A 55,726-nucleotide genomic window follows, 5' to 3' on the forward strand; every position below is an offset into this window, starting at 1 on the left:
GGAAGTACTCTTTAGACAAAGAAGTGAAACTGGAGGGTCACAACGTTATCTAAAGAACCCATGAACAATCGGGAATAGGAAATGATGAGCACACAAGAAATGCCTTGTGTAGAAAATCTCTAAGCATGTATTGTGAAAGTCTGGTCTGAAGTGTAGGGGAAAGATCCTTGGGTTTAAATTGGAATTGGAGTCAAACCTCAGATTCCAATTTAAGAAACTTTATTAAGATTAGAGATGGAGATAGAAGGAATCAGAGGGAAAACAAGTAGCATTACAAAAATCCAATTGATTCCTGGTAGACCCAAGCATCGGGGGGAATTCCAGCCTGTGTGCGGGAGAATGCTTCAAACATGACAGGTTGGTTGCTATGGAATGGGAAAGCCAGGCTGTTGTGCCAGGTACACTGGATTCTAAAAGAGACAGGCATTTTGTTCAGACTCTACAGCAGTCTTTTAATCATTTAGGTCCTAGACCATTTAGGACTTCAAAGATCAAAACCAATGCTTTAAATTGGGCTTGGAAACAAATTGGAAGCCTGTGGAGATGGTATAATATTGGTGTGACATGATCAAACATTTGAGCTCTCATCAGCAGTCTAGTCAGTGCATGTTGCACTACTGAAGTTTCCTGGACAGTTCTCAAAGGCAGACCCATGTGAATTATATTACACTAGTCTAGTCTGGATGTAACGAAGGCATGCGAAACTGTGGCAAGATCTGCCTTCTCTAGTAAAGGTCACGGCTGGCACACAACACGAAATTGTGGAAAAGCACTCATGGTTCCAGATGCCATCTATTGATCCAGAAGCAATGCCAGATCTGGAGTACTTCCAAGCTGCAAACCTGCTCCTTCCTAGGGAAATCCAACCACATCCTGAACAGGCTGAATATGCACACAGGCCATTCCACCAAAAAAGCAGAACTTCCATCTTGTGGGGATTAAACTTCACTTTGTCCACGTTATACCTCTCATGAGGTAGATACTCCATGCTTATGATGAACAGAATTCTTAGGCTTTATTATAATGATTTAACATGGGAAAAGCCAGCTGCCTTATCTATATGACTGCTCCTACCTATGGCTGTTTAGTATAGAAAACTGGTAAGGCTGATCAGAGTTGAAGGGGAAATTAATTTGGCATTTCATCTTGAACTGTGGTAAACAAGCTCTGAGAGTTTGCTCATCTGAATACACATCACATTTCAAATTTCCTTCGCTTACACATGGCACATAGTAGATCAGAGCAATATCAGAATGAATAAAGTTCCCAGAGTTAAGATTTTCTGCTGCACTGCATGTCTGGTGTTGGTGCCTGCTTAAAATGCAAATGATTTGCTCAGGGTGGACCAATTAGGAGCAGTTGCTTTGACTGATAATCATAATTGAAATAAATTAATTTATATGGTGTCTTAAGTCAAAAATGTTTTGCAATCCCCATCTTATTCCTGTTTCACAGATGGGGAAATGAAGCTGAGAGTCATGATTTGCTCAGGGAAATCCAGGGAGTCCACAGATGAGCAGAGTTTGGGGCTGGGCCATGGGGCAGCAGTCTGAAGTGAGCCAGGAGCCCAGAACCAGGAGTTATGGGCCAAAGCCAGTTGACAGGACAGAAGCCAGGTGTTGAAAGACCAAGCTGTGTGCCATGTGTTCTGCTCTAAGTTAGCCTGCTGCCTTCAACTACAGTGGAGGATGCTGTCTTATTATCAGTGTTAAGATGGAATCATCTGCCAGTCCAGTCAGCTTTTCATCATGGAATGAGAGAGGGCAACTTCTTGTCCTTTGCCTCAGGCAGCAAAATGTCTGGAGCTGCATACATCAGAACTAAAGGGCAAGTGAAGAGGCAGGGTTGAGAAACAAGCCAAAATTCAGTGCTGAAGACCAACCAAAGATACAGGAGCACAGCTCAGGAAAACCTTGTTGCCTAAACAAGGCTCAGCTGGAACAGAAGCCCTCTTATACTCCTTCCTGTCCAGGAGGATCCAATAGGCAGCCTGGTGGGTGGAGTCAGCCCAGGGCCTGTGAAAAGCTGCCTCCTTCAATCAGTGGCTTACCCCACCTGGGTCATCTGCCCAGAGATATCAGCCAGTGGTAAGATATTATTATGGCAGTAACAACTTATTTTCAAAGGGCAGGGTGGGGAACCTATGGCAATGTAATTGTTTTTAATATTTCTGGTGTTCATTAGGAAAAGAATGAGGAGCCAGCCACACAAAGAGAAAAGTGTTTGGATCTATGCCATACAGGAAACAACTGATTTACCGGGCCTAATTTTATTGGGACAATGTCTCTCTATTGGACATCTGTAAATACTTCATTTTCTCTGTTAGCATAGGCTGCAGGGAGCATTTATGTTCAGATAGTAAGGCATTCAAGGCTGAATGGGGACAACTAGGGTGACCATATGAAAAGGAGGACAGGGCTCCCGTATCTTTAACAGTTGCATTGAAAAGGAAATTTCAGCAGGTGTCATTTGTATATATGGAGAACCTGATGGAATTCTGTCTTCACAACAGTTAAAGGTGCAGGAGCTATACTAGAGTGACCAGATTTAAAAGAGGGCAGGGCACCTGCAGCTTTAACGGTTGTGATGAAGAGGAAATTTCACCAGGTTCCCCATATATACAAATGACACCTGCTGAAATTTCCTTTTCAATGCAACTGTTAAAGATACAAGAGCCCTGTCCTCCTTTTCATATGGTCACCCTAGGGACAACCTAACCCATGGAGTGATCATCATCCTGTCCCATTTCCAATCTTAGAGGATTGTGAGATTTTCTACATGAGGCATTTATTGTGCACTTATTATTCCTTATTCACTGTTGTTTATGGGTTCTGTAGATGATGTCGTCATTCTCCAATTTTGCTTCTGTTCTTAAGAGCACTTTCCAGGGTTGTTTTCAGAGAGGGGAAAATGGGGTTTTATTTCTGATGGTGAAAGAAAGTATAACTTCCTCTTGTGCATTTGTGCTATTCTGCTACACCACAGGGCCACCTAGCAGTTAGGTAGTGGAAAAGCAGGAAAGAAAATGCTCCTTTTATAGTGCTTAGATCTGAATTCTGCAACGAAACCAAAAGTAGATGCAGGGGATTAACAGCCTTCTGCAGAAAAATAGTAAAAACCAAAGTGAATTTCCTTCTGTTTGTGTCTTCAATTTATCTGCATCATATATAGTTAGAACTGCTATTAGCTCTTTTGCTACCCAAACAGAAGTGCAACTGATCCACACACATCCCTGCCCCAGCCCCACCTTGAGCATATGCCTGGTTCCCTGGCGTTTCCCTGGCATTAGTGTCAGCTGCATTGCATGCGTTAAGAGCAGTGGAACATAGGAAGGAACATAAGAAGGTGCCTTCGACCGAATCAGATCATTGGTCCATATAGCTAAGTATTGTCTGACATCAACATTTCTATTTGAAGGTGGCGTCTAGATGCCAGCCATTCAAATATTGAAAGCGTTGTAAGGTCCTCAATCCATTGCATTATCCAAGGTGAGCGTTTATCCTTCCAGTGTTGTAATATCAACCTTTTACCTGTCAAAAGGGTGCGGGGAAACTATTTATGCAAATCATTTTTTAATTTCCATAAAGCAGATAAATAATTTAAAAGAGCGCCTACATCAGTGAATATTAAAGATTGTTCCAGTACAAAATGTATCTCTATAATAATCTCATCCCCAAAAGAAGCAACTACTGGACACCACCAAAACATATGTTTAAAAGAAACATTAGCTGTATTGCAGTGCCAGCAATTAGCTGAATTAAACAATCCCTTATTAAAGGGACGTTGCAGTGTCAAATAGACAAAAACCAAAAGTTATTGGTGAATAAGATGCGGCCTAAGATCCACTGATGCGACAAGTAAATGTCCACAGCAGTTTTTCAAATTACTCAACATACCTACGGGTCCAAAAAAAATTGGGGACCCTGTCCTAGAGCAGTGATAAGTGACCTGGTGCCCTCCAGATGTTTTGGATAATAACTCCCATAATCCCTGATATTGGAAATGCTGACTGTGGTTTATGGGAATCATAGACCAAAGCATCTGGAGGGTACCAGGTTGCCTCCCACTGTCCTAGCAATAATGTCATCTGAGGCTAAGGGGCCTCCTCTTCCTACCCGCCCCCCAAACCTATCAAATAGCCAACCCCAGTTGCAGCAAAGTAGCAGAGGCAAAGGTGTTCTTTGTGGCAACCTCACCCACAATGCTTCACTCTGAGAAAGGACCCCTTTCACAAGGAGAGGCATGGCCTCTGCTCTCAAGAGCCCTGTAGGAGCACCGTCGATCACCTGAAGAAGCAAATGCCGTTTAAAGTTTAAAAATATTTGCTGCAGCAGTAAAAGCTGCAGTGGTGCTCCATTGCTGGTGGGTGGCCATGGCAGCAGTTACGGGACGGTGTGTGTGTGTGCACAGTGGCAATGGTGGAGGCAACGATGACAGATGCACCATCATAGTGGCTCACGGTAGGGATGGCCCTGGGTGGTGCCTCCAACCTGGTGCTGTCCTACCCTGACCAATCTAGGACCGTGGCATCTTCTTGGAGGGTCCCTTTCTATCTGTACCACATACTGGTACTATTTGTGATAGACGTAAAAGGCAACAAATTTTGGAGAACTTGGGCTATCTCCGACAGCACTCGCCAGTCCTTAAATTGCCCTGGATCTGGCACCTATTGCAGGGCTTCCACATTGCTGCTGCTTCCTGGATACAGTCTTCCCTATTCTATAGACATAGACAATATTGCTTTGAGTCATCATGATGAGCAAGGCCATAGAGCTCAGACAACAGTAGGCACTCACCTCAACACTGCCCCACCAACACAGTGTTTATTGCAGGACTCGGATTAAAGCTGACTATGGTGATGTTTGGCTTGGCCTCCACACCCTTATGTCTGCAATACCAAATAATTTGAATTCAGGAAACAGCAAGCCTGCTTTGGACTTATTATTTTTGGACTTAGCATTTTCTGCCTGTCCTCTGTGCACTCTTTTAGATTTCTGGACTGAGCTGGGACTTTTCCATCACGTAGGTTTCTTAAAAGAGGGATTGTAGACTCTTTTGCCATTGCTGAGTATCTAGTCATGTTATGCAAGAGGAGGCTTGAACTTCCTTGACTTTTTAGGAACAGTCATTGTAACAAGGCTTTTAGAATCCCTGATCTTTTGATATTGTCTGCTAGGCTTGCAACCCTTGAAGGGTTGCTTTTCTGAGCAAAGATACACAAGGGCAGCAATTGAAAATGGATCAGCCCACCACTTCCATAACCCCCCTCCTCCATTTTTGAGGACAGTGTTGGTTGAAGCATGTTCACAATGGATGCAACATTGCAATTTGTAGTTGAATATCAAGACTGAACAACCCATTACATGCAAATGTATTTATTTATTTACAATATTTATATACCACTCCCCCTTCAGAATTTCAGAGTGGTGGACAAAATAAAATAGAATAAAAACAGAATAAAAACATACTAAAAGTACATTTTTTAAAAAGAAAGAGCAAAATAAACCACAGTTGGTCATTAAGGGAAGGCTTCCTGGAACAACGACGTTTTCAGAAGGCACCGGAAGGAATACAAAGTTGGCGCCTGCCTGACCTCCAGAGGCAGGGAATTCCATAGGAGGGGGGCCACCACGCTGAAGGCTCTTCCCCTGGTGGGCTCCAATCAGACAATAGATGTATGTGGAACCACCAGGAGCATGCCCTCAGATGACCTCAGTGACTGGGCAAGTTGATAGAGGAGAAGGCGCTCTCTCAGGTATCCTGGTCCCAAGTTCTTTAGGCCTTTGTATACTAGTACAAGAACCTTAAACCTGGCCAGGTAGTGAATAGGGAGCCAGTGCAGTTCCCTCAGCAAAAGAGTTATGTGCGGGAAAGGGGCAGCTCCAGACAACAGCTGAGCTGCAGCATTCTGCACTAGCTGCAGCTTCCAGACCAGCTTTAACGGCAACCCCACATAGAGCGCATTGCAGTAATCCAATGTTGAGGTTAATAATGCTTGTACCATTGTGGCCGAGCTGTCCCTGTCCAGGAGAGGCCGTACCTGGCGATCCAGGCAAAGCTGGTAAAAGGTACTCTGAGCTGCTGCGGCCACTTGAGCCTCCAGCGGCAGAGATGCATTTCCTGACAGCTGCTTCTATACAGCTTTGGGAAAAGGTGATTTGAAACAGAAAAACAGTGAGAGAAGGGGATGTTTGACCCTTTTGTTACCCCCCCCCCCAGCTTTGCTTCTCACCTTGCTTCTCCTTTAGCGTTCTGACTGGTTCTGACTGAAACCCGGAACAGGTTCACCGCCCCACCGACATCAGAGCCACCAGTCTCCACTGAGTGCAGCATGAAGTTCTGTCTTCAGAATCTGAGTACTAAACTGTATTCTAAAACTGCATTTAGCCTTCACAACTATAGGAATGGTCTGGAATCCAAGTGTGATTGAAGTCTCACTAATAATTAGGGGATGGGCTCAAAGTACGTCAGATTGCAATATGTTACAATGCAGAAAATAAGATGTAGTTGTTCATATCCAAGCGGGATGTTGGCTTGGATCTGCCTGCAGTAAAAATTTTTTTGTTGCTTTCTCTCTTTACCAAGGATCAGTTATTTGGGGTTGGGGGGATTCCTGGCTATCTTTTGCAAGAGGCTTTTTCTCTAGTCCCTCCCCTTTGGTGCCCTGTGTCGGCTTGTCCTTCTCTGCCTGGAAGGATTGGGCTGTGCTTGATTCTGCTGGGGCTGAGAAGGTATTGCTCACCTGCCCCTCCCCTCTGACTCAAGTCAAAACAAGTAACGCAGTTTCTTTGGCACAGCCAGAGCAAGACAGTGCCTGGAAGAGGGAAGCAGCCGACGGGTCGGAAGTGCAGCAGCCACTTGGATATATTAGAACACTGGAACGAATCTGGCACAGATCTCTCTCCCCGATTTGTCTCTCAATACCAAGGACTTTCAATCGAGGACTCAATCCAACAGGTAAGGGAGTCTGGCTGCTTTTTCATCCCCAAAGAGAGGGAGAACCATTGTCTATTGAAGACCAATATCACGCAATCTGTTCAAAAATGTCATCTTCCTTTTTTTAAAAAAAATGTGTGGGTTTCTGGCTCCCTGGTGTTCAAGAGATAATTAGGAAAAGAATGGAATGTGCTAATTGCTGTGAGGAATCCATTCATATTTGATTGTAGATTAAAAAACGGAGCTCTTATTAAATCAGCTCTTCTCTTGCTCTATATGGGTGTTTTGACATGTTACAGATTTCCTAGATGGACGTCACAACTATAACATACAGATCACCACGTGTAACATGTGCTCTTTTTGCTCTGGTCAGCTGCAGCTTTTGTGCATGTGGGATTGTGAGATGTAATTGACATGCAGCTTCCTTGTGATTCCCTACACAGCAGTTACTTTTGTATAGGAAATTCATAATGTCAGAAGCAGTTCTTAGTCTCTGCTGGGACCCCGAAAGCTCCTCTGCTGTTCTTTCAATCCATGCCTATTTTCGGAGGGCAAAGCAGATGGAACCATCCTGGGCTGAAGACCGTAAGGTGGGAAGGCAGCCCAGTGAATGGAGGCAGCTGGGCAGAGCAAGAAATGGAGGAAAACAAAAAATATGCTCCATGCTTATGGTGAGTTTCTTGCATTCTGGATAGAGAGGAAGGAGCATTCTAGACTTTCTGAAAGCTCCTTTCCTGATACTTTCATCCAGCCAACAGCAGCTGGTGAAGTGGTGTGTTGACCACTGCTTAGTGGTAACTAAGAAGCAGGGGAACTTGATGCTGTTACCAATGGGACGTGGTGGCAGAGGTGTACAGGCTGCTAGGTTAGCACTGTACAGCTGTATGGCTACTGACTAGCTAACATACCCCAGTAAGGGCAATGATATCAGTGGTCCATGTTCGCTGTTGCTAACCAGTCAGCAATGATGCATCTGTATGGAGCTGACTTGGCAGCCCCTGTGCCCCTTCCTCTATTTTATGGCGCTTGCCAATAATGGTGTTAAGTCTCCCTTCTCCTTGGCTACTATTCAGCAGTGATGGCCTCTAATTTCACAGTGCCCTGTGTTACTAACCAGTCAGCATTTTGCTAGCCCCAGGGCATCTGAAGTGACATCTGCTGGCTGTCTCCACATAATGAAATAGGGCAGGGCATATATGGCCTTGCTGTGCTTGGAAATAGTATTTGGTTTTAATTATAAGAGTGCTTTTGAGCAGTATAGACAGTGAGGCACACCGCCTCCAGTGAGGAGGGCGGTGGGGGTGGTGAGAACCAGTCACAGAGGAACAAGGAAGTTCAAAAAATGGCACAGGGAGGGACTCATGGTAGCTCTTGTAGCTGTCAAAGGCGCCATCCAGTTGGGACCCATGGGTTGGGTCCAATATTAGTCCTACTTAAATCAGACCCATTGAAATAAATGGGACTTAAGTTAGTTATGCTGAACAACTCCCATTCATTTCAGTGAGTCTACTTAAAGTAAGACTAACATTGGATGCAACCCCATGACATTAATAGCTTCATCCCACATACCTGTTTCCCTTGAACTATCCCCTACAGCACTAAGCTGTTGCTGCTGTTGTTGTTGTTGTTGCTACCGGGCGGCATACCAGGAAATGGGTTTAAGGGGGGAAATGTAAAAAAATCATAAAAAATCAACGGATGACCCAATCTGATTCAAATTTGATATGCTTAAAGCTCTCATTAATATTTATTACTGTGACAATTTTGATGTCTTTATCTTTAAAGCTTACGGAGATGTAAGCATTTGTTTAATTTTTCTTCAAATCCTGCTCCTGCGCCCCAGTGGCCGCTCGGAAAACAACAAATGATACGCTCGAAAACTAGTAGCAAAATATTGCACTTCTTTTGGTTAAGAGGCGCAATTAAAGCAGGATGCATGGGAGTACTTCAGAATAAAAGCAGATTATAAGCTGGAAAACTTCGGAGTCCTTTGAACGCAATTCGCAGTGATTGCACAGTATAACGCTGGTGTGATAAAGCTCTAAGTATGACCACTAGTCCTTTCTTGGAGCCAAGGTTGCTGTTTCCTATGAATTTGGGGCGGTGGTTTCACTACTGCAGTTCCCCACAGCAGAAGCAAAGTGCTGGAACTACATTCTCCTGGTTCAGCCACAGTTGAAGACCCTACTGTTCTGTAGGCCAAATAGGAATATATTGTCAGCATTAAATACAAATTGGCCATACATTGGCAGCTGTGTAGAATATAGACTGAATTTAATGGAATAGGTACAATTGGAGGGTATAATAGTTGGGAGCTCTCATATGGATGTGTGGAATCCTTCCTTCACTGGAGGAAGAAGAGACAAGCGAGCTTCCCAGGGTGTGGGGTATCAGGGAGGCTCCTGGAGAAAGGTGCTGATAATTGCAATTTAGTATTGAGAGCTTAATCTCTTAATCGTTCAATTAGTCAATTAAAGCTGCACACTTAATTAAATAAAATTATTCAAGCAGTTGGCAGGCCTATTTCTGCCTCGGTAACTAGAAAACTAATGAAAAAGAGTTCACTCAACATGAGGTACTTTTAGAATTGCTCAGGGGGGTTGTTTAAACATCCTCTGACTTTGGTGGGGGTAGGAGTGGGGCTTTGACTCACAGTCTGGGACTGGGTGCCCGAAGGATCTTTCTAGATAATCATTTTATTATTGCAGTTGTTACTCAAGAGTCATTGTGGGGTTGGGGAAAATGATTTAGCTGTCTTTCCTGGAGTCCGACTTCTGTTTCAGGTGTATTGTATTTTCTGAGCACACTAATCACACTGATTTGTAACTATAATGATCGTGCCCTCACAGCAACCCCAAGCAAGGGATGTGAACTGCTTGGAGTTCGATGTGGACTGAGAGCTCCATCGGATGAGCACTTTATTACATGCTCATTACTGGGCACTTACGGATTTTCGCAGGACCCTCTCACTGTGGCGTCTGCCTCCCGCCCCTTCTAGCTTTCTTCACACAACAAAAAAAACACCCTAATAAGTCTGACTTGTTTTAAAGATGGAAGTTGCCGCTATCTCCTGCTGTGTGCAGGAGAAGCAGTGGGATCAAAACGGCCCACTGAATGGGCCATGTGCACATTGTTTTCTTCCTCTTTCAAAAGAAGGAGTAATGAGGGACAAATGTGCAAACAGAGAAACGATGGTAAGCGAACGCAATTTTCCCTTGTGTGGTGATGCCCTTTGTTAGCGGTTACATCTCCATCCTCTATTGGCTAGTGCTGATGACATCAACACAGTTTCCCATTCCATGCTTGCACAATTATATTAAATACTACACACCACACACACACACACACACATCTTGTTTTTCTTCTCTGGAGTCCAACATCCCCCCTGCTGTATTATTCCAGCACAGGAGAACTCATGTATTCCTTCTCCACAACAATACTCCACTAGGTTGTTAAACTTTCGTCCACTATGCTTTTTCTTTAGTTCTAGGCTGTACATGTCTTTTCTTTAACCCTACTGTGTGTATGTGTGTGTGGCGAAAGCAATGAACAAACTGTTTTGCTGAAGCACAGTCCTTCTCTTCCACCAAGGGCAGTAGCAGTGCTTGAATCATGGGGTCAGGGGAATAAAATTCACACACCCCATCCTCTGAATCACCACAATTTTAGCTAAATCATAACCTCCTTGTAGTCTTTGGAAATGGCAACTAATGGGACTATCATAAGGCATGGGGTAGAGGTTGTCAGGGCCTCCTGTAATTTGAGCACTGTAGGGCAAGATACTAGAATTCAATCCAACTTAATAGCACTTTTCACATTTAATTTTTTTTTTGGGGGGGGGTCATTGTTGTGTCTGGAAAGCCCCTGAGTATATGTGTCAGTAGGTATTGGTTCCAGACACACCCTGGAGCAGGCTTTGGATTTGTCAAGCTGAGTAGCTGGGCTAGAAATGCACAGAAGAGGCGGATTCTTCAGAAGTGCAGCTGGGATACCACCTACACATCAGACGCTTGGCTCCGATGTTTGATGCTGAGCTTGCTTCCTCTGAGTATGCCTGGCCCACATCCCTTGTGTTCAAGTGGGGGAAGTGCAGGCGTATAAGGGACCTGGTGGCTGGCTCACACAACCATTCGCTGCTAATCGGATGAAATTGCTGCAAGAGTCGAGCCCGGTTGCGTTCAGGCCAACAATCTGGAGGGGAAACCTCCTGCAATTCGCCTCACGCAGGTGGTCCTGGAATTCTTATCCAGAATGCATCTGCATGGGATCAACCCATGAGGAAGTGATTCCCATGCCACTATGGGTGCCTGTGAATGGGCCGCCTTAGAGGTTAACAATGTATTATGCACAAATATTCAGGCTAGAACTCTCACGCTGGCCTCTTGTCCATTTTCTTTTGGGAAAGCCTTTCCATGAGGGGTCAATTTGGAGTGGAGAAGCTTCACCCTTTACTGATCCACCATTTTCCTGCTCCAAATCAACCCCTCCTAAGTGGCTTTGACCATAGCAGCATTGGTCCTTGTGAATGTGAATTTTGGGGTGGGGAGCAGGGAAATGGCACGCAGGGGAAAAGATTAAGCACCCCTTCTTCCTCTGCTCTCAATAGCCTCCTCTGTGGTGTTTTCTTTAATGTTTTTTTTTTTAAAGAGTGTTTGGCCTCTATTAGATGCATTTGTTTGTAATGTCTAGGTATACCTGTAGTCTCACTGACTTCTAGCCTGAGATTGCATCATGCTGATGTTTTAATATCCAGTTTTGAAACATCTGTTGTTGTTGTTGTTGATCATAAATCAGCGTCCCCCAACCTGGTGCCCTCCAGATGTGTGGGATTGCAATGCCCACACATCTGGAGGGCACCAGGTTGGGGGAGGCTGTCATAAACTCAAAAAGCCCACATTTGTGGCATGGGCATTGAACACAGCTTCTCACCAGGAGGCTTGGGGGACACAGTTGAGGTTGATTGAAGGATGCAACAGGCTCAGGATGGAGCACAAACCTTCCAGATTTTGTTGGAACTTGCTTAGAATTTGTCAGCAGTAATTTCTGAAAGTTGGAGCAGAACTGAAGGGATAGGTGTCCTGAGAGTAAACAGACCACTTGATAAGAAAGCCCACTAGCTCAACAGTTACAAAACTTTCTATTCCAATCCCACTCCTTTATCAAGCCGGCATCAACATATGCTTCCCAGCTTGGTATCATGACATATTATGTACATGATCAGAAGTTCAATAAAAACTGGGCTCTGTGCCCAGGGAAACTAGTTGTTCTCTTGGAGAAAGGGTTATCTTCTGATTGGCTGCCTGAAGCAAACTTACTCTTTGCTAACAAACAGGGGGTGTGATTCTAGACTAAGGATGTTAGACTTGTTTGGTGCTGAGGTCTGCACTGTGAATTTTTGCCATCACTTATTCAAACTCTTCTCTACAATCATGAGTGCTAGAAACAGTTTTTTAAAATGAAATCTAGGAAATCTCAGGATCCTGAAAAGTATCTATAGGTTGCCTGAAGACCCTTGGCCTATATATTTCTCACATATCCTGTACTCTTTCACATCATTAGAGTTGTTTGTGCAGCTTTGAGGAGTCCAGTAAGAAGGAAATTGGGTATTTGAGGAGAGCAAAAAGGAGAGTGAAGGTGGAATATTTGGATTGGAGTTGGGCATCTGATTGCAGAGTTAGGAGTGCGAGGAGGGGTGATTGAGTGTTGGAATTGTACTTGAATAGCTTCTTCAGCCATCTCTGTTTATATCTCTGCAATCAAACTGGGAATCAGTTCCCCCAAAATTGCACGGATTCTGTGTTTGAGACAGGGCAATTGCACAATAAAAGCTTCCTGGATCTCTCTGGTTTTGGTGTTGTTTTAAAACATGCTCAAGTGGTAATATCAGTCTTTGCTTTCAGATACATGAAAAGGGAAAGAAGGAAAGAAAGAAAGAAAGAAAGAAAGAAAGAAAGAAAGAATTAAGTTAATGCTTCTCTGAAAAGCCTCTTTATTTGAAGTCTTTGTTACCTGACTAATTGTATATTTAGAAAAGTATAGCCCAACTAGGGTGACTATGTGAAAAGGAGGACAGGGCTCCTGTATATTTAACAGTTGCATATAAAAGGGAAATGCAGCAGGTCATTTGTATGCATGCCTCACCTGGTGAAATTCCCTCTTCATCACAACAGTTAAATCTGCAGGAACCCTGCCCTATTTTGTATCTGGTCAAGAGAGCAGGGCTCCTGCAGCTTTAACTGTTGTGATGAAGAGGGAATTTCACCAGGTGCTGCATGCATACAAATGACACCTGCTGAACTCTCCTTTCAGTACAACTGTTAAAGATACAGGAGCCCTGTCCTCCTTTCCATATGGTCACCTTAAGCCCAACCTACATAAGGGATGGCAACAACCATTCCCCCCCCCCTTGGCCATAAACTGCTTGACAGAGATAAATTCAAGCAGTGTGACTTTCTTGCTTGGTCAGATGTTATGCCTACTCTGTAGGAGCCATGTAAGTTTACACTATTTCTCTCCCCCCAGTGGTCTGCAAAGGTTGCAGCCATGTTTCTTTGTATAAGGGGGCTTGCTTTCTGGATGATCTGATGCCTCCATCACTAGTGGTAGCTGCCTTAGGGAGGAAAAGTACAGATTTCCCAAAGTAGCTAAGTCAAAGGCATCCCATAATAGCTAGCTAATCACTTAAACTTTCTATTAGCCATGCCAGTAAGGCATGCCATTCTTGCCTCCTGTTCTACAGGGCCCTCGCTTTTGTATGCACTATTTATTTATTTATTACATTTTTATACCACCCAATAGCCGAAGCTCTCTGGGCGGTTCACAAATATTAAAACCATAATAAAACAACCAACAGGTTAAAAACACAAATACAAAATACAGTATAAAAAGCATACTACCTGGTATGGAGTTTTTACAGAAGAGTGGTGGGCAGTTTGTTACAGAATAGGAGTGCGTGGGAAGGCCATGTGTCATCCCTGTCCTTTTACAGAGGACAGTCCTCTGTTTGAAGGCATCTTCTATTTGAAGGGATGTCCTGTCCAATTCTGGTCTAAAGAAAAAGAACTATAAGAACTGTTGCTCATCAACAGTTAACACCTGATCAGCAGACTCAACAGGCAGGCACACGTCACTGTTCATAGTCTTCTACACTATGATGAGATATACTGTATTTCTATTTAAATTATAATAACTATTTCTAAATGTGCATCTATAGAAGTAAAAAATTAACATATGCAAATTTGATGTATGCAATTCATTGTATTCTTTTAACCTCTGTTTTTGTAATGAATTTCGTCCTTATTTCATGATTCATTAGCGGTCACCCTAAAGAGGTGTGTGTGTGTGTGTGTAAAAACATCTTTCCTTCCTCCATTACAGTGATGCTGTGACCCAGCACAAGCTTCAGCCTGCCACCCTTTTGAAAGAGGCACATTCTGCCTTCCTATACTGCTGGTGGCTTTTTGAAAATGTATTATTCATGTGGTAGAATATACTAGAGGTTTTCCCTGATGGCTGCAGAATTAAATTATGGTCAGATGGCTATATTTGTGGACCCCGGCAGCCTGTACAAGCAGATCCTAGAGCAATGGCCTTCAAGAATTTACTCTTTCCTAGTGTGGGCATTTAGTAAGCTCTGGACATTTGTCAACTTCATAATCAAAATTAAGGTTTGCCTCGACGTTGTTCAGTGCGTTTATCTCGGCAAAGCTGAACTTGTCTTGAACTGAGGCTCCTCTGGAATACTGCTGGGTTTTGTTACATGTTGGACTGTGGGATAGCCATGCCTTGGAGGGATGGAATACCATGGCCTATCAGTCCCCACCCCTGGAAGCCTACCAGGATTGCTCCTTGCCCTCTGATGCCCTTGCAACTGGCATTGTCTCTCAAGGGCTGATTAACACTTTACACAGCCTATGTGTTTCCCTCTCATGCACTGCATAGCTACTGGTGAAGAGTTGACAGTTTTGAAAGGAAGACACAGTGGTAGGCAACATTTTGAAGAACTGTGGCCAGTGATGACTTCCTGGTGCTTGTCCATTAGGTGCACATTTCCTTCTCAAATGTTATTACACTGTTTGCTAAGAGATATGTGGTGAACAAGAGGCAAACACAGCTGTTTCATGAAGTGTTAAATTGGTTCCAATTTTATTTTTTCCACGCATTGTCTCCAGTGCCTGAGGCTACTCAGGATTCCAGGTGGTGGTAGTGACGTGATCCATTAATGTGTGCAATTATCCAGCAAATGCCATGTACCTCACAGTGGATGGCAATTGCGAAATCTGTGGCTAAGTCCTTGAACAAATCAAGTTCTTTCTCAAGCTCCATCACCAACATTTAAACACATGTCTGCTTAGGGCTTGGATCCTCCTCCATGTTACTTGATCTCTTAACAATCTACAGTTTGTTTGGGCTGCCTGCATCTTCACTTCCATAAGTCTCACCTTACAATCATTCTTAAAACATAAGTTGGCATCATCAATGGCATGCAGCAAATGGGAAACCAAGGCACAGTCAAGGTTAACTGTACGGTTTCAGTCAGCTTCTTCTCCTGTAAGACCTTGTTTGAATTTTTCACTCACTATAATTCCATTTTCCACATTGTCTGACTTCCCATTTGTTTAGTGGTGATGTGACATCACGAATGTATGAAATTGTGACTGTATACTATAACTGCACAGCTTGGCTGAGGGGTTCTTTGAAACTTAGTGGGACTGGTTGGCAAACATGTGCTGGCATGTGTCCACATGCCAGCATTCAGTACTGCTTGTCTGATGTTTCACCAGTAAATAGGAAGTGTGGTAACCAGTTCCTGCAAAATGGAGGCACCAAGGGTATTTTTCTTGTCTGCTGTTCCATCTGATCTGACCCTGCAATTTCTCTAGTCTGCTGTTTTGGACTTGCATTAATCAGATATGCAGATTTAGCTCAAGGTTATTTGAAGGAACGCCTCCTCCCATATGTACCTACCCGGACCTTAAGATCATCTACAGGGGCCCTTCTCCGTGAGCCCCTGCCAAAGGAAGTGAGGCAGGTGGCTACTAGGAGGAGGGCTTTCTCCGCTGTGGCACCCCGGTTGTGGAATGAGCTCCCCAGAGAGGTCCGCCTGGCGCCTACACTGTACTCCTTTTGTCGCCAGCTGAAGACCTTTTTATTCACTCAGTATTTTAACACTTAATTTTAACTTAAATTTAAATTATACTGTTTTAACTCTGTATTTTAACCTTATATCAATTTTGCTGCGTGGTTTTATCCTGGTTGTGCTTTTTATATTGTATTTTGTATTTGTATTTTTAACTTGTTGGTTGTTTTATGATGATTTTAATTTTTGTGAACCGCCCAGAGAGCTTCGGCTATTGGGCGGTATAAAAATGTAATAAATAAATAAATAAATAAATAAATAAAGAGTCCAGCATGAATAGATAGATATGAGGTTTCAAATCTAGACAAGACAAAACTCTGACATCATGGCACCAACCACTCTGTATTAGAGTAACCCTTTGAAATAAAAGTGTTTTTGCTATTCAACATGAAATGCTGCCTTAATGAAATGAGACTGTTGTGAATAATCATCTTCCAAAGTAAAGGCCTAACTGGAAATAGGGATAGAATCCTGGTGTGCTGTCATATTCAGCATATCTGTCTTACTCTCATTAAGTTGCTAGTCCTCATGATATCTGGCCTTTAAAGAGCAATCTCCTAAAGGCCTTGGATATTGGAACCGTTTCCTTAAAAAATCAATAATCAGTAAGATCCTTTTTTGTACAGAATATAGCTTGGGAGTGTGGCTGTTGATCCCTAGAAGAACAAAATGTTTGTGGAATGTTAAACGAGTCTTAAACACATGTTTGAAGCGATCTAGTTATTTTGGAGGGGGCTATCATATAGACTTGAGATGGACAGTATAGGGTTTGCAGTGTGGGAAAGCAGCCAGCGGAGCTGTTGTGGTAAATCTTCATGCCTTAACTTGTCTCCGACTATTATTGGAGCAGCAGGCTCTTCTAGCTTTAACCAGGCTTTGCTGGTAACTGCACCTAGAAGAGAGAAGTCCACACCCTTTAAAATACTTTAATGACATTAATGTCATTGTTAACATTACTTGATTAAAATCTAGACATGCTCCGATGCCACCAGAGCGAAGATGTTAGGGGCTATTCAGGAGCAAGGGCCATCTTGCTGTCCTGTTCCCACATACCATACGCTTCCCACATTTTGTACTATTCACACGTTCTGTAAAAACGTTTTGTGCAATCATGTGAGGATATCACCAAGCTACCATCCGTTCTGGTTTATTTTTTAATAAAGAAGAAATAGTCGTAGGACACACGTAAGAGTCCTAGGAACATAGAATCATAAAATCATAGAATAGCAGAGTTGGAAGGGGCCTACAAGGCCATCGAGTCCAACCCCCTGCTCAGTGCAGGAGACAAGACTCTGGTAATATTCATGAGAAAGGTATATACATACCTTTCCATTGTAACTCTTCTGTTACAGTTCACACAATTATATCAGGCCCAGTGAAAACTGAACTTGAGTGGATCTGGGAGAGATCAGTTTGTGATGCAGCGATCATATGACTTCTCCCCTGTACTCCCAGCCTGTAACTCAACCCACTTTATCACACTATTGCTCAACGCACATTTGACAGGGTGGCATAATAAATACAAATTATTTACAGATTGGCTGTATGTTAGTCAAGAAATCAGCTGAGATCACTTGGCCTGTACACTTGTTCCGCCAAAGTGATTGTATGAATTGGACCTTAGTGAGAACAGAAAAGTCACAATGCATTAAGGGTTTCTTTGACTCAAGCAACTGGTACAATCAGTACTGTACTGAAATCACAGTGGCATGTATAGTATTTAGGAAAGATGCTGTACGGATACTAACGAGTGTTATTCGTAGCTGTCCATACAAGCATGGACATTGATTCACTAGGTATTTAGTTCTGGTCCATATGTGGCATCCCTCTAGTACAAATTCTCTTTCGCTCATGATGCTTTTCTTTCATTTGTCTACCTTGGTATAAGAAAAAATGCATGCACAGCTGCCTTCTCCAACCAGGCTCCCTCTAGTAGGGAGGGGATGTGTAAATCAGCAAAGCTTGAGCTCACCAAAGTTCTCCAGATTCCACTTCAAAATTTGTTCTGACTAAAATCTGTATCAGAGAGCACATTTCCCCGAATAGATGCATCAATTGTGTGCATCTTTGAAATGTATGCATTCATCTCTCATTGATTAAAGTGTATTTGTGCACATTTTTCAAAAGTATGCATTTTTTCATGCACATTTTGCAAATGTATGCATGCTGTTGAATGCAATTTTTTGGGTCTGCAAATCACATTGTGAGCTCAGAAATGTATGGACTTTGACTGCAGATTGCATCCAAATCCATGTTCAGTCCAGAAAGTGTGAACTGGGTAAATCCTGAATTGAAACAAATTTCTCATACATCCCTACTCTCCAGATGTGTTGGTCTACAACTCCCAGCATCCCTAGCCAGGCTTTCCCTGCTTTATTTTGTTTTGTTGTGGGGGGGGCGGGCGGGGGGAAGGATGGAAGAAGCAGGTTACAAGAGACATTATCGTCTGCACCTCCTATAAAATTATGTGAATAAGACAGGCCAGTTGTATGCTGGGGTCTTGTCTGGACGTACCTGTAGAGCCGTGGAAGGCTCGCCAGAGCCCTCCTTGTACCTTTTATACTTGCATATCCTCTCTATGGGACAAGGTTCCAATGCTCACTCCCCTGAGATAATTGCCTGGAGTCACACAGATGCTAAGGCCATATTCTTGCTAGTTCTTGTCATAGAATTAGTAAATCATTGCACATACACCCCGGCCAAAGGGCAGACAGGTAATTAACTTGGAGTTTGAGAGGCTATAGCAGACAGGCCAGTGGTTTGGTGAGAAATGAGTGGCCTTCCCCAGCAACTTGTTACCCAGATTCAAGAAGTCAGCAGGCCTGAGAATCTTTAATCATTGGTGGTAGCTTTGGATTGGTTCTCCTGCAACACCTGACCAAGAGGATTAACCCTATCCCCCTCCTCCCTCCCAATCCCCTTTCCTTTTGTGTCATGTTTTTAGAATGTCAGCCTGTGGGCAACATTTATTGTAATATTTACAACAAATATTAAGAAATATTTGTGTAAGCCGCCTTGAGAGCCTCTTCTGGCTAAAGAGCTGGGTAAAAGTGCTTAAATAAATTATGTGAATCTCCTGGCTGGTGTTGCCTGCATTTCCAGGAAGCCAGGGCCTGAGCCACAGGGATCCTGGCTTGAGCCCCACTGAGCCTGACTGTGGGATTGCATTATTCAGGGGGAAAGTACCCTCTGCTACTGCAGCTGTGCTGTTTACCTCTGGTTTTATGAATGGCCTTACTAAAGCAAGAAGAGTGACAAGCCCACGCCTTCACAGCCTCCTGTGCCTGTTTGGAGCGAGCAACAAATTAAGACAGATCTAAATGACTTCACCTGTCTGCCATATAGCTCAGCTCTGCTTGGCACTAGTGCCGTGAACCTTGTCCATCCTGCTCCTTTTGCCCTTTGTTTCCCAGGAGACTGGCAGTCCCAGGAAAAGCTCCAGACAGAAACTCAGCATGACTTTCGGATTGACTCACCCAGGTAGGGGCGGGGAAGTGCTGGGCAAATGCACGCATGGCTGCAGGAGGAAGGGTTGGAGCAGCCCACAGCTGCAGGGAAAGTGACAAGGACTGTCCCTACTTAATGATCCCTCTGCATTCAGGTGACACACCTTAGCGTCTGCAATGGGATCTTGAACAACGGTCAGTTCTTCTGACGCAGGAGCTTGGGGTGGAGCAGCATTCTTGCATGGGTGAGCTTCTTTATAGCATTGCCAGGACCGGCGTGTTGTTTGCTTGGATCCCCAGGACGTTCTCTTAGCCTAAAAAGAGGAGTAGCAGGTAACCTAATTTGGCATATGGTGTTTTTTTTTAACGGGTGGAGACACAAGGTTTAAAGCTAGCGAGAGAGCCAAGGACTGTCTATTAGGTTGCCTTCTGGAAGCCCCCGTAAATTGCAGTTGACTGTGATAATAGCACGATTGTTTGTTCTATAACATGGCAGTAGTAAGATATAGTCTTGAGGTGAAAGGAGTGACTTGTATTTGCCAACCCACAACTTTTGCCAAAGCAGAACGTTGCTTTGTGGTCTGATTTAGATATAGGAACATAAGAACTGTGCTGCATCAGACCCATCTAGGCCTATCTAGGACAGGATTCTGTTCCCATAGTAGCCAGCCAGATGGCTATGGGAAGCCAACAGGACATGAATGCAATAGCAGCCACCCACTCATGTTCTCCAGCATACTGCTTCTGATGCTGGAAGTAATATAAAGCCATCATGACTAGAGATATGAAGGCCAAGGAAAAAAAACTAGAAAAAATAGTGGGGGGGGACCCTGTTTCCCCCCCATTTCCCCCCCCCCCCAGGACTGTTTTTGTGTTTGGGAAAATTGAACAGCTTTGGATTATAACATATTTTCTTTTAGAATTTCAGACAAAGTATTTTTATATCGTTACCCAGGTTTTGCTCCCCCAAAATAATTTCTAATAATAACACTTTTATAGAAAGACTAGAGATATAAAATGTCTGGAAATAATGAAGACATGGGGAGATATTTTTAACCCTCTCTGTAAGATTCCCAGCATAGTTAGTTCTTTCATTCCTTATTAAAATTATTGATCTAAATTATATTTTACTGAATAGACATTTATGCTCAGTTTCCCAATATGTGAGTAGAATCGTAATTGTGCATTCCTGGTAGTAAATGTGCATTCTGAACAGTTTGCGTTTTGTTCTATGAGTTTACTTTTAAAAGTTTTAAAATATAATTATAAATTTATGAGAAAAATAAGTTATACATAAAATAACTTTAGGAACAGAAAGATTGCTTCATGTTCCTAAAGCAGCCCTCCCTACCCTGGTACCCTCCAGATGTTTTGGACTACAGTGCCCAGCATTCCTGACCATTGGCCATGCTGCCTGAGTCTGATTGGATCTGAAATCCAAAATATCTAGAGGGTACCAGGTTGGGAAAGGCTGTCTTAAAGCAGCAGTGACTTTAGATCTGTAAAGAGCGCTAAAAAAGTATTGCTTATTTTGCAGTTTTTACAGAATTCCCATCTTTTCCCAAAAACCCTGGTAAAAACCTGTTTTCCCCCCCATAGCCTCAAAATTTCTGGTAATTTGGCACTAATCATGACTGGTAGCCATTGATAGCCTTATCCTCCATACATGTGATTAATCCCCTTTTTAAGCTGTCCAAGTTAATGGCCATCACTACATCTTGTGGTAGCGAATTCCATAGTTTAACTATGCACTGTGTGAACAAATACTTCCTTTTATCTGTCCTGAACCTCCCTCTATTCAGTTTCATAGAATGATCCGGGGTTCTAGTATTCTAACTGCATAACCTCTATTATGTCTCCCTGTGCAGTACACGCTCCCCCCCCACAAGCTAAAGAGTTCCAGACATTGTAACCTTTCCTCATAGGGGAGTTGCTCCAGAACCTTAATAATTTTGGGCAGGATATACACTACTGCTTTAAAATGGTTTATAACAGTAGTGACAACTGTTGGGGCCCAGGACACACTCCCTATACTGTCTCCAAAACATTTTCAAAGTGTTATATCCTGCTTAGTGTAGATCTGGCCTCGGTTGCCCTTTTCAACACCTTTTCTAATTTTAGGGTGTCCTTTTTGAGGTGCAACATCCAGAACCGTCGCTATAAAATACTTGGGGAACCTAGTAGCCAAGAAGGCCTCCCCTGATCTGATTGCCACTCTGCCACGAATTCACTTAAGTGGCCTAAGGCAAGCCACTGTCTCCCAGCCCTATCTGCAGGATGGGATAACAGCACCGACCTACTTTACAGGCTTGTTGTATGAAGTTTTAAAGTATGTCAAGACTTTAAAAGCACTATATAAATGCTAAATATTGTTTGGTCAATTATAGTACAAATTCTATGCTGTGTGTGCAGCTGCACTTGAATTGGAGGATTATTTAAGCTTGTGTTCCTAATGAATGAATGCCCCACTTTGTGTGCATCAGAGAAATACTACATGTGCAAGCAGCTTTACAAAAAGAGATCCGTGACTGTGCATAGAGGTTCATGTTTAGAAATATGTGTCTACAGGCATTTCTGCATAGGAGCATTTCTTTGTTTTGCTTTGATGCTTTAGTACGAACCAGGCACTCAAAAGTCATTCTGTCCCCCCACCCCACCCCCAATAAAAAAAGAAGCGATGATTTAGTGTGGGTCAAGTTTGGGCTGACATTGCATCTTGGATTGTGCAGACAGAATGGCCTGTCTTGTCGTAGCCCAAATCAGCTCTCTTTGAGCTTTTCCAGATGAGGATTTCTTGTACTACCATGGCTCATTCACTTACATTTCACATGTGATCCAGACGACCACGGTGTTCTTTTGTAATGTGCCCTCATGTTTTGCCTGCAATTCTCCCAACTTTTTGCTTAACGTGAAGATCCGTAAGGAGGGAAAGAGCAGAATCGCTGCACATGTTCTTTGATCGTGTGGACAGGAAAATGTGGAATGGAAACAGAGTGGAAGGAGTTGTCCATGGGGAGGGTGAATCACATGTTGGAGATGACTCTCCTTTCCTGATTGCTTGCCGTGTATTTCTTGTTCTCCTGCAGCTCCTCCAAACAACAACATCAGCCATATAATTCATTGTTACTTTTGCGGCTTTACTCCCAGTACCAGTATTGAAATTGCCTCCTTAACTTTATACTTTTGCTTTGTTGTTGATGATGATGTTGATGCCTTTTTTAAAAAAAAGTATGTTAGTGGTATTCTAGAAGAACAGACTTGTGCATAGACTATGGATAAAAAATAAAATCAATTGTGTGAGACAGCTTGGTGATGGTGGGGGTGTACGGAGGGTTTCTTTTTATGAAAGAGAAAGAGGGGAATCTGCTTGGCCAGCTCTCAGCTGCTCGTCAGTAGGCCCCCTTTCTAGCAGCCATGTTTTTTTGGAAACTGAGCAGATAGTTAGCAGACACAGAGAGCTGCATGCTCCATATTTCTCAAGGAATTTCAAAATATGGCAAAATATTTTTTTTTTTTACGAAAGTGGTGTGTGCTGGTGAGTTACACACACCAGTGAGCATTTGCAGAATGGAGAAAAGGTACTATGGGAGGGGCACAGAGCAATGGGAGGGGCAAAGGGAGGCCCAAGGAAATGACACCTGGACACGTTCTGTCACCAGGGCTGGGCAGAGGGGGGGCCAGTGGGGCCAGTTGGCATGGGCCTATGATTTTGAGGGGGCCTACTCCGAGTCCCCCTGGGCAAAATTGCTTGATTTTTCTGTTGTTGATGATGAATTTGCCCAAAGAAAAGCATGTAAAGCATTTCTGAATGTGAAGAAGTGATGTCTTATATACATCTTGAATAAAAGTGCTTGCCATTACCTTTTTAATAAATCGTTCTAGTTCATATATATTTAAAACTGATTAAAAAATACTTAATGAGCAGTTTCAAATGGGGCCTACATTTCCCATCTGGCCCGGGCCTATTACCAGCTATGCCCACCAAGAAGGAGCCCGGTGTGGATTGTGAGTTGCAAAACCGCAGACATCAAACCCCAGTACAGATACTGCCTAACCACAGAAAAAGAGCTATGTGTGGAAATCCCCCTTCTCTCTTTTCTAAATAGATATGTCAGTGACTGATGTGGAATGCAGGGCTTGAGTTTACTGAAGTCCCAATTCATACAGGAGCCCTTTACAGAGCCTCCACATGGTCAGAGGCCTCTGATTGCTGCAGGTGTTCATTCTGACAACTGCTACATCAGGGATGGGGAAGTTCTTTCACCCTGAGGACAAAAATCAATTTAGGAGAAACTCTCGGGGGCTTGTGGGCCCGAAAATCCAAAAATAAATAAAATGCCGCATATTGTAGTTAGCGCTTATTGCCAGTAACGAGGCTTTAGGAGAGACATTTCAAGCTGTACAAAAACTGGGAAACAAATAAATGATTAGTGCTTGGAAAGGGGACGGGGCCAGGGAAAGGGCGTGGCCATCTGGGAAATCCCAGAAGGCCAGATTGGGACCCCAGGAGGTCCCCCACCCCGGTGCTGTAGCAATCTGTGGAAATCCTCCTTCCAGCCTGCGTGTATGTGTAAAGCACACCTCATTTTTTGCCTTCTTTGTGTTAGCAGACAATTCCAGGTGTGAACATCCTGCATTTTTCCAGCATCCAGAGCTTAGTCATGAAGAGTAAAAATAAGGATGAGACCAGCGACACGGACAGCGGGATCATAGTGCAGTCGGGTAAGTGACTAATGGGGAAATTCCAGCCTGTAGAAATGCAATACCAGCATCATCTCTTGGATTTGTTCCTGTATCAACTTGCTAACCAAGAATGACTGCTCTGTTGGGGTCTTCCTTCTGCTGCAGGCCTGTGAGCTGCCTTAATCCGAGGTCAGAAGATTAGTCTAGTCCTTGTCACTGCAGCTGCCTGAGAATTGTGGCCATTGAGGTAAAGCATAGCTGTGAAAAGTTCCCCCTGCCTTCTTAGTTTCGATACTGTTTCCTCCCAGCTGTGCTATGATGCAGCCCAAAGTGTTTACGTGGCTGTCCAAGATTCCAGAGTCAGGCTCACATAGCCTGGAGCAGGTGATGTCAATAGTTGTGGCAGGTTTTGGGGGAGTGGTGTGGCAGGGTGGAGTTGTGGCTCTCCAGGTGTTTTGGCTTAGAACTCCCATCAGCCCTAGCCAGCCTAGTCAATGGTGAGGGATCATGGGAACGATAGGCCAAAACATCGGGAAGATCACAAGTTACCCACCCTTGTTTTAAACCATCGTGCTCGTTAACTGGTTACTCACCAGAGAAGATTTCTTAACACATAAACAGGTAGCCTTAAACTACATGCAGGATGTTGTAACGAATCCCTTGTTGCCAAGAGTAGCTGATTTCTTGGGACACTCACTAGAAACCTAGGGCCAAATCATGTGTGATGTTCTTTCTACATGAACACGGCCTGGTCTTTGTATTTCTTTAGTTATTCATAAACTTTAGAAACTGCTTTCATATTTTTTTTAAAAAAAGCCAAAAAAGCTCTGAAGAGGGAACCCATAGCAAAAGTAAATACTCAGGCCACACTTCAAATGTGACAATAGATATACTATGAGATTCTCTCTGGGTAGAAAAACATTGCATGTAGCACATATCTCTTCATGGTTTCAAACCAGTGTGCAGACTGACAAGGAATAAAGTCATACCATACTTATTTTTTCTTAGAGGTTGGTTTGTTAGGAACACAAGAAGCTGCCTCATACTGAGTCAGACCCTTGGTCCATCTAGCCCAGTGTTCTTGACCCTGGCTGGCAGCGGCTCTCCAGGGTTTCAGGCAGGAGTTTATCCAGCCCCACCTGAAGATGCCGGGGATTGAACCTGGGATCTTCTGCATGCGAAGTGGGTGCTCTGCCACCAAGCCATGAGCCCTCACTGGGTTTATTCCAGTGCACAAGCACACCATCACCATGTGTGGCAGCTCTAAGCAAGAGCTGAGGTGGAAGATCCAGGATGTAATTGCCAATGACATTGCATCACTGCCACCTGCAAAGGGTGTGTGTGTGTGTGTGTGTGTGTGTGTGTGTGTGTGTGTGTGTGTGTGTATGTATCCTCCATTATATTCCTGCTTTCCCGAGATAATAAAATCCTGGATCAAAGCAACAGTGGAAAGTGCCAGTGCAGTCAAAAGAAGTGATGTGCATGAGCTACATGAACTCTCAGGACTGCAGGCAATTCAGTGGCAAGGCCCACCTCACGCAGCATCCCCTGGTTTTTTAAAAAAAGGCAGGACTGTGATTGTACTTGGAAGTTTACACTGAAATAAAGGAATTATAGTGCAATCCAGTGTATGTCTACTCAGCAGTAAGCCCCTCTGAGTTTAGCAGGGCTTTCTCCCAGGTACGTATATATAGGATTGCAGCCTGAGGGAGTTCAGCATTCCACACCCTCTTCCTAGATTGATTTCTCCTGCAACCCCCAGTGCTTATTTAGATACCTCATCTGAATAGGAATTGTTCCCAGTTTAGGAACCTAGTGCTAAGCTAGAGACATTTCCTCCTGAACTGCCACTGAAAAGGTACAGTAAGGTGTCCCAAAAACCCTGCTCCGCCTCTGCGCTTTGAATCACATGTATGGAATGACTGGCTATGTTCCTACTGGGCAATGAGCCAGTATGGGCTGAGATCAGACCTTTATGTGGCTTGAAAGGAGACAATGAGCTGACTAGTGCCTCTGATCCGTGGAAGAAGCGCCACGCTGATGCCGCTTAAGTGAGTGCTGCAATCGTCTCAAAATTGTGTCTTAAGGCTTACAAAGATCAAAGCTGGCCACTTTTTTCCGGTCTATGGGCAGGGCAGCAAATCTATTTGCTCGGTTTCCTAATAAACCCAACCATCAGGAATATCACCACCGGGTCTCCTCGTTATCTGATCTACAATGACCTTGAGCTGCCTGCAGCCTATGAAGTGGGAGCTAATCAGTCCATAGCGCTGTGCACATTGTATAGCCCACCTGATGAGCTGTCAGAACAGCCTCTCCTTTGAAGTTCCCCGCCGGTTTTATGATAACTGATAAGGACATGGGCCTTTAAGATGCATTTGCAAGACCTGCAGCTGGCTCCAGAAAACAGCCAAAGGGCATCCCTGTCTGTCTCATTAAACATGGCTGCTACTTCCCTTCCCTCTCCTCCCACAGCAACTGGCTGACGAGTCTTTCTGTGTCTGTCTTGCCCCCTTCAGGACCAGACAGCCCCATGTCTCCAATGAAGGACCTGACCCAAGCCATGAGGAAGCAGCAGAAGGCGCTGGAGGAGCGGTTGGAGGCCTGTGTACAGGAGCTGAGAAGGCTGTGTTTGCGCGAGGCGGTAAGTTGCCAGACAAACGGCAGGGTTACCGCAGCTGGCCGGGGGTGTAGTAGAGGTGCTGCGAAAGGAAAAGAATGCACATCGTTAAGGGCTGGGACTCCATTGCCCAAGGAAATGGGAGAGGCTTTCCATAGAGCTCTTCCTGGGCTTGGAAGATGCTCAGATGCTATCCAATGGCAGCACTAATATCTCTCCAAACTGGGGGAATGGGCATCTAAATGGCAAATGTGGTTCAATGTAAGTAAGTGTAAAGTGATGCACATTGGAGCAAAAATCCCCCAACTTCAAGTATAATCTGATGGGATCTGAGCTGGTGGTGACCAACCAAGATCTTGGGGTTGTGGCGGACAGCTCGATGAAAATGTCAACCCAGTGTGTGACCGCTGTAAAGAAGGCAAACTCTATGTTAGGCATTAAAATAAAAGGAATTGAGAATAAAACTGCCAGTATCATACTGCCTTTATACAAATCTATGGTGCGACCACACTTAGAATACTGTGTACAGTTCTGGTCACTATACATAAAAAAAAGATATTGTAGAGCTGGAAAAAGTCCAGAAAGGGGCAACTAAAATGATCAAGGGACTGGAGCGTCTCCCTATGAGGGAAAGTTACAACGGCTGGGATTGTTCAGCTTGGAAAAAAGGAGGCTAAGGAGAGACATGATAGAGGTGTTCAAAATTATGCATGATTTGGAGAATTCACTGTGCAAGATGTAGGGATGGCAACCAAATTTGATGGCTCTAAAAGAGAATTGGTGAAATTCATGAAAGATAAGGCTGTTGATGGCTCCTAGTCCTGATGGCTATGTGCTTCTGCCTCCAGTAGCAGAGGCAGTAGGCCTGTGTACACCAATTGCTGGGGTACATGGACGGGAGAGTGCTGTTGCACTCATATCCTGTTTGTGAGTTTCCCATTGACAACTGGTTGGCCACTGTGTGAACAGAATGCTGGACTAGATGGACCTTTGCTGTGATCCAGCTTGGGTCTTCTGCTCTTAATAGAAAGTATCTGGGGGCAAAAATTGGGTAGAGTGAGTATCAGGAGCATTTGCCCCATGAGAGAGGTTCCTGCATCATTAAAATAGCAAATAGCTTAGGCTGCAATCCTACCAGGATGGCTGTTCGCCCCCAAACCCAGAGGCTTACGGCCACCCAATGTAGAGCACGAGGAGCATCAGAGATGATCTTCCTGCTCTGTATTTTGTGTAGATGAGCTTTTTTGCTCATCTAGCTGAGGTGTCTCGGAGAGGGAGGGAGGGAAGTTGGAGAGGCCTGGGGATATTATTATTATTATTATTTATTTATATAGCACCATCAATGTACATGGTGCTGATATAGCATAACGTGGCTGCTCCAGTCCTGTCCCCTCCCCGCCCACTGGAATGCCCCCTTGACCCCCTCTCCAAGATCACTTTTGTGCCCTAGTAGAGGCAGCTGGCATGGTTTTTTCTGCACTAGCTGTAAGGGGGAGGGGGGAGGGAGTGCAGATTCCTGGCTCTGAGGTCGGAGTGCTGTTTCTGACCTCGGATCCAGAAATCTGAACTATCCTATGACCCCCCCTCAGATGCTGTCTAGGGGCCATAGGATTGATCTCTTAGTAAAACAATCCAAGTACCTTGATTAAGTGATATTAGCCAGATGTTATAAAAATCCCCTTCCCTTCAAGTTCCCTCATGAATCTGAAAAGAGCCCCCCCTTTTAACCTGCATGAGGAACCTTCTCCCAAATGAGGTTCTCCCAAAGAATTTTTTGGGAGGTCTTCTTGTGCAAATCTCGCCCATCCATCCAACTACTATTAGTTGTGGCCATTTTGATGCCTCAAAGAAAGAAGTCCAGTGCGCCCAGATTAAAATAGTAATTTAGCCATCCTAGCCTATTAGTATCTCCTCTGAATCTCTGTGACAAGTGGGTCAAAATAAAGAAGTTGAGAACTATTCAGGATACCAGAACTGTACCCAATGAAGTTCCTTGCTCTCCTAGATGTTGTCAAGAGTTTATTCCAGAACTTTCTATTATTCCCAGAGTCAAGTTCCTCCTCTGGACCAATCCAAATCTAACCCTTCACATGCCTGGTAACCAATTTGCAAGAAGTCACTAGAAATAATTGGTTTTGGAAACATTTGGAATGAATTCAGCCCCAAGTATTTTGTGTGGCCATTTGTCTATGGCATTCTTTTGGGCCAGAAGTTAACTCAAGGTCATGGGATATTCAGGAAACATGAAAAAAAAAACTGCAAAGCTAACAAAATAAGAGATCCATTAAAAAAAATGAGATGCAATTTATCGGTTTAATTTTTACCTGTTTTGCAAGCAGCCCTGAATGTCCATTCTCAGGCCATGTGGCAGGGTATAAATACAATAAAGTAAAATAAAGTAATTAATGAAATAATATCTGAGGTGTTCTGCTATATGGATTAATTGGGTGTTGTCACATGTCTCCTTCAGCAGTTAGTTTCAGAGCTGGCCTCAGACATTTTGCTGCCTGAGGCAGAGCAGCCTATGGTGTTCCCTTCTTTCTAAGTCAAGGGGTATATGGTACCCAAGGCTGATCAAATTATTTTGGCACCTGAGGCAGGAAATACCCCTTCCCTTCCCTGGCAGTAATAATACCATTTATAGCAAATTAAGTAACTAATGATTTGCTGCTCTTTCGTGGCACCCTAAATCATCTGTCTGAGGCGACCACCTCACTCTGCTCTAATGGTAGGACTGGCTCTGGCGCAAAGTCAGTGGCACTCTGTCCCGTGAACTGAATCTTCCTCTTGCCCTTTTCTTGGCAGGAACTGACAGGAATGCTTCCCACAGAGTATCCACTGAAGCCAGGAGAGAAGCCTCCAAAAGTTCGCCGTCGAATTGGTGCTGCTTTCAAATTGGATGAAAAGGCCATTCTCTCAAGAGGAGCGGTAAGGAAGCCTAATAATAATAATAATAATAATAATAATAATAATAATAATAATAATAATAATTTTTTACCCACCTCTCCATTTTGATTGAGGTGGGGAACAACAGTAAACGATAAAATACATAAAACTGAATTAAAACAATATACATTGTTAAAACCATCCTAAAAAACATTCTAAAAACATCTAAAAATTCCACTGGATAGGCCTGCCAGAAGAGATCAGTCTTTATAGCTTTCTTGAATTCTAAAACCCAGTTAAGTTGACGTGTCTCCTCCGGCAGGCCATTTCACAGTCTGGGAGCAGCAGAAGAGAAGGTCCTCTGGGTAATACTTGTCAGCCTAATTTTGGCAGACTGAAGTAGATTCTTTCCAGAGGACCTGAGTGTGTTTGGGTGCATTGTAACCATGGTTTACTGTACATTTTGCTTCTTTTAAAATCTATTTTAAAGTGTTTTATTCTGTTTTTATTTTGATTTATCTTGTACACTGCTCCGAAATTTTCAATGGGGAGCAGTATATAAATATTGTAAATAAATAAATAAGGAAACTTGCTGTGGGCTTGAGGTGTCCCCTGTACTGGGTTTAGAAAATGTGGGTCAAAACAAAGTTTCCAGTTATCTAGAGGCTGAGCTTATAGGAGCAGCTGGTCAGCCATAGCTGGCCTCAAAAGGACCCAGCCCAGTTTTTGCTTGGCTCACAACCCAAGATACAAGAACCAAGGAGGTTCTGTGGAAGGTTTTGCAATACAGATCTCCCTGGGTAGACATTTCTCAGTCTTTGGCAGCTAGTAAAAGGAATTTTGCGAGGGAAGTTGTAGAACAGTGAAAATGCAAGCAGTGGGTGAGAATCACCTTGTATTGGCCAGGCTGTGGGCTTTCAGGTTTTTCAGGGTTGTCAAGGAGACAAAAGTAGCCAGACTCACAGGTTTGCTTACAAGGAGACTAAATTTATTGGCATATTTCAGCAAGCATATCCCAATAAAAGTGGACTAGACTGCGAAAGCTTCCTGCACAAAAGACCCTTCGGCAAAATCTGGACCCCCCCCCATCCCTGGGCACAAGAACAATTATAGCATAACTGAACTTGGCATTGCTGCCAAGTTAAGCAAGTGATGGATTGCATAGCTACTAATAACAAAGCAGTTCTTCTCATCATAGGAATCTATAGCATAAGTCTACATTGTTGTGATAAACAAGGCATTGCTTGGCATTTCTTTGGCACGGGCAAGACCCACTAATTGGGTTTCTAAGGGTGTTATGGCCAGCTTTTCCACTGAGCCACCTTGGAATGTCAGCTCATTAGAGCCTTCAGATAAGACACCTGATGCTCTCATGAGATCACTGTAATTGTGCTTTTGACCCATCTTTCCCATAACACAAAGGAATCTTGCTGACTGGTTCAGACTGAAATAACAGTTTGCTAGCTTAGAAGCAGAAGCAGCCATTCACCCAGAAGACTTTGCAGGCAGCCATGGTTTGCCAGCCACCAGGCCATACACACCTGCCTCGGACTTAATGTGTTGTGTGAACCATTCCAGCCGTGGTGGCTACATAACCACGGTTTAAACATGCTCACTAATCATTTGCTGCAAAAGTGTTAGTGCCCTAACCACGGCTTAGGATATTGTCTGAACAGGCCCTGTATTTTGGTGCCTGAGGCGAAACTGCAAAACCTTCCCCATAATAATACAATAAATAATAATTTCCTGAATTTTCATGACAGTTAAATTCAGCTGCCTGAGGCAGCCAACTCACTTTGCCATATGGTAGGACCGGTCCAGGCGTAGTGGGCCAATCTACAATGCCACCTAAAGACCTTCTGCAAAGGGGAGAAATTTCTGTGTTTTCCTCTGCAGGGATACCTTCCCCTCTGCAGCTGTTGCTACCGCTTCTGCTGCTGAGGAGGCCAGTGGGTCTGCACCAGCAGAAGGCTACAAGAACATCCAAGGCCTGTATTATGACCATGATACAGCCATGGATGCTCTTGTTCATACACACTTCATTCTTAGCCATGCTGTTTCATGGATAATGTACCCTCCAGTGTTCATAACACAAAGTGAATGTGGGTGTAGAGTGCCTGCACCACAATATTAGTAGAAGTATAGCTTCCAAATCACATGAGGTAATGGTTCCCCTCTATTCAGCACTGGTTAGGCCTCATCTTTTGTGCCCAGTTCTGGCCACCACACTTCAAGAAGGAAGCAGACAAGCTGGAGCGTGTTCAGAGGAGGGCAACGAGGATAATCAAGGGTCTGGAAACAAAGCCCTATGAGGAGAGACTGAAAGAACAGCGCATGTTTAGCCTGGAGAAGAGAACATTGAGGGGAGACTTGATAGCACTCTTAAAATACTTGAAAGGTTGTCACACAGAGGAGGGCCAGGATCTCTTCTCAATCATCCCAGAGTGCAGGACACGGACTAATGGGCTCAAGTTACAGGAAGCCAGATTCTGGCTGGACATCAGGAAAAACTTCCTGACTGTTCGAGCAGTATGACAATGGAACCAATTACCTAGGGAGATTGTGTACTCTCCCACACTAGAGGCCTTCAAGAGGCAGCTGGACAGCCATCTGTCAGGTATGCTTTAAGGTGGATTCCAGCATCAAGCAGGGTGTTGGACTCGACAGCCTTGTAGCCCCCTTCCAACTCTACTATTCTATGATTCTATATCCATCACCTGTGTAACACTAATTCTGAATGCTAGGTTATGCCTGCATCCCATCACTGCTGAAGAGTGTGTGAAAGACTCCTTGGCAGCTGTGGAAGTCCACTCTGTACATTGCAGGCTTGCAGCCTCCATAGAAACCTCTAGGCATAGGCACAAGCCAATGATGTGGTATGGTCAAATTCCTGCCTAGAAACCTCTGGGCAGCCGCAGTGTCATTACCATGTACATCGATGGTGCTATATAAATAAATAATAATAAAATAATAATACCACACATTGCTGCTATAGTCAGCATCAGCTTTCATGGCAAGCCTTGCTGCTAGCCCAGACATTCCTAGAGTGGGAAGCAAAGCAAAATGCTTTACTGCTCATACTTGAGCTGTGCTGGTCATCATAGTTGACTACTGTTCTGACCAGAGAGCCAGTGGGGTGTAGTGGTACCTTTAGAGTATTGGACTGGGACTTGGGAGATCTGGATTCTAGTTTCCACTCAGCGATGAAGCTCACTTTTGGCCAGTCACAGGGTTGTTGTGAAGATAAAATGGGGAGGAGGAGAATCATGTAAGCCACTTTGGTTTCCTTGCAAGAGAAAAAAAGCAGGATATAAATGTATTATTATTATTATTATTACTACTACTACTACTACTATTATTATTATTATTATTATTATTATTATTATTATTTGTAATACAAATGTGCCTGTCCTTGACCTTTTTCTGTTGGACATCCTATACCCACTTAAACTCCATCAGATTACCACCCCAGGGATCTTTGTCCTCCGAAACAAAAAGTCAGATTCTTTATAGCCAGAGCTATAAAACCCAGGACCTTCAACTGTAGTGCAAAAGATTTCTTTATGCCAAGTGCAGAGGGTGTGAAGCATACTGCCCCCTAGTGGGGGAGTTGATTCGACATTTTCCACCTGGGCTTCCTGTCCCAATTCTTAACAGGCAGTCAGCTGTGATAGAAGGACGGTTTGCTTTTGTTTTTTTCACAAATGGTGCAGACCCCTTTAGAAACCAAGTTAAACCAATCCAAAAAAAGAACAGAAACATCTATGCAGAGAAGGGATACCCTTGCATTTTGCTACCCTCAAATTCCAATTGAAAAGAAGGCATCAGAAAGCAGGTGTCAGCAGAAGGACAGCTTTAGAGGTGATGGGGGTGCTTCAGGTTCAGCCCTTTATTAGAAAAAACCAAAGAGATGCAGAAGCTTCAGGCTTTAAGCAAACAAACCGAGCCAGGCCTCATTTCCATCAATGGCGTGGGACCTTAAATTATGCAATTTCTTTTTCTCTCTCCCTCCCTCCCCTGTGGTCTGTTTTAATAATAATCTTAGTAGGAGGCAGCTGAGGTGTGGTGCTGCTTATGCTTTCTCTCTGTGCCTGCAGTGGGTGGCACAGGGTGTGGGTGCTGAGTAGAATTATTCTCTTGCTGTCCATAGCCACCACCACCCCTCTCTCTCTTACACACACACACACACACACACACAGGGAGAGGGAGAAAGCATTTCTCTTTCATCTCATTGATATGTTGCGTACTGCTCCAAGAGAGCCCTCTTTGCTCCCCTCCTCCACCATTAGGAACCTGTCGTACTAGAAACAGAGAACATCTCCAGTTCAGGTGCTTCCAGATGAGCCTTTTAGTATGGAATTGCTCGCCCCATCCATGGGATTTGGGGGAGGGTTCCAGATAACGTTGTTCTTCTATTTGAAATGTTTACCCACCATGACTTCGGTCTTTTTTTTTCCTTAGCAGAAATAAAGCCGATAAGGAGGGAAAGGCAGGGACGCTCTTTACATGCCTTTTGGCTGGTAATGCCTGAATCCAGCCATCCGGATATTATTCCTCATCCAGATGGCTGAGCTCAGGAGGCTGCTGGAAGCTGAGGCCCGGACATCAGTCCTGTGGCACATAGAGCAGAACACACCCTTTGCTCTGCTGATTACTTAAATCCAGAATAATTACCACCCCTGGCTCAAGACACACAGATCCATAAACCGGATTAGACTCCCTGCTCCATTCATAAGCATGCATTGAAAGGGTGGAAAACTACATTTCTGTTGTTCTGTCATCATCCTGACTGTGAGTAGGAAGGCTACCATTTGTTAAGGAAAGGATACCTAATCTGCATTATCTTGAGTGCCAGTCCCTAGAGAAGTGTGTTCATTGCCCATGCTTTTCCCATGGGTTCAAGAAGAACTGTGCATGATCAGACCAAAGGTGCAGCATTCTGTTCCCACAATGGCCAACCAGCTGTTGACTAGAAACCCACAAGCAAGTCATGAGTGCAACAGCTCTCTCTCACCCATGTTCCCCATGGTGTACATCACCATACTGCCTCTGATACTGGAGGTGGCATATAGCCATCAGGACTAGTAGCCATCGATAGCCTTCTCCTCCATGAATTTGTCCAATCCCCTTTTAAAGCCATGCAACTTGGTGGTCATGACGTGTGTTTCTCCTGGGCTGTTTCCAGTCCTTGAGTTCCACAGCATGTTGAACCCCATTCCAGTGTAAAATGAAGGAAACAGCAATGAAAATGGATCTGACTTTGCATGGCGGGGATGGGGATCATGTTGGTGGGCTACAACTCCCATCAACCCTAGCCAGCATGGCAAATGGTGAGGGATGATGGGAATTGCAGTCCAACAGCACCTTAGAGGGGCCATGTGTTCCTCATCTCTATTATATGGTGTATATGGCACGTTTAGATCTCTCCAGCAGACCCCCCCTCCCGGCACAATACAGGATTCACTATGGAGATCTTTTAAGTGTAATATGTGAAGCTTAGGATCACACCAGATTCCCAGGGATTATCAAGTTTATTTTTATACAGATTTACTGTATCATCAGATCATGGAAAGAGCCATTCTTTAAAATAACCCTCCTTCCTACACTCATATTTGAAGCAATGTTATGCTGCTCTCTCTGTGTGTCTTCACAAACTTTCCAAGTGCAGTATGGGGGCAGGAATGGGACATACAGCTGGCAGGCCTTTTCACATTCGACACGTGCTGTGCTTGCAGAGAAGGTGTGCAGAATTCAGGTGACCTGCTCCAAATTAGCATGTTATTGCAAGGGAATTCAAGCTTCTTTTCCGCAGCTAATGCTGTGGGTTGGGGGATCGCATTTTTCCAGCTCTCAAACTATAAGTTGTTCAGGAAATCCTGCATAGTACCTGTAACATCACTGATACTGAGGAAGATAAGCTCCCTTCTTCTTATGCCGGCACCATTTTGTGTGGCTTTTATAACTGATTTTTCTTTCTTTTTTAAACTTCTAGAGGTGGAACCCTAAACCGCAGGGAGCATTCTTGTGCTTCCACCTCCTCCAGAGGATTTGAGCAGAGCAAGGCTGCATCCCCCCCCTTGCATCAGAACTCTTTTCTTTCTTTTCTCTGTAGGCTGAGTGTGCCTTCCCCCTCTCCCCTGTACCAAAGCATTTAGCGTGCAATTAAAAAAACAAAATAAAGACATTTCTTTCCCCCCACACAAGCAGTGCTCTCCCACATGTAGCAAAGAACACATTGTTGTACACACAGCACAGAACATGTTTGGGAGGTTCTGTAAAAGCCCCCACCCCCACCCCAGTTTAGCTCATGATGTCTGTGCACTACTTGAATATATTCAGAATTTAATTAGGGAAAGGAGGCCATCTACCCTCATTTGTGGAATTGGTCTACTAAGATGGCCACCCTAACCCTAACCCTTTGGTTGAATGGGTTGGAACTGAGGATGGGGTGGTGGTGATGGGGGCTTGGAAGCACCCACCCGACCAAGAGAACATGGCCTCTCTCATGGCTTTATTGTTTTATTTATTACATTTATATCCCACCTTTTTCTTCTTACAAGGAACCCAAGGTGGCTTGGATTCTGTGAAAGTGAGCATTGGTCCATTGAACCCAGTATGGTCAACACTGACTGGCAGCAGCTCTCCAGGGTTTCTCCCTACCTGGAGATGCCAGGGTTTGAACCTGGGACCTTCTGCATGCAAAACAGGTGCTCTACCACTGAGCCACGGCCCTCTCTGTGAAAACGATTCTGTCACTTGGGTCCTCAAACACTTGGGTCCCTTTAAGATGTCGGGTCTCCCTGCATCGTTTGGAAGAACATGTGTCTTCTCCTCCACAGGATCCTCTGAGCACATTGGAGAGAGACCTGGCCCTGCAGCTGCAGTTTGCCGAAGCTGCCCGGTGTCTCTCCCGGGAAGAGAATCTCACCAAGCAGGTTCGGAAGCACCGGAAGAGTGCCGTGCTGAAGGAGGAAAAGAAGCTGAAGGATTTAGAGCAAGCCCTCCACGAGTATCACCTAGCAGCCAGGCAATCGTCGCAACACAGGGCCAGTGCTCCAGCCTTAGAAGGTGAGCTGGACTTACCTGGAGGTTGAGCTCCCAGTCGGTCCAATGGCCAAACGACTGTGAAGTCTCTCATAGAAAAGGCAGGGCCTTAAGAGGAAGGTCTGAGAAAGTGGGTCCATTTTGCCTAGGAAAAGAAGGCCTTGATGGGTGGGCGGAGAGGGGTGGGCAAGAGAGGTGATAACAATAATAAAACACACGAAGGGCAGGACGATGAGTTTGTTCCATGTGATCACTGTCGAATAGGACAAAATTAAAACAGCTGCAAACTGAATTAGTAAATATCAGGAAGTGTTTCCAGAGATGGTAGCAGTGTTAGTCTGTGGCAGCAAAAAGAACCAGGAGACTTGTGGCACCTTAGAGATTAACATTTTTATTATGGTCCAAGAAAGTACATGTCACAATAAATGTGCAAGTGTTTAAGGTGCCACAAGGCTCTTCGTTGTTTTCAGGAAGTGGGTTTTGTAACTGTAAGAGTTGTCAGGAAATGAGACTGAGGTTGGGATTAAGTACCCGTCCCTGGAAGTCGGAAGAAGTAGGTCAGGCGAACTTTTGACAGACGTGGTTTAGTTGGAATTCATCCCGATTCAAGGCAGGAAGCCAGCCTTTTATGGCTTTTTCCTGTCTCAGTAATCTACAAACTGCAGTTTTCTGTAAGCAGTTGCCAAAGAGCTCAAGGAAGAACTGGGAGAGCCAGCTGGAGGCGGAAGCGTGTAGAAACCTGCAGCGAATGACGCAAAGACCTGTAGCATCAGATTAACCCTTGGGAAGGCTTAAGTCGATTGCTCTGGATCCTTTCTCAGTCTAAATCGCTTTCTTTTATACATACAGGCTGCCATCCTTTGCACACTTACTAGGAAGTAAGTTCCATTGAACATAGTGGGACTCAAGTGCAAATAAAATACACACACACGTAGGATCGTGTTGTTGGGGTCAATTCCTCCCCCCACCCCACCAAACACCTGTTGAATGCCTCTGGTTTTAGTCAAGGTATTCCACGGCTGTATTGAAGATATATCTACTCGCGTGGGTGGATGGTTCGGTGCTTTTTGCTCAAATATTTGCACATGATTACTCGCTGCTTCCCTCATGTACTGCACCACTTGGCTGAGGTATCGCACATCTGGAACACAGGAAGCTGGTTTATTTCGGCCTGGCTTTCATGACACAACAGCCCATGGGTTAAACAACCGGTGGGCAGTTGGGGACAAGTGGGAGAGCGAGTGAGCACCTGCCATGTCCACTTTTATTCAACAACTCACAAGCGGCTCCTTCGTGGGTTGCTGAGCACATCCTTTGAACTCGAACCACTGAGTTATTTAGGGACTAAGCAACCCTGTGGTTAACTAACTGTTCAGCAACCGACAAAGGAGCCACCTGTGGGCTGCTGATTGAAAGTGGAAGTGGTGGGCAGTGCACCCACTCTCTCCTGCTTATCGTGGCAGCCCATGGATTGTTTAACCCACGGGTTGCCGTGTCATGTGAACCAGCCCATTAAGTCAGGCTATTGATCCATCTAGCTCAGTACTGGTGACACTGAATTGGCAGCAGCCCTCCAGGTTTTCAGGCAGGATTCCTTCCTAGCCCTACCTGGAGATGCTGGGGCCTGAGTCTGGGACCCTCTACATGCAAAGCAGGTGCTCCTCCACTGATCTATGGCCCTTCTGCCAGTGCTGAGAGGCAGAAGGTTCATGCAGATTGTGCAGGAGGTCTCATCTTTCCAAAATTTAAGCAAATTGATCTGCATGAAAATACACACGTTTCTGCTGAGACATATGCCATTCTGGGAAATATACGCAAGGAAAAGTTGAACGGAATGGGGGACAATATGCTAAATGTTATGTACTAATTTAAATTGTGTAAATTGTTGAGAACTATCTGGTGGAATTATTTGCGGATTTCACCACATAACGGGGGGAAAGCCAAATCTGTCTGTGAACGGACCCCGGATCAAACGACACTGCAGAATCCACGAAACACACGTGGGGCGGATTTCACAAAGTCTGGGCATCCTTGCTTTTACCCGCCTCCGATTCCAAAGTTACCCTCTGTGGATTGTAAAATACTACCAGTGGCTGCCAGCCATGCTCCAACAGGGAGTTAAGCAAGCTGAAACCCTTTGAAATCAATCAGCCTCAGAGCACTTAACTCCATGTTGGATTACAGCCAGGATGCCTCATCCGTCCTACATCTGAAGAGCGAAAGGAATTTTTAAAATATGAATTCATAGTGAAGCGTTTTTGCAGTGTGGGAAGAAGCTGCCCAAAATGCAAATCCAAATCCCTCTGATTACTATTAATTCACTGCATCAGGGAATATTTCTTTGAGGAGTGTAAGTTTGTGTACATGAATGCCGTGCCTTGAATGATGTGGTTTGAGACTCTGGGAATTAGTTCAGCACTAATAAGGGGGAAGCTTTTATTTTCCCATCAAAGAGGCTGAGTGGGATTTACGAGCACATATTTCTAGGGTGTGTCAGAGGGTTGCAAGAACTACTTGAAAACCCGTGCATTTAATGCAGTGGAGACAGGTGGCTCCGATGTCAGTGGGGTTATGAATCTGCTCCAGGTTTCAGTCATAACTCTAAAGGAGTGTTCCAAAGTGCAGAGCACCTTGGAAAGTTCCTTTAGAGTTATGACTGGCTCTGACTGAAACCCGGAGCTGATTCACTGCCCCATTGACATAAGAGTCACCAGCCTCCAGTTCATTAAATTAGGTCCTCCCCATTTCTTCTATTTCCAATGTTTAAGCTGTGAGTGCCTTTGCTTATGTAGCCACTCACACACAAGAGGTAGGCTTGTGTGTGTTGGGGGAGTACCCCAAAGTTTTCAGAAGTACACAAAAGCTTTAAGGGAAAAAGAAACCATACTGGGAAGGAGGGGTCCTCTACACACAAATCAACTAATGGGGACTGAGGCCTAATCTACACCAAGCAGGATATTGCACTATGAAAGTGGTATATAAAAGGCAGGAGCCTCACCAAGCAGGATATAATGGTATAAAAGCGGTATATGGTCTGTGTCAATGGGCCCCAACAGTTGTCAGTGCACTTCAGTACCGCTATAAATCAGTAGTGTGGCTCCTGCCTTTTATATACCGCTTTCATAGTTCTATATCCTGCTTGGTGTAGATTAGGTCTGAATCTTCTCAGTGGCCATGAAATGCTGAATGACTGGGGGGAGTGAGAATGGAATGGAGGGTCTGGAATCCTAAACAACAGTACTGGAACATTTTGTTACTTCCTGTTCTTGTTTCTTCGCCAGTGTTCTCTACCTCTGATGAGACATCTCTGTCAGATGCTGCTGTGGCAGAAGAAGGTAAGCTAAATCACCGTATGCTTGCGGTTTTCCGTCACTTGCATACAGACTTGAGGATAACCTTAGGGCAATGGATTTCAGCTGTTCCTAACTAGGGCCATCTTTCCTGCCCTGGGGTAGTCTTGAAACCTCAGCATCAGTGGAGGCTTCGCACCTTGGAGTTCTGATTGGTTCTGACTTAAACACAGAGTGGATTCACCACCCCACTGACATCGTAGCCACCAGTCTGCACTGCTCAGCCCCTTCTTGATGCCCTTCCAAGTCGATCAGTTATGCTCCTTTCCCTTCAGATCTGCATCCTGGGAACACCTTTGGTAACAACACGAAACAACAGCTGTTTCCCTGGCTATAAAATATTATTACGATTTATTACATTTATATACCGCCCCATAGCCAAAGCTCTCTGGACAGTTTACAAAAATGGAAATGCTGACCATTAAAACCAATATACAAAATTTAAAACCATAAAAAGCATAAAAATAGATTAGATAATATCCATTTAAATAGAATCCAAGTCTATATTTCATAGTTCCAAATGAACGGTGTACCCATGTTTTTCCTAAGGGGGGGGGCAAATAGTGCCTTGGGGAACAGGATTTATTGGTGAGAAATGGGGTGTGGGTGTGGGGTGGAGTGTTAACCCCAGTCCTCCTGCCCCAGTACAATTTGGATTTTTTTCATTCATAGTTTTAAAATACGTTGAAAGGGATGAGCTCTCTGATCACAGCTCTCCATTGACTTGTCAGGTTTGGCCCTGATTTGTATCCACATGATTAAAAATTGTGGCCATGGATGGTGCAGTGTCATGCTTGAAAGCAGGGTTTTATCTAATGGCTCTCCAGCGTCTTGTTACGTTTGGTCCTGATTTGCACCACACGATTCACAATTTGGCCACAGCATCCAGCAAGCTTGAAGGCGGGGAAAGGGAGATACTTAACTGATCTGATCTCAACTGACCAAATATTTGGGAAGAGGGTTCAAGTACAAAGGTGGCTGACGTGTGGGGCTTTTATGCCCATGGAAATCTGCTGAATTCAACCTCTTGGTTTGGGTTGATCTAGAGATGGTAAGAGAGCTCAGGTTGGGCAAGTGGTTTGATTTTGCATGGCATATTGGAACCTATATCAGCAGCCACTGCTTTATTTATCTATTTGCAATATTTATATGCCACTCTATATCTAAAATAGATTCCAGAGCAGTGAACATTGGAATAAAATAGTAAAAAGATTACAAGATTAAAACGGCATGTTAAAATTGTTCCATTTAAAACAGAATACTAATAGAAATGATGGCTGGTCAGTTGAAGAATGCGTTCTGGAAAAGAGCTGTTTACAAGAGGTGCCAGAAACAGCACAGTGTTGGTGCCTGCCTGACTTCCAGGGGCAGGGAGCTCCAAAGAGAAGGGGCCACCACACTAAAAGCTCTTCTCCTGGTGGACTCCAAGCAGGCCATACATCTATGTGGAACCACCAGGAGCATGATGCTACTATCCAGGTTCTAGTGTTGGCAAGATGTAATTCTTTCCTTTCTTTGTAGAACCCCAGGTGCTGGACCCTCATCTTCCATCAAAGCTCGCGACCTCAACTCACCTTCAGTCCCCCCACAGTTCTTCAGCTCTTCCTCCCCATTCTCCCTTGCTAGAAGGACAGGCCCACTATCAAGCCCTCAGTGTGGAGTCCTCACCCATCCAGAACAGCCCCTGGAAAGAGACCAGTCTGGATAAACCCTACGAGAAGCCTAAGAAATCCTTCGATGCCAGCAGCGTGCCAAGGTCAAGACCGTTTATTAGGCCTGTCTACTCACACTTTTCTCTTAGGGTATCCCCCAGGATGGGGAATACTGGGAGTTGTAGGACTTCTTCTTTTTTCTCTGTCTAGACATGCATAGGATTGCACCCTTAAAGTCACTGTCTCAAATCTCAACTATGCATGAATTCTTTGCATTAGCCCCTACCCAATCTGTGCCTTACATGTGTGTTGTAAGGCTACCTCACTCTGAACTTTACAGGAGTGCTGTGAGGTTTATTGAGCTAAAGTACGTGCCAGGCTTTGGGCACTTAGAGAAAGTGCTATAGAAATATGATGTATTTGTACTAATTTACCCCAGGGGTAGAAATTGAGCTTTTGCTTCACTGGTTACCAGTCTTTGCAGGAGTTATTTGTTTCCAAGGCCATGTCTGTAGGGACAAATAATCTGAGGCAGGATCTACACTACTGCTTTGTAAGGGTTTATAATGGTAATGACAACTGTTGGGGCCCAGGACATATTCTATATACCATTTTCAAACCATTTTCGAAGTGTTATCTGGCCTGAAAATGTAGATCTGGCCTGAATTAATTCATTAATACACGAAGCACTGTTGGGTGGCTAGTTTTGATTTGCCATAGGATCAGGTGGTTACTTCCTGGTTAAATTAGGGCATACACATCCGGCAGCTTCAAAGGCCAGCACTCACCACTCAAGACCTGTGCCTCTCTAGGCAGACCCAATTCATACTTGCAAACATGGCATTAAAGCGCCTTGGAGTGTCTCCTGCTATTTCTATACCAGTGTGAATGTTAATATAGGATAGAAAATAGAAGATGACCATTCTAAATCGGAAGAACTATCTAGTCTCGTATAATAATAATAATATATTTATTTATTACCTGCCTCTCCCTCTGGATCGAGGCGGGGTACAACACAAATGTTTGTGAACATTTGTGAACCGCCCAGAGAGCTTCGGCTATTGGGCGGTATAAAAATGTAATAAATAAATAAATAAATAAATGCAAACACCATAAAATACATATAACTAATTAAAACATTTAAAACTAATACATTATTAAAAGGAGCACATTATTAAAAAGGCATCTTAAAATTCAACTGGGTAGGCCTGCCGGAAGACTTTTTAACTGTTTCTCCTGTTGTTTTATTGTTTTGCTGCTTTATTTTGATTAGTTCTTATTTCTGTAAACCACCCTGAGAGCAGTCACACTGAAAGGTGGGACAGAAATATTCTACGTAAAATAAAAAGGAATGTACATTCCAGCCGGTGTAAGCCTCACATTTGCATTACAAAATGCATAAAGAAAGCCCTTTAGTGTCATGTGTGAAAAACATCGTTTGAAAACCACAGTAGTCCAGTCAATTAAACCAGAACAGCTGTCTTTGTGGGCAGGCTTGAGTCTGGCATCCTTTCCTTTTATTCCTTTTTGTGCCTCCCTAACCAGCTACTTTTGTTTTCAGGGAAAGGTGATAGCCAAAGGAGGAACAAGCTATTTCTTACCTGTTCCTTTCATTGTGTTTTATTACAGCAGTCCAGGCGTGATGTCCCAACCTGTGCCCAGCCCTACCACTCAGAGGGTGGTTGAGACACCTTCATGCCATCTTGTTCCCACTAGGAGACAGGCTGGTTCTAGTGCTCCACCAACCCCAGAGTTCCTGGGAAGGAGAGGACAATCTCAGCTCGTAAGGTACTGTATGGGTTTAGGCTAAATTGGCATATTCATGTGGGTGGCCTTACCTTCCTGTTGCCTAACCTGGCTTCGGATTTTTGAACACAAGCAGACGCCATGGTGTGATGTTGCAGCACAAGACCAAGTGCATATTGTGTTTCCATGATCATATCTCCCAAAAGCAAAAAATTCATATAGGGCACAAAATCCAAAGCTGTGAGAATCTCTCTCTCTCTCCCCACTCCAAGTTTAAGCTTCTTAATTTTTTGGCTGGATTGCTTAGTCAACAGCATAATTAATTAACAGTTTATATGTTGTCTGCAGCAAGAGTATGGTATGCAAAAACCTTTCAGGGAGGAGGAGTTGGAAAAATGTGGGATTTTGCTATTATGGCAAAATTAACATATTATATTAGAACTCCAGAAAAAAAGACAAAGGAGTTTTAAAAATAATAATAATAGACATAATCTATTTATTTTTGTAGACATAAAGCAATATATCCAAAGATTCAATTTTGTTTTTCAATAACTTGATTTAATGATTTATAAAATTAAAGGATATATAAAAAAGAGAAAATTGTTTATTGGTAACTTTGGATTTTGTACAAGAAACATATAATATCATTGAGTGTGAGAAAGTACATACCTTATTCAAGTGATTCAGAGAAGGGATGTCTTATTGACTGATGTATATGATATGTATTGTATGCTGGAAAAAATGTTTATGATGTTTGAACTAGCAGAACAAACAGCAATACTCCCCCATAAAAAAAATACAAAGTTTCTAGTGCACAGGGCTGTGAAGATAGCCTTGAAAGGGAGAGCGCAATGCATCGAGAAATACCGTAAGCTAGAAGAGGGACAAACAAAATAAACACTTATTACAAACAGAAAAAATGAAACAAAATAAGCAAGTTGCACAAGCAAGTTGCACAAGCAAGTCACAAGTTGCACATGCCAGTCTTAGTGGGAAAGGACAGACTAGAATGGCTACCTAACCATGGTTTAAACCAAGATGGCTACCTAACCATGGTTTAAACACACTCACTAACCATTTGCTGCAAAAGGGTTAGTGGCCTAACCATAGTTTAGCATGTTGTCTGAACAGGCCCTATGTGATACGTGTTGAGAAGAAAAAGCCTTTGTTCAAACAAAACCAAAAGCCCAACATTTCTTTTAAATGCACCTCTTGCACCAAATAGTCATACCGAAGTAGCAAGAGGAGTGGGCAATATAAAATTCACTGGAAGCTCTGAAATCCATGCCCCAATCCTGTTAGCTGGTTCTTTTTAGACTTCCACTCACCACTTTGACCACTGGCCATGCTGGCAGGGGCTTCTGGGAGTTGAAATCCAAAACAGCCACCCCTGTCTTAAGTTAAATAGGATTTGGGGGAAACAGTGTCAGGTTTCTGCTCTCTCGCATGAGAAGAACAAGAATTCCAGGCATTTCGGAGTTGTAACTAGATTCTTCTGGTCTTCAGGGTGTGTTCGTCTAGGGAAGGTTTGGAGTCTCGAGGAAGAAGTGCTTTGCCAAGGCGCCGCCCCACCTACTACACTGTCACTGTTCCTGAGTACTGCTTCTCTGTGCCCAAGTCCAACCCAGTCGTCAAACCCACCTTTCACTCTGCTTCTGAAGATAGCAACTCAGACATCTCCAGCGTCTCCTACACTACATCTGCTGGCAGCAGCAGCCCTGACATCTCCTTCCTGAAGCCAGCGCCCTCAACGCCCAGGGTGGACACCTTGCAGCCATTCCAGAGCCAGGCCTGCAAGGGACAGGAAGCAGAATACCACTGCCAGTGTGCTCAGAAGCTGCTGCTGCCTCCAGGCTTCTTCTGTGCCACAGAGTATGTGGCTGACAGCCACCTGCCTGCGGGGAGGGAGCTCTGCCACAGCCGTCCACCTTTTCTGTCTGGCAGCTCTGCCCACTTCACCTACAAGGAAGAAGTGCCGGTTAGATTCCACCGGTCAGTGGTTTCTCACAGCAGGGTGGTGCGTACGCCCTCCCTGAAGGACTGTCTCCCGATGGGCCCCCGAACCCTCTCCAAGGCAGCGGTGACAGAAGAGCTGAAGTCATGGCATGAAAGGACCCGGCTGCGCAATGCAAGGCCGCATTCCCTTGACCGGCAGGGGGCCTTCCGCATGCGCAGCGGGCCAGGCAGAGAGCTGCGCTCGACATACTCCATGGGGCAGCAAGTTCAGGTAAGGATTTCAGGCAGCAGCCTTTGGGAGAGTGGAGCCGGCTTCATCATCACCACTGTGTCTGCCTTGCCCCAGAGCTCCTGTAACAAGCCAGCTTCCCCCAAGTTAGAGGACAAGCTCATGTGCGAATGCCATTTATATTCATTCACCTTTGCCTGGATGAGCCTTTGACCAGAAACAAATGTGCACGTGAACCCCTTAAAAGGGCTTATAGCAGGGGTGCAGAAACCCAGGTCCCGGGACCCAAGTCCAGCCCCCCAGGGTTCCCAGATGGCCACGTCCCCTCCCCTTCTCTTTCCCCCCAATCAGTTGGTAGTTTCCCAGCTATTGGGCAGTCTTTTCCCCATTCTAAAAGGTTGAAGTATCTCTTCTAAGTTACTGGCAGCAAGAGCAAAGCTAAAACATATTATTTGTCCCCAGCCCCTTTGCCCTCACTCACAACTGGAAGGCAGCCCCAAGGGCCTCTCCGAACTGGAATCCAGCTCTCGGGCTGAAAGAGGTCCTGCAAGATATCTGGATCTTTCCCCATCGGCCATTTGGATGCTTAAACTTCCCCTTCCAAGTTCCAGAAGTATGTTTGCATTGAAAACTGTTTGAGTGTTCCAAATTATGCATGAGTAGGAGACTTGTGGATCCTGATATCTGTGGTAAAGAGGAAACTTATCTATGTCCTCTTATCCTGATATTTAATACATATGAAGCATTACCCACTTCCCTTCTCCTGAACCCCTTCCTGTTACTCTCAGCAGGGTCCAGCAGTCCTTCGGTTTGTTAAGCCCTTGGCTGTATTATAGGCCTGTTGGACAGGTGGTTAGGGGGGAAGCGTTTGTGCTGCTGCTCCTGCTTTGTTTTGAGGCTTCTGGGGACTTTGTACAGTGTTTTAAACTATCCAAGTCCTTTGGTTGATGTACTCAATGGGAGGAGTTCCACATCCCATTTTTGGCTTAGAGAGCTTTGCCCCCTAGCTGTGTGAAACTGTTGCACAATGGAGCCCAGCTCATGTTATTTCTGGGGCATCTCCCCTGCCTGCAGCGCAGGACAGAGGCCCACACCAAGCAAGCAAGAGCTTGTCCTGAGATCCCTCCCAACCCGTTCAGTGCTCGCCTGCTCCCACCTGGAAGCAGGGCTGTGAAAGTTTGAACTGGCAACTCTCTTCTGCTCCAGGAAGTATCTGCACGAGCAACTTAGACAGGCCCTTCAACGTCACACTGCATCTCTTTCTCTGCCTAATCCACTTTCAGTTGAACACAGAAGCCATCCAACAGCAGTACATCAGATAAATCCATGGTGATGCCATGACCAAAGTCCATTTGCTGAAAATCCAGTGCTGGGGCACGTGTTTAGGGTTAGGTGGCTTAGCAGGGTGGCCCTTGGACCTCAGAATTCTAGCTCCAAGACTGCTCTGGTTCAAACCTTCGGACAATTTTGTAAAGTGCACAGTCTCTAATCCCCATTTATAAAATAGAGAAAAAGGAATGCCCTTTCCTAAACACAGAGGATCTATAAGGATAATCTTGTACAAGCATTAGACGAAGTGGACTCCAGTCCATACAAGCTTATGCTATATAATAAATTTGTTAAGACTTCAAGGCGCCACAAGCCTCTTGGCTGCTTTTGCTGCAACAGACTAACACAGTCCCCATTCTGGAACTTGTATGGGCTGAAATTCTAGCTTCAGAGGTGCAGGGCCTTTGGGCGTGCACATAAATAGTGGGTAGAAACTCTGGAGGCTTCAGCTCAATTGTGAAGTATCTCAGATACCCACCAGTAGCTCTTCAGGGCTTTTTGTTATTATTATTCATCCATGAGTGCCATTGTAGTAATGAGAAGCTACTGTACGTACTCTGCTCACTGGCCCATGTAGCCTAATGTATTCTACCCCCTTTCTCCAAGATTTCTGGCAGAGGCCTTTCCTAGCTTTGCTACAACCTGAAACCTGAGTCTGGTTCTGTCCTACTTACATGCACCGAGTTATGGCCTCTCCATGTAGTTGTGGCAAGTTCTAAATGTTTCCCTGCCTCCTGGAACTTAGCTTTTTATAGGGAATTCCATTAGGCGGTGCTAGTCAATTAAGCAGTATTGAATGGAAGGAGTAGCACAGATGGTACTGGAAACTTCGCTGTTCCATGGCATGGTGACAGGAGGGGAATTGATTTTATAAGCAGAGAAAAGTGTAAGAAGTCATATTTCCTGAAGCAACAAAGGTAGGAAGTGGTCATCAACTGTAGCAAGTGCCATTTATGCTTCCTTAATGGAAGAAACTCTTTCTCATGGTAGTGGAGGTGCTCTTGGGAAGTTGTGCTGGTCCAGCAATTCCACTAAAGGCTTTCTTTTGAACCCTTCAGGTACCTTGTATACATATCCTGAAACGCTCTCCTGAAGGAGCCCCTGTGCAAGTCTATGTGCCAGAAAATGGAGAAATCGTTACTCAGGTCTAGAGGCCACCGAATCGATCTATCCACCTCGCAGAATTTGCGGACTCTCTAACTCGGGATGGAAACAGGAGGCCTGGTGGGAGCAGGCTTGGCTTGTTCTTGGTTTGCTGCTCCTGCTACTTTGAAGAGAACATTTAGTGCCCAACTCTGCAGCTGCATGAGACTGTAGCTCAGCCTTTCCCTTTATTCCTATGATGAACTGATACACCAATGGAATGGAGATGTTGCGACAGAATCAGGTTTCTTGTGCTATGTGGAATACACAGGACACTCAATATCACAACATGACTAGTCAGCATTTGTCCACCTGCCTATTTATTCACGTCTGTCTGCTTCTGCTGGAACCATCATGGAGGGCCTGTAGGCTATGAAAGCAACATTAAGCTGGAGAAATTTTCCTGTCTTTTAAGAAAAAGAGCCCAGTCCAGCCACATGAATTCTCTCTACCCTGTGGAAGCGGAATGTAGTGCTCTCTTAACTGCTGGATTTGGATTCCCTGCTCTGTTTTTGGATTTGGATTCCCTGCTCTGTTTCTTATTCTTACACAAAGTTGTATGATGCAGCTGACAGGTCAGGCAGGCCTCCCTCAAATGTTTCATTTGCATGTCCTGCCTTATTGTGCTGCCTTTCCGCAGGCTGCTGCAATTCACAACTTTTGCCACTTCTTTGGTTCTGTATGTGAATCGCGGATTCCTTATTTTCAGTTTTAATGGAAAATTATACTTAAAATGGTCCATTTTCATGGGTGAAATATAACGTATTGCTCTGTTTTTGTATGTATCTAATGTCGCTTCACAGAAGTGGAGGGGTTTCTCCATATGCAAGTCATCTGTCTCAAGACTGGTGTTTTATCTAGTTATTTCCTCCTCTTGCTGGCCAGACTAGCAGCTTATTCTATTGCAAGGCAGAAGAGCAATTTTGTCTGCCACCAGAAAACAGTTATAGATGCACTGACCAGTGTAAGAAGAAGGATGGGTATGCTCCTGATATAGCGAAACACACAACATACCAAGGCTCTTTTTGGGCCAGGACCTTTAACATAATGGTTAATTCACCTGCCTGAAACAAGGCCTGTGATATTCTGACCATCCTAATACTGATGTACCACAAGAGTTCTGACATTTCCTGTAAGCCTCCTCTGTCAGCCGAAGCAATTTAAATCTAAGCAGTATTGCAGGCAGTCTGGGGCATTTTGTGGCCGGGTCATTGTACTCCTGAGATTTGGTGCTTTGTTAGGATTGTTAAAGTCCCACACACCCCTGATAGTGTTCCCATGCATTTATCTGTTGCATGACAGCCAAAACCCCAGTTGGTTGAAGTTTTATCAGTGATCTGCTGATCCAGTGGTTGTCATCCAGTGGTTAAAGGCACAGGGAACTGCTCTCTATTCATAAAATATTTTAATGAACAAAATTAGCAGAAGGTAAGAGTTTTTAGGTTCTCTGGGGCATGGTGACCCATCCAAGATTATTCTCCCATGTGACAAAATTTCAACTTGGTTGCCCCATCACCTTCTCAACCAACTTTTCAAAGCCTTTCCAAAATGTGGTGATCTGTTGTTGGGATACCTGTGGAAGAGTCTTCTGAGTCAACTTCAGGACATGAAAAGTGGCAATATGACTTTGTGGTTAGCCCCAACCTAAAACCTTTACCACTGAGATCACTATGTGCAGCATCTTGGCAGGTCAGAATATAATCCGTGCTCTAAGACCAAAAACAAGGCAAAAGAGGCAAATCCTTTTTTCTTTGCAACAGAACACTGACTTCTGCAGCTTTTTAATATTAAAATGATGCAAATGAAGCAAATTTGTATAATCTGTTCTTGGTTGTCATGAGAAGGAACTAAGAGGCAGACAGGAAACTGAAGATCTATTTCCTAACCACTGGAAAACTTTGCTCTGCCCTTTTTTATTTTTCAGACTTCAACATATATTGCCTACATATGGATTAGCCTACTTTCACAATCTTAACAGCTGGAAATGTTGTCTTAAAAAAGTAAAGCATTTTCAAGTTACTGAATCTATGCAATCCCAGAATAAACACTACTGTTTGCACACCTCTGCTTTACCCCCCCCACCCCCTATTGCTTACTACAGGGCTAATTTAAAGCCCCAAACTGTTTTTAATCCTTGTGTTTGGGTGCTTCCAGACAGAGAACTCCTAGTGCAGTCAGTCAAAAGGGAGCTATTCCATCTTTTCTTCCTTACTGGATTTTATTTCTGCTAAGAAAAAAGACAGAAGCAGCAGTGGGAAATCACACGAGGGCTACACATTGAAGACAATTTCATCTGAACACCCCATAAAATTCTGCGAATAAGGCATGGCGATTGCACAATAAAAGCCTTGTTTGGAAGCAGCCTTTATTACTGTGGTAAAGTACAGAGGTTAAACCACTAATTATGGTGCCGTGATGGAGCCAGTGTTGTGTAGTGGTTAAAGTGTTGGACTGGGAATCAGGAGATCCAGGTTCTAGTCCCCACTCGGCCATGGAAACCCACTGGATGACTTTGGGCCAATCACAGACTCTCAGCCCAACCTACCACACAGGGTTGTTGTTGTGAGGATAAAATGGAGAGGAGGAGGATTATGTACACTGCCTTGGGTTCCTTGGAGGAAAAAAGGCAGGACAGAAATGCAGTTATACATACATACATGCTGTTCTTGATATTAAACTATTTGTAGCAGGTATACCATTGGAGAATCTGTGTCTCACAGTTGGTCCGTACACAGCTCTAAACAGCGTTAAATGTATTTTAACGTTTTATTGTGAAGAGAAGGCATTATTTGAGTTCTCAAGTTCTAATCTGATCATGCTGTCATTTGGGAATTGCCTCTGCTTTACTTGCTCCTTTGGATACAATCACAGTCAGCATTTTATCTCAGCCCCAAAACATGCTATAATTTAAGTACAGGAGGGGAAATGTTAGCTTATGAGGAAGTTACAATTCTCAGACTACATCTATATTCTCCCCACCTTCTTTGCTTCTGTTTTTTTTTTTACCTCCCAACTTGAAGTCATTTACTCAAATCCACAATTCCCCATTCACTTAGTCTTTCTTTTATTCAAAGAGCCTTTTGCACTTACCATATCACTAAGGGCCCTTTTTTTTGTATATATTTTATTTTTTTAAGAAGACATTATTCAGATTTCATTTTAATAAGTTTATTTATTAAGAGGAAGAACAAACACGTTCATTGGAAAACCATGTACATCAGGAACCTTAAATAACTTACACTATTTACACAGAGGTAAAAAATATTACACACCTTATCCTTATACACACACACACAGACACACTCACATGCACACTCGACCATTTTGCCAGATGATACAACCCCACAGAAGCACCAGCCTTTTGTAAAAGAAACCTTTCAGGACAAGAAAAGGCACCTGCTATTTGAAACAATGTGGTGGAGCAAACGACCAAACCTTAGGTTAGTTATGTGCATGAGGACTTTCACTGCAATCTCTTCTTGGAATGGAGGGAGAGTGTACATTATCCTCCTACAGGAGGCCTCCCTCTCTCAATGGAGATGTTATGCCTTTAGGGACACCATGGCTGAAAATTTCCCAGATTATTGAAACCCACTTCTAGAACACATAGGCCCCATTCAGACAACACGCTGAACCATGCTGCTTAACCACAAAATGGTTAACGGAATGCATTAATTCCATTAACCATTTTATGGTTAAGCAGCATGGTTTAGCGTGTTGTCTGAATGGGGCTATTGCAGTGCCCCATGGATAAACATGCACATTCACTGCAAAGGACCACTAGAAACAGATGAGATTTTCAGCTTTTGTTACTTTTAATACTTTCCACCATGCCCTTCAACTACAGTCCCCCAGGAAGGCAAACTGTACTTAACAATTCCAACCCACACCCACCCCGATTTCAGTTTAGAAAAGTACACTTTTTGCCACATCCATGGGATCAGGAGTATTAAAAAAGAAAAGAAAAAAGGGGTGTGGGTTTCTTCAATATGAGAAAATATAATCCCATACCTAAGTGCTAGAAATAGCATTGAGGCACATGGGACTATATGGCAAAAATGGTCAATAATTTAACAGATAAGAAGAGTGCCCTCTGGCAGAATGACTCAGGTATACCTCAAGTATTAATTTACAGGACGTTTCATATTCTTTGTTCTACACAAACTTCCTACAAGAACGAACGTAGGAAAATTTAGGTGATCTGTTGCAGCTAATTCACAATCTATTCCTAGATTTTTGCGGCAATACAAACAAAAAAACAGGTGACTATAAGCTTCCCTAAATAACCAGACAAAGGTAGCCATGTGAAGGGATGGAGATTGTGCCAATTTCATTACCAGAGGAAGATAGTACCTCTTCCAAGACTCAGCCGTCTCCCTTCTCAGTCCAGAATGCCGAGTCAGGAGAAGACAGCAAAGGACACCACAATTCAATAAATATCAGCCTTAACTCTTAAGAAGAGCTTATTAAAATGGTGCAGCTGCTGGACAGAGAACAAGCCTTGGACTTGAACGTAATCCACCAACCAACCATGAAGGCAAAGCACAGAGACCAGCTGCTTTCAATCCTTGCTGCTGGGATCCTCAAGCTCGGAATTAGAGTCAGTGATAATGTGCGTTCCCCAGACCAATTCAAGTTTCATTAACATCAAAAACAAAACAAAAAATCAAAAACCTTGGACCATGAGGTAGGTTAACTCAAAACTAGCCTTCACCTTCTGCATATCTCTCGCTCATGCGTGCACACACACATACCTCCTTTCTGCCCTCCCGCCCCCAAAATAATGCACAAGACAATACACAAAACCTTTTGAACACCCATAAAGCATTACAGTACAACTTCCTACTCAGATGGAAGAATCCACAGCTTCACTGCATGGAAGTGGGATTTTCACAATGCGTGTAAAACAGCCTTCCCTAACCTGGTGCTATCTAATGTATTGGACTGCAACTCCCATAATACCCAGCCAGCCTGGTCAATGGACATACTGGCTGGGAATTATGGGAATTGCAGTCCAACACACCTGATGTAAACGGACAAAGTTCACACCCAGCCCAGTTTACTGGAGCAGAAAACTCCTCTAAACCAGGGACATTGCTGTCAAATGGTTTGAAGGCTGAGGATGCAGTGTCCATTGGTATATTCAAGTGGGTTGAAAAATATCCAGTGAAAGTTCAAGTTGACTGAAGCACAGAGAACCAAGACTCTCTTGCTTATTTTTCTCATAATAATGAAGAGAGAATAAATGTGAATAGGCCAGAATGGCTGCATTTCAAACAGGTGTAAACAAAAAGAGGTACTGGGGGTGAAATTAAGAGGGGCAGACTCATTTTCTTCAAGGGAAAGTCTTGTCACCCCAAGAATACAGGAGTGCATTGCCACACCCTTGTGTTTGGCTGTTCAAGTGTTTCTTACCCTGTTTGAAAGCTGGAGGGAAAATTCCCCACACTCTTCTGTTCCCAGACAAAAGGGCCTCTATTGGAGGGGAGACAGTCAATTTCAGTAAACACTGCCATGGCTGGAAGAGGTCAAGAGCTCTACAGGATGAAACAATGCAGGTTTCTCCAGGTTGAATCCAAAGTATGTTCAAACAGCTCAAAGTTTCTTTCTGTTGGATAACTAGCACTGTGGAAAAAGGGTCCAGAATTACAATTTCTGGTCCAAAGCCGGAATACAGAAAGAAACAATTCTTCCAAACTCATAGAAATCTTGATGCCAGATGATAACCACATCTCACGTCAGTGGTCACCACTTTTATAGGTCTCATTAATACAATAGACTCTTCCCCCCCCCCCCTATATTTTTACATTGCCATTGCAGAATATTTGTGATCTTTAATGTGGGAAAACCAGCATCATGACCACCTGGCATCTGAAAATGAAAACCTTTGGGTGATTCTACTTTTGGAGGTGAAAACTGATAAAACACCAACTACATGTGCTCAAATTAAGGTGGCTCGTTTTGCCACCCGCACCCTGCCACCCCCTTCCTCCTTTTAAAAACAGCCCATCGCTGATGGAAATGAGAAAAAAAAAAGAATGTCAGCACTTCATAGACACCCATGAAAGACCTAACTAGAGCAAGAAACATCCTCTAAAACGTGACAATCAGCTATGCAGGAAATGCATCCAGGAAGCAGCTGGCATGTTTAGATTTCCTCTAGTCAGTTTCACTGTTCAGCCCTAAAGGCATAAGCAGGACACAGGCAGCTCCTGGGCAGTAGGAGATAATGGGTGCAGCTCCCTCATGTGAAGGGTGATCTCTCTCTCTCTCTCTCCTCTTGATAACGCCACCCCACCCCAGGTCTATAAACATCTAAAACCACCGATTTGTAGAGCTCATCACACATCCCGGGAAAGGTCCGTTTGGGTGGCAGAAGGATTCTGATTGGGAGAATGCTCTCAAATGCCTCAGGCTGGACTTCTTCACTGGCTGCCAATGCCAGGCACAGCTTCATCTTTCAATCTGATATCATCACAAAATCCTACCAAGCAAGGAGACTTGAGCACGGGAACTAGAAAGGAAAGGAGATGCCATTGTACTATCCAACCAACACACTCGCCAGTGTCCCCAGTATCAAAACGCCGGTGGCGCCATCTGTTCCTCCAGCCCTGAGTGTATGAGATTCCAGTGGGAAGCCAAATGCCACCACCTAGTCCTTGTAAGCCAGGCTCAACAAGGGCACCGCCTCTTTCTTCTTGTGACCCTCGCTGTGGTCACCGTGTCGGGTCTTTTCACAGCTTCTCAGTTGTACTACTCAGTAGCTTCCTTGCACTCCAGAGCTTCACTGTCCAGTCACTGGGGAATGAAGGTACAAAGGTGAGAGCGTGAAGCTTGCAAAGTCAAAAGCAAAATGCTATACAAGCTGGGGGAAAGGCAAGGCAGAGGGGCCGGGCCACATATGGCATTGAGCACACTTTTAAAAAGCGTGCTTATGATGGTGGTTTTTACGTAGTAGGAAAAGCAGCCTCAGGAGCCCAGAATTTGGTTCATGCTCCTTAGCTGGGGCCTGTGCTGGGTTCCTGTACCAAATCCCTACCACCACCACCACCAAGCTGCTATTTGCCCCTAAAGATACTGTTTACTGCAAACAGCCCCTTCAGGACCAAACAGCAGCGTCTGGGGGTGGGTGGGATTTGGACAGGAAAGAGGTGCAGGACCCCAATTCAAATCTAAAATAAAATCAGCCAGTTTAAACATGCTTTTTAAAAAGCACATTTAACGTAATACATCATTTGCATTCATCTGTAATGGTACAGCAGTCATAATGCAGCAATAGGACTAAGGCCTCTCCTGTCTTTCACCTTCTTGCCCAAAGGCACTGGGGCTAATCTAGCAAAAATCTAGATTGAAAGCAACGTGGAGAGAATACAAACATCTTCACTTTGTGCAAAGCCAGGCTTTCTAGCACCACCTCATGTCGTGATGCGCTCCCTTCATTGGGTCCCCACTAACTCTCTCTCACAAGTTTGTATTGGAAGCACATTTCATCGATTTCAAGGGGAAAGGCTCAGTTCAGACAGCATGTTAGTCAACGCAGTGTGAAAACTCCACTCAACGCTTGAGT

The 55,726-nt window shown here is 44.2% G+C and overlaps 1 protein-coding gene across 1 annotated transcript; it reads left to right on the forward strand.

Moving 5' to 3' along the window:
* Positions 1–6,802: 6,802 nt before the first annotated feature.
* On the forward strand, positions 6,803–48,206 carry INAVA (innate immunity activator). Its single transcript, XM_063118846.1, has 10 exons — positions 6,803–6,957; positions 24,132–24,243; positions 26,724–26,848; positions 29,630–29,752; positions 36,550–36,778; positions 40,036–40,089; positions 41,626–41,860; positions 43,386–43,544; positions 45,009–45,729; positions 48,075–48,206. The coding sequence occupies exons 2-10, from the start codon at positions 24,183–24,185 to the stop codon at positions 48,165–48,167; spliced, it is 1,800 nt and encodes a 599-aa protein (XP_062974916.1). The 5' UTR covers positions 6,803–6,957; positions 24,132–24,182; the 3' UTR covers positions 48,168–48,206.
* Positions 48,207–55,726: the final 7,520 nt, after the last annotated feature.

Source organism: Elgaria multicarinata, chromosome 1, assembly GCF_023053635.1.
Source record: "Elgaria multicarinata webbii isolate HBS135686 ecotype San Diego chromosome 1, rElgMul1.1.pri, whole genome shotgun sequence".
Taxonomy (NCBI): domain Eukaryota; kingdom Metazoa; phylum Chordata; class Lepidosauria; order Squamata; family Anguidae; genus Elgaria; species Elgaria multicarinata.

Bases quoted from the DNA above. Each gene is read 5' to 3' on its own strand.
- INAVA (XM_063118846.1), top strand. From the start codon at position 24,183: ATGAAGAGTAAAAATAAGGATGAGACCAGCGACACGGACAGCGGGATC. The intron at 29,753-36,549 runs GTAAGGAAGCCT...TCTCCTCCACAG, and splicing joins CCATTCTCTCAAGAGGAGCG to GATCCTCTGAGCACATTGGA. The intron at 40,090-41,625 runs GTAAGCTAAATC...CTTTCTTTGTAG, and splicing joins TGCTGCTGTGGCAGAAGAAG to AACCCCAGGTGCTGGACCCT.